General features: G+C 37.2%; 3 protein-coding genes and 1 long non-coding RNA gene across 7 annotated transcripts in view; all 4 read right to left on the minus strand.

Moving 5' to 3' along the window:
- On the minus strand, positions 14804 to 15223 carry LOC109842426 ((RS)-norcoclaurine 6-O-methyltransferase-like). The gene has a single exon (XM_020411304.1). The coding sequence runs from the start codon at positions 15221 to 15223 to the stop codon at positions 14804 to 14806; it is 420 nt and encodes a 139-aa protein (XP_020266893.1).
- Positions 17210 to 18403, minus strand: LOC109840778 (zinc finger BED domain-containing protein RICESLEEPER 2-like). Of its 4 annotated transcripts, none has more exons than XM_020409540.1 (3): positions 17914 to 18403; positions 17703 to 17817; positions 17210 to 17284 (listed from the first exon to the last, which is right to left on the minus strand). In XM_020409540.1, exons 1-2 carry the CDS (start codon positions 18287 to 18289, stop codon positions 17735 to 17737), a joined length of 459 nt encoding a protein of 152 aa, XP_020265129.1. In that variant the 5' UTR covers positions 18290 to 18403; the 3' UTR covers positions 17210 to 17284; positions 17703 to 17734. The 4 variants fall into 4 exon arrangements, with proteins under 4 accessions (XP_020265129.1, XP_020265128.1, XP_020265130.1 ...); XM_020409539.1 differs by lacking the exon at positions 17210 to 17284 and adding an exon at positions 17293 to 17507; XM_020409541.1 differs by lacking the exon at positions 17210 to 17284 and adding an exon at positions 17535 to 17556.
- LOC109840780 lies at positions 19427 to 21182 on the minus strand. The gene is made up of 3 exons (XR_002247057.1): positions 21012 to 21182; positions 20861 to 20932; positions 19427 to 19766 (listed from the first exon to the last, which is right to left on the minus strand). It is a non-coding gene; the product is annotated as an uncharacterized LOC109840780 (long non-coding RNA).
- Positions 71613 to 72089, minus strand: part of LOC109840781 (trans-resveratrol di-O-methyltransferase-like) — a 2343-nt gene continuing 1866 nt past the window's right edge. Inside the window, exon 2 of the mRNA XM_020409543.1 lies at positions 71613 to 72089. This exon is cut by the window's right edge and continues 15 nt beyond it. Within this exon, the coding sequence (XP_020265132.1) occupies positions 71799 to 72089 (291 nt within the window). The 3' untranslated portion in view covers positions 71613 to 71798.

The raw sequence follows: 72089 nt of genomic DNA on the forward strand, positions 1-72089 counted from the left end.
CGGGAGAGGAAGAATTTTATATTCTATCTCCCAAAGCCGAAGAGGAAGAATTTTATATTCTATCTTCAGATGCAAAGGAGACTCGGGGTGGGATCTCCACCCCCAGAATCCAGAAAAGTGAAACTAGAAGTGGGATCTCCACTCCGAGAATCGAAAAGATTCAAGCAACCCTAACTTTTATAGGTTTGATTGCTCAAATTGAAAGTGGACCTCTCGTTCATGGAAGGAATCGAGAGGGGAATCTGGCTTTGGCCCTAACTTTTATAGGTTTGACCAAGGGAGCATTGGGAATGGGAGGTTTGAGACGATCTTACCTTTTATAGGTTTGATCGCTTGATTTGTGGGCCTCTCGTTCATTGAAGGAATCGAGAGGGGATTTTGGGTTGTGGCCCTAACTATAGGAAGGTTTGACCAAGTGAGAGGTGAGAGTGAGAGTACAACTTACAACGGGAGTGTTGACTCATACAAATCACAATGGGGGTTTAGTGCTTATCACCTAATTTGTAATGATTGGGTTATCCCTAAGAAAATTACATATAGTATTCTTCCGGGAACTTACCGTTACATGAGTCATCCACCCCTAGCTTCCTCGCGAAACTGGGTTTATTATTGCATTTGGTTGCATGATCGGGTTATCCTTAAGAATATTACGTATAAAATTCTCCAGGAATACTCTTCGGAGTGTTGAGAAGCAGTTTATACTCGTATACTCTTCGGAGTGTTGAGAAGCAGTTTATACTCGTATACTCTTCGGAGTGTTGAGAAGCAGTTTATACTCGTATACTCTTCGGAGTGTTGAGAAGCAGTTTATACTCGTATACTCTTCGGAGTGTTGAGAAGCAGTTTATACTCGTATACTCTTCGGAGTGTTGAGAAGCAGTTTATACTCGTATACTCTTCGGAGTGTTGAGAAGCAGTTTATACTCGTATACTCTTCGGAGTGTTGAGAAGCAGTTTATACTCGTATACTCTTCGGAGTGTTGAGAAGCAGTTTATACTCGTATACTCTTCGGAGTGTTGAGAAGCAGTTTATACTCGTATACTCTTCGGAGTGTTGAGAAGCAGTTTATACTCGTATACTCTTCGGAGTGTTGAGAAGCAGTTTATACTCGTATACTCTTCGGAGTGTTGAGAAGCAGTTTATACTCGTATACTCTTCGGAGTGTTGAGAAGCAGTTTATACTCGTATACTCTTCGGAGTGTTGAGAAGCAGTTTATACTCGTATACTCTTCGGAGTGTTGAGAAGCAGTTTATACTCGTATACTCTTCGGAGTGTTGAGAAGCAGTTTATACTCGTATACTCTTCGGAGTGTTGAGAAGCAGTTTATACTCGTATACTCTTCGGAGTGTTGAGAAGCAGTTTATACTCGTATACTCTTCGGAGTGTTGAGAAGCAGTTTATACTCGTATACTCTTCGGAGTGTTGAGAAGCAGTTTATACTCGTATACTCTTCGGAGTGTTGAGAAGCAGTTTATACTCGTATACTCTTCGGAGTGTTGAGAAGCAGTTTATACTCGTATACTCTTCGGAGTATTAAGAAGCAGTTTATACTCGTATACTCTTCGGAGTGTTGCCGTTCTTATTTGGCTTATCCTAGCGTTATGACGCCGGCTTCAACCAAGGTTTGGATGCTATTCTTTAAAGTAAAGCACGCCTTGGTGGGATGAATGATCCGGATCCTCCTGTGGTATGCGCAGTACTTTGGATCCGTAGTATTTTCAGCTTCCTCCTGATTCGTGATGGGCGGGAGCTTGATTTTGTTGTTTTCGAGAAGAGACTCGAAGATGGCGGGAACGTCTTCGTCCTTGAACGAGTACTCTTTCTGGGCCTTTTGATCCGAAGTCTTCTGCTGTCTTCGGGACTGCTGTTTTGACGTTTGATCAACAGCCGTTGCAGGTGCCTTGCCCCTATCACGAGAGGCGAAGTTCGAGTTCGGAGAATTAGCCATCGGTTGGCTCCTCTCGGCCTTCTTCCCTCCAGGTATTGAGTGGCTCTACTCCCATAACGTCCAAGATGTTAATGGACAAGTTGTTATGACAGGTCTGCAAGATGAATTCCTTCGTGACGGGATCCTTGCAGTTCATAGCCTGATTGCGGAAGCGTTTGATGAAGGTATCCACCGACTCTCCGTCTTCTTGTTTATCATCGAAGAGTGTCCTGATCGTTTCTCATCGAAGAGTGTCCTGATCGACACATCAGCATCATCATCGAAGAAATGAGTGAGGAACATGCTCTCCAGGTCCTCCCAGCTGTTGATGCTTCCAAATTTAATACGCCGATACCAATCGAAGGCAGGCCCGCGAAGGGTGCCGACGAATGACCGAACCATCAATGCTTCATTGCCGGAGATCGTGCCCAAGTGGGACTTGAAGTAGATTAGATGCTGAGTGGGCGAGCCCTTCCCGTCGAACGGCGTGAAGTTGATCAGGTTGAACTTCGCTGGATACGGGATCGAGTCCCACTCTTTCGGGTAAGGACACGGAATGCCGGTCTTCTTCACCTCTCGAGCAGACATCAGGGCGTCGATTTTTCTTTCGAGATCCTTCATCTTTTCGGCCTGAGCTGTATCCTGTTTTGGATAATTTTCGAGAGGAATAATACGGACACCATTGGTGGGTCCACCCCCAGCGTCGTTATCTTTAGTGGGGCCACCCCCAGTATTTTTGGGTGGTGCGTCGGCCATGATGATTTCGTCCACTTCCGGATCGCTGTCAACTGCGGCGTTCTGGGCGCGATGGCTGGTTTCAACTAGCTGATTTGACAAAGCTCGAATTTGTTGGTCGTGCATTTGTCTCATCTCCTGCATAGCCATTTCCATTTCGATTTTGAATGCTTCTTTCTGCTTGGCTAAAGCATCCTCAATGATTTTGGCTATTTGCTCGGTGTTGATCATGAACACTTCTCGAGCTTGTCCTATGCTAGACGTTGTATCGTCGGAGGCGAGTGCAGAATAAGAATCTGAGAGTTCGTCATAGGAATAGATTCCTTCATGGATCCCCTGGTAATCGTTATATCTGACGGCTTCTAGCTGAAGCTGAGCTATTCCCGAATTGACTCTGCTTCCTGGAGAGAAATTAGGGTCGGAACCACTTGAAACAATTGGAGATTTTCCCTTGTTGACCATGTTGATGGTAACTTCTGGGAATTCATCATCTCGAGCAACCGATCCTCTTTGGTGAAAACGCCTTGATTTGGGCTTCGCCGTTCCATCGGAGATCCTTTCGAATATCGAGACCCTCTGCGGAGCGGTCTTGGGGCAGCTACACGTTGATAATACTACCCTGATAATTTTGATACACGGACAGTGAGAGTCCGCTTCCCGGGTACTTCTCTTTTGAGATTTATTCGTACCCCCAGCCTGATAGTACAACTCATCGACGTTGCGATCAGAGTAACCTATCGGCTGTTTACATGAATTCTCAGGTCTAACGTATTCTTCTGTCTGACGCGTTTTCCTCTGAGTAAACATTGCCTTGTTGGCGTCTGCAAGAGTCGCACGTTTGGAATCACACCTTTGTGAGGGTGAAACCTTAACAGGCTCCTGATTTTTTGCACGCACCGCCAAGCGGGCCGTTGCAGAGATCCATTTGTTAGGAGGTCGCGTACGACCTCCAGTCCGGATGTTGGCTCGAAGCTCCTTCAACGATCTCCAGCTTTCCTTAACAAGCGCTTTTCCTCGATTCTCGGGTAGAGCACCGATACTATCCTTCAGAGGAATCCTAAACTTGGGGAAATCCACGCTGCGGTAGGGCTTTAACGGCCGTTCGGGATCTGAAGTTGACGAAGGCCGGAGAGCAACGTTGCCTGCTTTTGCCTTAGGCGCTGATTTGGCTTTTGGCACCCAAACTTGTCTGCGCTTAGGCGGCTTCTCCACTGCTTCTCCCCTCTGCATTTCTTTCGCTTTCTGCAAAAGGGCTCGGGCATGTGCGAGCAATGCTCGACGCTTCTTGATTCGCTCCTCGAGGGTGGAGCGGGTCCTCTTGACACAAACCCATTCGTTCGTTTCTGTCTTGGAGGAGGAGTTGGTTGTTCGCCGCCAAAGCCTTGGCCAGGTGACGAGCAAGGCATTGACGCCGTCTTTGGCGTGCTCTCTTTGACAATACTGGAGCGTCTTCAGTAGCCATCTCCTCGGCGGAGGAGAAGTCCGGATCTGCGGTCTCGACCACGTTGGACGACGCGGGAACGTCACGTGGTGCGGGCGCAGCGGCGGCAATGGGATCTTGGATCTTCGAGCCAAAGGTCCCGCGAACATTTCTGGAAGAGGATGCCTTCCTGCGCCTGTTCGGAGAGGCGGATCTGGAGGAGGAGGAAGAGAGGTACTCTTCAAACTTTTGTCAATCGAACTCGTATTCGATTTCTTCATTCACCCGGATCTTGAATGCCGGTTGCGTCACGACAGCCTCGGTAGCGAGGCTGTTGGCTCCCACTGTGGTCGCAACTTTTTTCGTCAAAGTTGCTGTTCATCATTGATTTCATAAAACTTCACGTTACAAATGAATTCAAATAACGAAAATTAAAAATTATACTTTCTTGGAAATAAAACAAGATCCGTTTACTCGTTCTCTGCTTCCGTGGCGGTCTTTAGCTTGTGACGGGACGTCGATATCCAGTGGGACACCTGCAATCACATCCTGACCAGAAAAATCGGCAGAGCTTCGTCGAATCCGGAGGAGATCTAGAAACTTGGAGCCCGTCTATCTCGGATAAACCCGAGATATTTGCTCTTCTTAGGGATTACCGAAGGGGTAATGCCTACAGAAGGATGCAGGGTATAGAATCTGATGAAAACTCTTGTGGTGAATGCCGATCACTCTTCACCCAGCAGGGCTTCCAATTCTGCCAGAAAATCCAGATCCCCAAAAGTCGAGGCCTAAGGCTTCATTTTATAGCGCGCCCTGGGGTGTCCCCAAAAATCTAGGACGCCCCTGGGGCGTCCCCAAAAATCTAGGACACTCCTGGGGCGTCCCCAAAAATCTAGGACGCCCCTGGGGCGTCCCCAAAAATCTAGGACACCCCGCTGTAAATTCTTCGTCCGAACTCGGATTTTAGTGATTCGAATTGCGTTGGAATTCTGACGAAGAGTTCTATCAGCCACTATGGTTGGATTATCTGTAGAACGAACGAGACACGAAAGGCGTTGTTCTTTTTGTAAACATCGCGGGGCTCTCGATTAGCCTGTGCCTTCGTTATTCCTAAATTCTGTCAGCTCACGTAGTTCGTTGATTCACTTCAAGCGTTCACCGACGTCAATCGAACTCCTGTGAACCAGATAGTGACGTTCATTGTCGTTCCTTAACACTGAGCTGTTCGTGGAGACCTATAGGCAATTTTCGATGCCTACATTAAGAGTACCACATGCGCTTAACAATGCTTAATTTTACTAAAATGTCTCCTTAGAACTTTTACCGAATGAAAGACTATATAATGAAAACAAATATGAAGAGGCGCACGAGTACTAATTTTTTTTGTATTCTTGCATTTCTCTTTTTTTATAGCAACATCATATGCAAATTTATGGCTAATGATATCAGTTTTTCGTATATTCAGAATTTTGCATCCTATAAAGTTTCTTTAGCAGAAGACATCAAAGACAAGTCTCGATTGGGCATAGTGAATGTTAAATTAAAGTTTTTTTAATATAAATCTCAAAATTTTGATGTAGAACACATGACAGACATGTTTATGTCAAAGTGGGACAGTCGCAAGCTCAAACGCGGGACCGGTTGACGAAAATAACTTGTTACGAAGAAACGGTCATAACTTTCAAACCGTAAAAAATTGGACGAATTATATATGAAAATCGACTATCTCGACGAGACAGAGCCTACCAAACCCACCCAAAGGGTTTGGTTTGCTTTATCCGTTTCGCCAAATTCCTTACGGTTTGAGAGATATCTATATTTTTGTCCGATTTTTACTATTTTTAGTAATGTTTTAAGAGTTTGTATTGATTAGGAAACAAATCCGATTTGATCTCAGATTTGACCGGTGTACTTTCCTAGTCATAAGGAGTCTTTTTAGGAGTTTTAATGTTTTAGGAATTATTTTACTATTTTTGGTAAAGTTTGAGTCCTTGTAGAAGTCTTGTCTTTTTTCCATTTTAGTAAAGTCTTGTAAGTCCTAAAGGCATAACTTTTAATTAATAAAATTTTATTTTCTTCAATATTTACTTCGTGGATTCGAAGCTCTTCGTGGATTCAAAGATTGTCTTTAGTAGATTCCGATGCTACTACTTCCGCGTTATGTCACATCTCCTGCTTCTCGTATTAATATATAAAGCTCACAAAATATGCATTTTTTTTATTTTAAGCAAAAGCTTAGATTGCTTTTTAAATGAGTTAAAAAAAGGAGTTCTCAATTGAAAATACAAAGGCCTCAAATTGTCATCTACTTGAGGGTGATATAGTCATAACCAAAAACTTAACCCTCAAATTTCTAATGTATGTTAAAATAAAGGACTAAGTTTATAACTGAAGTAACGGTACGAAAGCTAAGTAGAGAAAAAAGAAAGTGCGTGGATCAAGTTGAGAACACGGTCCAAGTACAGGGACTAAATTGGTCTTTTATTGTAAATATTATTGTCAAAAGATACATATCATATATGGTAATAAAAAATAAAAAATAAAAGCTACTTTTAAAAGTATCCTGATGTTGCTTCTAAAAACATCCTTCTAAAAGGGAAAGTAATTTTAATAAATATAATTTTTTTTAATCAAACACTATTATTAACTGCTTCTCAAAAGAATAAACAGATGCCCCTAAAGAAACGATACCATGCTTGTCCTGATAGGTAGTAGGTAGCGTTGCTTTTACGCTTTCAACGGAAGACTAGTGTGCACCCCGTGCAAAGCACGACCATATATTTTATTAAGCACTGCATTTTGAACTTGTCTCCCTCTAAGTTTTAATACATTTGATTTAATTATTGTATGCTTAAAATTAGAAATCAAATATAGTATTCTATACTTAAATGAGGATCTAAGTTTTAATACATTTGATTTAAAAATCATATCTACACCTCTATACTTAAAGAATGAGTCAAGTTTTAATACACTCGATTTGTTTTTTGTTTATAATACAGTAAATTACTATAACATAAAAAAATAATTTCAAGTATAGATGAGCTAAATTGATTCACTGTTTATACTATAGTATAAACAATAATTTTCGGACTTGATTTACTGTTTATACTATAGTAGCATTTACTGTAGTATAAACAATAATTTTTTGAATTCTACTTTAGTGCGGAGGAGCAGATGTAGCTCTCAATGGCCCATAAAAGGCCTTCCTAAGTATGGGTTCCCATGAGACCATCTTTAACCGAGCGCCATTTTGAGGCAAAACTGGTTTTTTCCGCTGCGATCAGTCTCTAACCCAGCGCCATTTTGGGCGCTATTTTAGCGGTGATGAACAGCGTGACGCCATATTTGGCGTCACACTGTTCATCACCGCATTACTGTTCTTTTTTTTTCAATTTTTTTATTTTTACCTCATACTTTTATGTATTTACAATTTGACCCTAATTATTTTATTAAATGTATAAAACAACCCCAATAATATTTAAATTTTATAATTTTACCCTAATTGTATAACTTGGACAAAATAAATTATTTTTTAAAAATAAAAATAATGCTAAAATTTAAAAGACATTATTATTAATTATAATATTACAATCTAGACATTAAGTAAAGTCCCATGAAATATAAAGAGCAATCCTAATACATAATTCAAATATAAATTACATATCTGAAATACATAACATATAAAAACTAACACGCATAATATAAAACTTTATTAAAATAAAACATAAAATACAAACTAAACATGGAACATTTCCTGAGATGGACAAGCAACTCTCAATAATCTGGTAGATCGAGGCCAGAATGTCCAATATCATAGAAATAATTGCCAAAATTAGAAGCAGACCCTTGTTCTTGTTGATTTCTTTTTTGTATTATTTTAATCTGTTGAGCTCAAACTTACTCCCGCACGTTTGGATCAGCAATGGAATTCAAATCTTTCATTATAATTTTCCATTCATCTCTATCTTTTTTCATAGCTATCTTTTCTCGTTCGATATCAAATGTTACTTGCCTGTCCAAGCTCGTCTTGTCTAACCTGTCTATAAGTCGGTTGTTGGAAGTCTCGATGGATTCCACTACGCTTGACTCATGATCATCATTTTTTCTTTTCAATTTGGCTTTTTTTACCCCAATAGGTCGTTCAGATGGAGTAAACGATGACAGTCCAGGAGATGTTGATATAGGAGAGTAAACGATGACAGTCCAGGAGATGTTGATATAGGAGATTCCGGAGTGGGATTATCTGATTGTGACGAGTAGAAGTTCACACTTGGGGGTTGTCTTCGACCAACTTGTCTTGCCGTGGGGACATCATCTTTAAATTTTTCAAAATTTTTAACCATATTCCAGACATGATCAAATTTGAAACCTTTTTTGTACTTTGGTTCTTGCATAAATAACATCTTTACTCGAACTAACTGCAAATTGTAATGAACATCAAGTTATGTTTTTCAACGTTATGTATTTCAACAATAATAATAAAATTCAGACGATAATTAATAGAATACTTACAATATCTTCATCTGAAGCACCACTTGGATTCAGATTCTCTACTTGTCTCAAGCACGCATTCAATTTCCTTACTTCATTACTTATGATTTCCATTCGAGAACGAATTGATCGGCTCGTACGCACATCAGAATTTTGGTCTCGAAGTTCATTGTATCTGTCCTCCACACGAGACCAAAATGCATCTCGAGACTGGTTTCTACCGATAATAGGGTCTTGAGAAATATCCAAGAATACTTGACAAAGGAGCACATCTTCAGTAATAGTGTATCCAGATGTTCAACAGACATTTTTTTGGGTAAAAAGCGGTTGGTTTGGAGATTAGAAATACTTTGAAGAAATACTTCGAATTGGGTGGTTTGAAGTAGAAACCGTGAATGTTATTTATAGCCAATCCAAATTTATTTTTTTTGTTTGAATTTGAATTTGTCGGTGTTCAACATTTGAAATTGAATCGTTGTGGACAAAGTGATCAGCTTTACACATTGTCCAACGTTGTCGGTGGGAATCATTTTTTAAAAACTGATCTGCTTTACACATTATCCAACGTATACACAGCTCAGCTTCCCTTGAATTGTGTGAAAGCTTTGTACGAGTGAGAATCATTTTTTGAAAACTGATCAGCTTTACACATTGTCCAACGTATACACAGCTCAGCTTTCCTTGAATTGTGTGAAAGCTTTGTATGAGTGGGAATTATTTTTTAAAAACTGATCAGCTTTACACATTGTCCAACGTATACACAGCTTAGCTTTCTTTGAATTGTGTGAAAGCTTTGTAAGAGTGGGAATCATTTTTTTGAAAACTGGTCAGCTTTACACATTATCCAACGTATACACAGCTCAGCAAAGTTTTATAAATAGCATACTAGATTAGGTACATCCACACAATTATTCGTTGTTGTGTTAAAATTATTATTCTCCATTTCTGCATACCTCAATCATTCTTTTCTTACTCCAAAAATGAATTTCGATGTTGGAGGTCCATCATATTTATCATCATCTTCATCTTCGGATGATGATAATTTTCTGACCAATATCATTGCAGAGATTGATGAAACCGAAGAAGTAATTTGTGAGTACATCAACAACAACATGATCATCACTAACAATTTACGTCAACAAAACTACCAACCGATCTATGGTGGCTCGATTCCCGGTCATGCAGTGATCAACCGCGATCGAGAAACTGCGCATCAGAATTTGGTCATAGATTACTTTGTCGATAATCCACGTTTTGGAGAAGATATGTTTCGTCATCGATATCAGATGTCAAGAAGTTTGTTCATTCGTATTGTTGATGCAGTGAAAGATCATGACCATTACTTCCAACAACGAGAAGTTTGTTCATTCGTATTGTTGATGCAGTGAAAGATCATGACCATTACTTCCAACAACGAAGTGATAGACTTGGTAGAATGGGATTATCACCGTTATAGAAAGTAACAGCTGTTTTCCGCATGTTGGCATACGGTCTACCAGCTGATGCTACGGACGAATACGTTAAAATAGGTGAGTCAATAGCAACTGAAAGTATGACAAGATTTTGTCGTGCTATGGTGGAGATATTCGCAGAGCGGTATCTACGAACACTTAACGCTAACGATATTGCTAAGTTACTCTATATTGGTAAAAAACGTGGTTTTCCAGGAATGTTAGGAAGTCTTGATTGTATGCATTGGAAATGGAAAAATTGTCCAACAGCATGGTCTGGGCAATACACAGGACGTAGTGGGTCACCAACTATTATCCTTGAAGTTGTGGCAGATTATGATCTTTGGATATGGCACGCATATTTTGGTATGCCAGGCACCAATAATGATATCAATGTGCTGGAGTCATCTAATCTTTTCTCTAACCTAGCTCAAGGTATTGCTCCTCCCGCTCACTATGTTATTCAAGGAAAAGAGTATAATATGGGTTATTATTTAGCTGATGGTATATATCCGAAATGGGCTACTATTGTACAAACAATCCAACAGCCACAAGGTAGGAAGAAAAAATATTTTGCCATGAAACAGGAAGCATGTAGAAAAGATGTAGAACGTGCGTTCGGAGTTCTCCAATCACGATTTGCAATCGTGGCAGGATCAGCACGTTTTTGGAAAAAACATGTATTACATGACATAATGACTGCATGCATTATTATGCACAATATGATAATCGAGGATGAACGTGATCTTTATGCACCAATTCAAGAAGTGAGTGAAGCACCAACACCAGAAGTTGATATGGTAGCAGATGAAACTACAAAATTTACTCAATTTATTGCACGTTACGAAAAAATCAAGGATAAAGATGCCCATATTGCGCTTCGTAATGCATTGATAGATCATCTATGGGAGGAATACACTAATTCAGATAGTTAAGTGCATACTAAATTTGTAATTTTTATATTGTTGTTAATGTTTAATTATTTTCTTGTATTTTATTTTCTGTTGTGTTCTTGAATGTAATATTTTGGCAATATCAATAATAAAAATATAATATTTTAGCAATCAAGTTATTTTAATTAATAAAGTAATATTTTATTAGTTTAATTTTTTAAATAATAAATCATTTTGTTTGGAAAATATGTGAAAAAATAAAATTTGATATGTGGGGTTAATTGTTGAAATAGTTAAAAATATAGGGAATAAAAAATAATAATATAAAAGTAGATAAAAAGAAAGATACTAAGAATATTCTTTTTTGGTGCAAAAAATAGTGCAGTGGGTTGGAGATAAATTACTGTTAGATGTGACTTTTGCATCATTTTGATGCAAAATTTGCATCATTTTGATGCGATGGGTTGGAGATGCCCTCAGCACTTATAGCCAATCCCTGAGCACTTAAGCTCTAATGAAGTCGCACCCGAACCCACTAACCCAAAAAATCCGGAGCCGAAGAAGAACAAGAGAAAAATCGGCGATGAAATTCACGGACTCGCCGGTGATCGATCTGCCCATCGGCAACACGACCCTCCTTCCAAACTTCCCAACAAGACACACGCTCCCTCCACGTCGTGCACTCTTGTCTGCCCTCGCTCCCTCGTCCTCGTCAAATTCCTCGAGCGCCTGGCTACCCTCCCCCCAAAACCTAACCCTAACCTTACTCCTTTCTCCTCTCCGATCTCCCCTCAAGCCGCCATCGAGCTCGGCTCCGGCTGCGGCCCGCCGGCTCGGCCTTCTCCTCCTCGGCCTGTCCGACGTCCTCTCACCGACATCGCCCCCGTCTCTTCCCGCGCTCCGCGCAGCAACATCAAGCGAAACCGAGCGAACCTTCCGCAAAAAACCCTAAGTTCCAACAGCTCTACTGGAACAATCCGACCAAATTCGGCAGGTTAAGCTCCCTTTATATTGTCGTGGCTGCTGATGTCGTTTACATGGAGGATTCTGCTGCTTGGCTGCTGGAATCCGCGATGCGAACACGTTGGTTGGTGATGACGGAGTTGTGCTTTTGGGGTATCAGTTGAGGTCGCCGGAGGCTCATCGGATCTTTTGGGAGAAAGTTGAGAGGGTTTTTGAGATGCGGAAGGTGCCGAAGGAGGATTTGCATCCAGAGTACGCTTACGAGGAGACTGATGTTTATATTTTCAAGAAGAGCAGGTTGGAAGGTTCGACGATTGCTTGATAAGGTGCGTTTTTAGTTAATTTTATTTTCAGATTCTTGTTATGTAATGCAGATACTATAAAGCTCTATACTTTTATGTAGCAGTGTCATGATTATTTAGTTTCGTTCTTTGTCTCATGCTTTATAGTTTGGAAATTTTGGATGTAGTTCTATAAGAGAATAGTGAGGAACAATCTTTTGTTATGTTCCTACATTGAACAAATTGTCTTGATCTTGATAAGTTAGGTGTTTCTGTTTAAGGCCAGAATCTTCAACTTGAGACCTCTATTAGTCCATGGGATGTCCAAATAGTTTTTGTGAAATTTATTGTGAAGAGTAATAAGTCTTGGATGTGGATTCGATGGAGTAGAGGCGAGAGATTTTTGTTTTTGGTTGTTCAGGCATATGCAATAGAGACATACTGTTAGCTGGAGTGATACTTTTGTAGTTGAACGAATTGCTAGGACTCGTAGTAGGCCATAGTGAACTTGGACTGAGGCAGCAAGTAGTCAGTATTAAGTTATTAACTTGGCCGATGAAATTGATAAAAGATTGTTGTTATTGAGCAGAAATTCTAAGAGGGGGGAAAAATTAAGATAAAGCAGTATGGTTGTAAAATCCAGTGGTTTCAGATTTAAATATGTGAGAAAATATTTGTAATTCTTTAGGAGAAACCCAAAATTGGCATCTCTGGTGGAGACATTAAGAAATAGCAGTATCGACCTTTATCTGAAACCACATTAGGAATCAGGGGGAAAGGAATAGGTTAATGAAAATTATCTTGTGGCGAAGACACAAACATACACTTACTACGAGTTGACAATACTATAGAAGAAAGTGGATTAACTCTTTTAATTTAAACATTGTCTTTGTTAAAAAAAAAACGCCATAGAATACAATTAGGACTCATCTTAAAACCTCAAACCTTCAAATTTAAACATTTCAAAAGCTCACCTACTTTAAACAGTTCACTCAACTAAGGCTTGTTGAGGTTGGGTAGTTACAGTTTTTTCGCTGCCATAAATTTCGATGGAAAGAAGACGAGAGAAATATCGGTCTTCAGAAAATGAGATTGGGTAGTACAGTGGTCAATTGATATGTTAGCAAAGGGGGCAAAGGGGTTAGGACTTTAGAATTGGGAAAATAGATTTGACTTTTGGAAGAGAAAGAATACGTGGCACTAACTTAGAATTGACCAGATCAATGGCCTACTTGATGAAGGTTCGTAAAAATTGTTCATGGAAAGATATGGATTAAAATATTTATTCTGAATTAATTTTACGGTATGTCGTGGACCTTTTAAAACTGGCCATGGATATGAAGTCATCGTTTATGATTGTTTGTGTAGTCCAGCATTCTCTTAATGGCTTGAGACTGTTGTAGAAAATTTGTGGATGCAATGTTTATCTTTGGAGAAAACTGGTTTAGTCATAAAGTGTAGCAATTATATTTATATCTGTTTTTAGTGTTGATCATCACCATATATAATAATTTAAGGTTTTTCTTTTGTTTTTGTGTTAAAGCATGGCTATATCAGGACATGACTTCGCATGAGGAAATGATTAACCTTTCTTTCAAAATTAAATGTTTGTGGATCCCCAATGTATAAAAAGTATAAAAAAAATCATAACTCCATATTATTCAGACGTATAGTGGAATATTACATGAATTGTATTGTATTGGAGTTGACAATTTCAAAAGGGTAAATTTCACTTAAACCCCAATTCCCAAATAGTTCGCGGTGTCCCACAAAACCCCCAAGAACTTTGTTTTTCCTACTAAAGACGAAAAACTTTCCTCCTTAACCCCTTCTTAACCATTTTTGTAAATGACCCTCATGATAAAAAAAAAACTAGACAATAAGAAGAAATGTGAGGGATTTTTTGGCCAAAAAAAGTTAATTAAAAAGGGTGAAAAGAGTTTTTTTTACTAAAATAAGGGTTATTTCGCACTCCGTGGGCTAAGTGGATATTTTGTAGTGGGAAAAATAAAGTTCTTGGAGGTTTTGTTGTTTATGCCCCCAAAGTATTGGGGGGTTTGTAAAATTTTCCCTTTTCTTCTTATGGAAAAAGATAAAATCACAACTCTCCATATTATAGGAGTAAATTTGTAGCTAGTGAACCCTGCTTTGATGAATTGCTTTCTTCACTCATGTTTCTTCACTCATGTTTGTCACGTTCTTTTCCTTTTAGCATTAACATGTATCGAAACAACTGTCACCATGCTGCTAGAGTTTTCAGTCATTGATCACTATGTCCATAATGACAACCTTTCCACCTTGGTTGGAGTAGAATCTTTACACTTCGAGGATCTTGGGACAATCTTCATTAGTCCCGTCATGCAACTTGAGTTGTAGTATAGAAGCTTGCTTATTAGATTACTAAATTTTTTAGCACAGGAGTGCCCAAATGTAAGCAGAAACTTAATAAATATTTTGAGTTGTGGTAAATTTGAAGGGCAAACGTTGTAAAAAATAAAGAAAATATGCCCATTATAATAAATTATTTAATTCATTGTTCTTTTTTACTAACGAGAGTGTATGAGTCCTTTTTAGCGCTAGCTGATCTCATTTCCCTCATAATTCATTGTTAATGATCAGTTATTAGTTCATCTTTCTTAATTAGTCTCTATTTTCTAGCAACATGTCTTTGTTGCACATCTTATAAGTGTCGTGTGTATTTAAGAAACATAAATTAGTTGCTTTGTTGCTAAGCATAAGAAAATTGGCATCAACTGTTGTGGTATGGTAGAATGTATTGCCTCCAACAACATTGATAAGAGGGTTCTCGGGTAGGGAACCAAGCACATGAGAAAGGTCATATACAGTGCACTTAAATTGGGGAATATCTTTGCTATGGCACAAGCAAGGTTCCTGTGCCCTGTCAACATTGACAAGGATGTTTAACTCTTTGAAAACCCCTTTGCACTGCGTAGCCACATACCTCATCAACAAACATGTATCTCTAATCAAAAATTGATTGACTAGCAAGTTGTACTTGGGGCTCTTATTGCTCTTTTTCCTCCCATATAGAGTTTCCATGTTCGAAATTGTGTCTGTAACCTAGTTGGTCAAGACTTCAACAGCTCGTGCCAAATGTGAAACAACTTCATAGCGTGACGTTGTAGGGTGCTAAGGTCCATGAGGTGCTGAGATTCATGAGGAAACATTATGCAACAATAAAACTACAAGAGCTTATCAGCAATTGGGCAATAGTATAGGGGGTCTATCAGCAATTAACCAAATAATATAAGTTATAATGACTGAAATTTGAATAATACAAATAATCGAAAGAATCAAATGTACATCTAGTTAAATTCTATTTTGTGCGTAAATCGAAAGCTAAATATTATTTATTTAGTGTTAAATAAACTATCGAATCAAGTATAGCTAAATAGTTAAACGAACTCCTATTGAACTATTAGTTAATTATGTGGTTTGTTTTTCTAATCACTCAGCAGTGGATTGTGATATTACTAGTAATTCAATGACCATTCAACACTGGATGTAATATGATAATATCTTAAAAATTTCCTGCATCTTATTATTTAAAAAGGTTTCATGATACGTTGATAGATGATTAAAATATAATGTGACGTTTAAATTGTGAATAGTGGAATAAAATTTTAGCAGTTCAAATGATCAACAACAGTCATATAAGAGTTTATATCGTTATTGCAGAGTGAAAGTTGATAATTTGTATGGAAGGATATAGTAGCATTTAACTATTGATAAAAAAATAAATTTAGTCTTCTATGTTAATACACACTTAAAAAAATAAAAAGAGAGAATTAACAAAAACAGTGCATCAACCTACCAAGAGTAAGGCATTGCTATGATGGACAAGTATCAAGAAGGGCCTCAGGAGTGCGTGCCACAAAAGAAAGAGAGGTCAAAAGGAAAAATTACCATGGAAAGATTAAATAAATATAAAGTAAAGTCATTAACTGATGACACATGAGGCGTCCTATACAATGGATATGGATATGCATATGTCGATTCTAGGCTATACTCCGGGAGCAATCAATCTACTCAATGCTGTTTTCAAAATGTATAAGTGGGTTATATATATATGTAATTTAGGGATGTCAAATGGGTGGTTTTGGTTGGGTTTGGTTGGGTCATAAATGGGTGGTCACATTTATGACCCTCTGCGGAGCGGTCTTGGGGCAGCTACACGCTGATAATACTGCCCTGATAAGTTCGGCGCACGGGTAGTTAGATTTGGTTTCTCGGGCATATCTTTTTCGAGACTCGTTCATACCCCCCAGCCCGATAGTACAACTCATCGATCAGATGACCGGAGCAACCTATCGTGTGTTGACATGACTCCATGGGTGGTTCATGGGTGACCCAATAACCCATTTAGTTACGATGCTTTTATATATATGTAAATTTCAGGGATCTACTTACAAACTTTCAGGGGGTTTTCTGTAGACTTGCAGGAGATTTTTGGTAAATTTTCAGGGGGGTTTCTGTAAACTTTTAAGGGTTTTCTACAAACTTGCAAGGGTTTTTTGGTAAACTTTCACCAACAGTAAAATCAGTATTAATATTGCTAATAAAATAACCATCGTACCGACACAATCACCAACTTTTAAATCGCTACCAATACCCGGTAGATAATACTTTTCCAGCCTGAAATCCAATTTCACAAGCGCAAGCACAGGCAGACAAATTATCAACGGAAAAACATCAACCTCAAAAGCTTCCTCAGTTTAAAAAAAGACGTTCTACATATAACGAAAATCAAAATGTGAAGCGCTAAGATCCCAAGTTTTATACACAGCATTACGACTAGTAAACATTATATAGATCAACATATGCTGAAAGAGATTGGTGCCTACACTCTACAATCATCATACACCAGTCAAGTGAAACCCTCACTAATACCAAAAGAAACAAGCAGCAAACAAACAGCACACTACTACAAAGTGATCAGACTTTGCAATTGCCACATAAGCATGCATATGCTATCGGCTTTTGCCGCTTTATCAGTGAGATCTTTCGGACACTTCTAAATACAAGGTTTCCACAAATTGCAGCGTTCAGGAGGTCGGTGGACGGAAGTGGCATCAAAAACTCACAAAACATGACATAGACCTGAAATAACAAACACAATCAGCGCTATATGCGGACACAACTGATGCAAGTCTGAAAAAAGCAGGTAAGGGAATGCTTGAATGAGCTAGTAATTAAAGAGAAAAAAGCAAACCTGTTTGATCTAAACACCCCTGAGAGTCTTCTACAAGCAGAGACCTTGTATAGTCCAAATTAATTAAGCTCTTAATTGCAGGTTTGTGCAGTATAACTCAAGCATCTCAAACTGGGAGATTAATGATGGTTTATTTAGACTGAAATGACGAGTACATGTTCTGAAACATCATAACGTGCAGTAGCTTAAATGATGGTGGTTATGACATTGTAAAATTTCTGTGATTAAAAAGACTCGTGAATGGATGCAAAATGATATGGAAACATCATAACGTGCAGTAGCTTAAACATCAATAAAGATTAATACCTTAATAGATGACAAATCTTCTAACAAGCACTTCACCACCCTCCTTCAGATTCAAAATTTTGAATATCACTAAAATCATGCACCAACAGATGTCCTTCTTCAATATCTTCCAAAGCTGCATTTAGATCATATGATACAACTATGTTAGTCTAATATAACACATGTACACCATAAATTTACAGAAGGTAACAAGAAAAAGTAAGCAACTTACAAGGAACCTCCTCTAACCAAGAACCAAGGCATATTTGAGCTTCGGCATTTTCCGGAAGAAGACGATTACGGTACTTATCAAGCACACGACCAGCTATGCTGAAAGCAGATTCAGAGGCCACTGAAGTAATAGGGATACTGAGTATATCACGAGCCATCATGGATAATTGAGGACGCTTCTCAGATTCTACTTTCCAATATTCAAGAACATTCAGTTTCTCATTTTTCTTCCAAGAAAGTATCTTTTCATCTAAATACTCTTCTAATTCAGACTTGGTCCTACTGACTGAAACTACTTGGCTCTCAAACTGTTCAAACTCAAGCATCTCATCATCACGAACATCTCCAAAGGCCTCTTCCGAACTACTACTGGTCATGCATATATCATTTGATGCTCTCTCATATTCTTTGTAAAGAAGCTTTAACTTATCCAAGAGAGTCACCACATGAGTAGAACCAAGACCCACTTTTTGAAAACAAAACTCTACATATTTCACCTTATAACGGGGGTCTAAGACGCATGCAAAGGACAAAATCTTGCTATAACACTTCCAATATTTATTAAATATTTTCTCCATATCACTTGCCGTGGATTTTATGTCTTCATCTTCAATTGTCATCTCTTCCTTTATGCATTTTTGTATCTTCCAAACTCCACCAAAATACAAGTTAGAAGTTGGGTATTTACTTCCAGAAAAAAGAGTGCACACTTCATAAAAAGGTTTCAAGAACTTTGCTATTTTTTCAGCCTTTACCCATTCTTCAGTTGATGGACAAAATGTAAAATTTGAATCGATTACCTTCAATTGCTCAAATGCCCGACGAAAAGGTAAAACACTCTCCAACATTAAAAAGGTGGAATTCCACCTATTGGACACATCTTGTTGAATTTTCTTTGCACTAACTGAACAAGTTTGTTCGATACACTCTGCAAATTTTTTCTTCCTTCCAGGAGGACTCTTTACATATTTAATGCATTCTCTAAACTTGGATAAAGATTTATCAATTATTTTTAAACCATCTTGTACAACAAGATTTAAAATGTGAGCACAACATCGTACATGCAAAAATTCACCATTGGAGACAAAATGCTCCTTTAAAGCAGGATGGTCTTTCAAAATCTTCATAAAAGCATCATTATATGATGCATTATCCAATGTAACAGTGAAAATTCTTTTTTCTATGCCCCACTCCTTCAGTAAATGAAATAGCTTCTCTACTAAAATTGCCCCACTATATGGGGGTGAAACATGAGACAAAGCTAATATTTTGTTTTGCAAGATCCATTGCTCATCAATGTAATGTGCAGTAAGAGACATGTAGTAATCTGATGTTGAAGAGGTCCACAAGTCTGTAGTTAGACTGATTCTGCTAGGAACTAGCTTCAAAGTTTGTTTAAGAATTCTTTTTTCTTTCTGGTACAACTTAAGCAAGCTTTAGTGGTGTTCCTTGAGATATGCTTGACTTCAGGATTTAAAAATGTATGTAATTTGCGTATCCCTCGATGTTCCACAAAACAGAACGAATAACCATGCAATGCAATGACCCTAGCCAACATTTCTCTGTAATTATCTTGATCTAATGGCATGGTTTTCCACGATGAATCAGCCTCATCTATATCTCGTTTTGGGCAAGAATGAATATGCCTCAACATATTTGTGGTATCATAACCACTAACATAAACTTGGTCACATTTCTTGCACTGAACTTTAGCTTTCCCATCACTATCAACAGGCAACTCAGTAAAATACTCCCAAACTTTTGATTTTGCTCTTCTTTTACGTATAGATATAGTTTCATTACCAGATTCACTACCATCATCGCATGCAGTAAATTCATTCAAAGACATAGTAACTGAAACAAGAAAAATAACTTTTTATTATCAAATCAAATGTCAAAAGTTAATAAAATAGCTTCGTATATAACAAATAACTACAATAAGAAAAAGAACCCTACCCAACAAATTCCAACACAAGATCCATGTCAATATTTTGTTTCTTGCTACGGGAGTTACAGATGTGAAGAAGAATCCATGTCAACTTTTTATTATCAAATCAAATGTCAATATTTGGTGAAACGTATGTTTCAGATAGTACACAAATCGTCCTTCTGTTGTCTCATAGATAGGATCTACCTCTAAATATGTTGGACAGCAATCTATCATGTGTTAGACAAATATTTATGATTTATCTAAGTGCATTAAACTTGCTTGCTTATGCAGGTTAGAAGAAGAATTTATATAGACGAGTTCAACTAGTTTGCGTACCACATGAAGGGAATTTGCATGTGTGGATCTGGGTAGACATCATTATCAGAAAATATAATACATGGTAGCCCATGAATCAGACTCGTGTTTTCCTTTTTAATTAAAAAATTAATTGATTCACCAGATTTGGTAGATTAACAGTAACTCCATTATATTTTTCTGGAAACAGAAGTTCATATAATATTCTCAGTTTCAATAGTCTTAAGCACAAACTCACGGGTATTGGTAGCGATTTAAAAGTTGGTGATTGTGCTGGTACGGATGGTTATTTTATTAGCAATATTAATACTGATTTTACGGTTGGTGAAAGTTTACCAAAAAACCCTACAAGTTTGTAGAAAACCCTTTGAAAGTTTATAGAAAGCCCCCTGAAATTTTACCAAAACCCCCATGCAAGTTTACAGAAAACCCCTGAAAGTTTGCAAGTAGATCTCTGAAACTTACATATATATAATAAAAGCATCGTAACTAATTGGGTTATTGGGTCACCCATGAACCACCCATTTAGTAAATGAGTGGATGAGAAGTGACACATTTATAAATGGGTCATAAATGGTCAAGTGACATAAATGTGCCCACCTATTTATGACCCAACCAAAACCACCTATTTGACATGCCTATGCAATACAAAGCTGAGAAACTAAAACATTTTACAAGGGAGAAATAAATTAGAAAATAGAACCTGAGGACGTCTCTTCAGCGAGCTCAGCGGATTAAAACTTCAGAGCTCGATCAAAGGCCTGATCAAGAAACCCTAAAATTGAAAGGAGACAGGATTAAGAAACCCCAAAATTAAAAGGAGGCAAGATCAAGAAACCCTACTAAGAATGTACCTCAAAATCCAGTGATTAGCTCGATCAAAGGCCTGAATTTGAACAAGAAAGACGCTCGAACCCTAATCATTGCCTCCACAAGTTGAAGATTCGATTCTCCTGTTGATCGAGAGGAACTATGACTCGATCGGAGAGAGATGAGGAAGCTCGATACTCTCCGCTGAAGGTAATCGATCGCTTGGGAACTATGACTCGATCGGAGAGAGATGAGGAAGCTCGATACTCTCCGCTGAAGGTAATCGATCGCTTGAGAGGAGAGAGATCGAGGAAATAGGGCTCGAGCGTTTGAGAAAGAGGGGAGAAAGGAGAACGGAGAACGCGTGTTTATGGATCAGATTGGGTTGGTTATGGGCGGGTTTGGTTATGAACCATTGGAGAACGGAGAACGCGTGTTTATGGATCAGATTGGGTTGGTTATGGGCGGGTTTGGTTATGAACCATTTAGTCTATAGGGAAGCAATACCCACCCATTTAGGACCCGCTTTGTTAAGTGGGTGGGTATAGTTGGACTATTTTGTGAGTGGGTATGGGTGGATTATTGGGTTTGGGTCTAGATTGACACCCCTAATGTAATTTAAGTATAGTTAAAGAAAAAAAGGTTCATAAGTTTCATCTAGTCTCTAGGCTTTGATCCTTTGGACAATTGGTTGGAGGGTTCTAGTTGTAGCTACAGCTAGCTCCTATATAACTCCCCACATGATTACAAAGTACTAGGAGAAGAAATTTATTGCGATTGCAAATTGCTAGTTCATCAAGGAAGAGTGTCACGTTACAATCCTGGAGAACAAGATAAACATGCTACATATTGAAGATTTCCGAATAATTGGTGTGCTTGAGCAATGAGCATGTGCACACAGTAACCTATAGTCTTGCGCAATAAAATAAATTTGGATGGACTACTAAAATGGGTGTTTTATCAAGAGAAGGGAAAGACATCAAACCAGGAAGTAGTCCTTTCCCTCTTTGTAGACTGTACACCAATTTTATATTTGTTCATATTCACATAAACCTGACAAATGACCTAGCAAAAGGGTGGATAGTATTTGATGTTTTATTAACAAATTAGTAACTAATGAGCGAGTAGACTTCGCAGCAGTCTAGTTTAAGAATCGATAAATAGTTCGATCATATGCACTAGCCAATCGTGTCCGGTAGTATATGTGCATGATGTGAACATGTAGGATTTCTAACCCGGAACTTGGACGCTGAACTTAAGAACTTGGACACTCAGCGGCTACCCAAGCAAAAGTAATTAGGAAATTGCTGGCCCAAGTGATCTCTATAAAGTGTTAAAAACAGTTCTCCAGAGCATTTCACGAGCAAAAGAAGCAACACTTTAGGACTATATACTAGTTAAGTGTTCCCTAGCAGCTCTCTGTTGTGAAGGTATTCTACTCAGACTTTGTTGCCAACTTTAAGATTCTGGTGAATTTTAATATGGTGAATTTTATTAAATTTTTAGATATTTTTTGAGTTGGGATGTTACAAAATGAAATAGAGCGGTATGTGAGGCTACATCTCCTATAATTGATATCTGAAGAATTTAAGATTTTTTGAAGTAAGCGCGCACATGCAATTATTCGATTGTCTTTGATATTCAAACTGTCTTCCAATTTTGTACCTTGAAATTAGTGCCATCTTCATGTCGATAACTTAGATTGCTAACTTCTTGCTTTCTTATTTATGTGAATGAGTTTTTGCTCTCACCATATGTGTGTATTTGTATTTGGTACTGCATGATTACGAATAAGTGTACTAAGGGTTAGACACATCCACGTATATTGGATGGGAAGACTAAAAATAAGTATTACTATAATGTGAAGGTTTAATGATCACCAGTTCAATATGACTTGACTACCCATGTTTACCACAATTAATGGAAGTGCTAGAAATATTAAACAAAGGGTCAATTTTGCTCGAGACCAACTTTGTTGGAACTAAGATGACAAGTCCAAATAATAATTGAATATCCAAACTTTCCTGGGTCATGAATAAAGATAGGTATAAATTTAACAAATGTTTTATTATAGATGAATTGAAATTTGTGTTTATTACTATGTATGGAGCTGCCAAGATTTTAAGTATTGGACATCGGGAAAACATTGGATGACCAAAATTCATATCGGATTGCGGATATATGGGAAATATCGAGGATATATGTAGTAAATATCAAAATGCCATAAGAGATGTTTGCATATATAGTATAATGCACTAAAATGTAATCCCAACATACTTAATGAAATCTAAGCATATAAAATGTAAATAATATATGTTTAGGATTACTATTCAACGTTGTAAAAAAATAAAAGTACAAATCAATGGTGCAATATTTGGGCAAAATGTCATTTGATATAATGTGAAAATCATGATATCTTGCTCAAAAATTGCCAAACGCGGTATATTATTTTGCGACAAGCCATCTAAAAAGATATATTAGTCCACATATCAGTTAATATACCAACCATATCGGGCATTTATCGCCCAAAATAGCTAAAAAACCGTAAAGAATATTTAGAGACCATATCAGTTGCGGCAAGCCCTGTAAAAGGATATATCGGGAGATATATCGAGCCATGTCGGGGATATTTAAAACAATGGGAGCTGCTAACCAGCCACCATGAGTTATATTGATCATATTTGCAAACAGTGATGTATTTAGAAGAAATAAAAAATACCAATGATGAAGCTATTAATCAAATGAGAATGTGAATTTCGAGGATGAAATTCCTTTAAGGGAGGAAGAATGTAATATCACTAAAATTTCGTGAGGCTTATTATTTAAAAAGGTTTAATGATAAGTTGAAAGATGAGTAAAATATAATATGATGCATTTCAATTGTGAATAGTGGAATAAAATTTTAGCAGTTCAAATGATCAACAACAGTCATATAAGAGTTTATGTCGTTATTGCAGTGCGGAAGTTGATAATTTGTATGCAAGGATATGGTAGCATTTAGCTATCGGTAAAAAAAAATTTAGGCTTTTATGTTAATCCTCATTTAGAAAAAACGAAAAGAGACAACTAAAAAAAATGGTACACCAACTGATCAAGAGTAAGGCATTGCTGTGATGGACATGTACCGAGAAGGGCCTTAGGAGTGCATGCCACAAAAGAAAGAGTGGTCAAAAGGAAAAAAATTACCATGGAATTAAATAAATATAAACTAAAGCCACGTAACTGATGACACATGAGGCATCCCATGCGATGGATATGCATCGGTCCATTCTAGGCTATACTCGGGAAGCAATCAACCTACTCAAGGCGATTTTCAAAAAGTATAAGTGGGTTATATATATAATTGAAGTGTAGTTAAGGGAAAGAAAAAAAAAGTTCATAAGTCTCATCTAGTCTCTAGGCTTTGATCCTCTGGACATTTCGTTGGAGGGTTCTAGTTGTATTTATAGCCAGCTCCTATATAATTCCCCACACGAGGAGAAGAAATTTAGGGGCTGTTTGGATAGGTTTTTTTGGATGGTAAAAAAGGAGAAAGCTGTCAAAAATATCAGCTTTTTGGCAGCTTTCCCTTAAAATCACCTTTTTAAGAGGTGATTTTGGGGGAAAGCTGCCAAAAAGCTGATATTTTTGACAGCTTTCTTCACTTTTACCACCCAAAAAACAGGAACCAAACAACCCCTTATAGTGATTCTGAATGCTAGTTCATCGTGAAGGAGTGTTACGTTACAATCCTACCAATCCTATTGGTTCGTAGGGTGGAGAACAAGTAAGCACACTACAGATTAAAGATTTCCGAATCATTGGTGTGCTTGAGCATGTGCACATTGTAACCTAAGTCTTGCACAGGTAAATAAAAGTTTGCACGAACTAACAAAGCAGGTGTTTTGTCAAGGGAAGGGAAAGATATCATACCTGTAAGTAGTCCTTTCCCTCTTTGTAGACTCTACAACAATTTTATATCTGTTCATATTCATATGAACTTGACAAATAACCTAGTAAAAGGATGGATTGTCTTTGATGTTTTATTAACAAATTAGTCACTGATTGGTGACTATATTTTGTAGCTGTCTGATTTAAGAAACGGTAAAATGTCCCATCGAACACACTAGCTAATCGTGCCCGGTAATATATATGCGCATATGATGTGAACATGTAGAAATTCTAATCCGGGACTTGGACGTTGACTTAAGAACTTGGACACTTAGCGGCGACTCAAACAAAAGTAATTAGGAGATCGCTGGCCCAAGTGATATCTAGATATAAAGTGTTGAAATGATTCTCCATAGCATTTCACGAGCAAAAGAAACAACACTTCAAGGCTATGTAGTAGTTAAGTACTTAAGTGTGCCCTAGCAACTCTCCGTTGTAAAGGTATTTTGCATAGATTCTACTGTCAACTTTAAGATTCTGAGAGTTACATATGCAAGTACAAGTCCTACACATGAAGTTCAACTGTCCCCTTATTAGTCACTGGATTGCTAAAATCACAACCATCCATGTGATATATGCGAATGGCTCAGAATTTGGGAGATTCACTCTCTTCATCTAGATTATTAGATGAACAAATGTAGATATATAACTAAATTTGCGACTTGAATAATTCATATTGTCAAGCTCCCAAAAACTTGAAATACGTCCAATTCTAGCTATAATTGTGATTCGACTAATTCATATCCCTAGCTTCCAGAAGCTTGAATACGTCCAATTCTATCTATAAATATTGTTGTTCTCTAGCGACAAAAGCAAGCAAATAAACAAAGAAGTGAGGGACAATGGAGGGAGCATCAACAGAGCAGGTTCTTGCCACTGAGGAAATGTTGGCAGCACAAATGCAAGTGTTCCATCATGCGATGGGTTATATTGGATCAATGTCGCTCAAGTGTGCTGTTGAGCTCAATATACCCGATATAGTCCATGCATATGGCCTCCTATTTCTCAATCTGAGCTCCTCTCTAAACTCCCCAGCATCCCTCAAACTAAAATCCTTTTCCTTAATCGAATCCTATGACTTCTTGCTCAAAAGGGCTACTTCAAAATCCAAAACGAAAATGTAGAGGAATGTTACTCCCTCACCTCTATTTTGACAGTCCTAAAAAATAGCCCCATCAACGTCTTCTCATGGATTATTGACATGGTAAACCCGCCAGTGAAGTTGCACCAAAATCTGATCGAATAATTGAAGTCTGAGCAACCAGGTTGCCCTCATGAGCTTGAATACGACAAGTCAACGTGGGATTTGGCCAAAGAGAGTCCTCACTATAACTTGTTGATCAACGAGTCCATTGCTGCAGATACTCAGCGGTTGATGAGGTATGTAGTTGAGCATTGTAGAGGGGCTTTCGAGGGGTTGAATACCCTTGTTGATAATGGAACATCTGCTCATGCCACTGCACAGGCATTCCCAGGATTAAGTGCACTATTTACGACCTTCCTGATATTATTGCTTTTGTACCAAAGAGTTCACTTGTTGATGCCATTGCACAAGCTGACGCCATATTTCTTATGGTAACTTAATAGCTGTCTCTTAAATAGGCAACATTCCGTAGGTGGTAAACATATGCCTGTTAAATAGGCTTCTATGCCGATGATAAACATTTTGCTATTTTAGTGCAATCAATTTATAGATTGACTGCAATTGAAATATGTGTCACACAACATATAAATGATAAAAATGAAAATGATTTTAATATTTTACTTTGATGAGTTTTAATAATATTATTTTAATGAAAAAAAAATCCATGATTAGATTAAATCACATGTTTGGACTTTCAAAAATTAAAGATCATCCTTAATGCAAATTGTATCATTGTAAAACCATATCACGGTAGAAGTATTTTCACACAGCTTAATTATCACATGTATTGTCCAAGACTTAATCTAGTGTTACCTTATCTGATTATTACAGTTCATGTTGCATGATTAGACTGATGAAGATCGTGTAAAGATACTCTAAGAAGTGTATAGAAGCTATTCTTGCTAAAGTCGTAAAAGTGATAATAATAGATATTGTGATCGCAAAGGCTCCACCGAGATACTAACACAACTGTTCTGGGACGTGGTTATGTTGACCTGTACTGATGGAGAAGAACGCGAAGAGCAAAAGTGGAAGAAGATATTCATTGAAGCGGTATTCGTGGGCTATGAGGTTACCTCAATAGGACTGCGAGTTTTTATCCAAGTAGTTCATTAATCAGTCTCTTAAGAATTACTGTGTCCTCCTAGGCTAAAAAAAAAAAAAAAAAATCCTTATGTTAGAAGCAGAGTACGCATGTGCATTCAATTAGTTGCAGTGTAGTTTTTTGCCCCTTTTCAAGATACTAAGCTGTAGGAACAGTTTCTAAACAAATGAACTCGCAATTATCTTTTATTATAAGCCAAGTTTTATTTGTATTTTCATACTCCTTTTAAAAGAGGGAGTTATGGAAAAACTTTTTATGGATTATATTGCCCCTATTTTTTTTGATATTATATTCTATTCATAAATTAACTAAATTAATAATTATTATTAATTAATCATATTACATACCACTTTATTTTGTCTAATTGGCCCTAAAACTTCTAATGTTATTGTAAAACTCTCATATTAATTATTAATAATACATTAATAGACAATTGCAAGTTAATAAATTATTTTGGAAGGAGTAGAAAATATAGAATTGTCCTAAAATTATACCATGTCACTAATTATTTTGGAAGGAGTAGAAAATATAGAATTGTCCTAAAATTATACCATGTCACTCACACAAGAAAATTATAAAGAGTATTCTTGCGTATAATATAGAATTGTCCTAAAATTATACCATGTCACTCACACAAGAAAATTATAAAGAGTATTCTTGCGTATGTAAGTACAAACATGTAATTTTAGAAAAAACATTGGGATATTTAAGTGCATTAAGATATAAATGGAGGTATATGAGTGTAACTTTCATAAGTTGTAAGGCATTTAAGTTTAATTAAGCCGATAAAGATTTGAAGCCTTTGTTAACCAAAAGCAATAGTATGTGATCCCTTTGATAAATAATATTCATTGCATAATATGAGGACAGAGGCTTAGCTTATATTTATATAGTACAAAAGATGTGGAAAAATTTAACCATCATATTTTGAATAATCTCAAGATTCCTATTCTTTTTTGATATTATATTCTAATGATAAATTAACTAAATTAATTATCATTATTAATTAATCATATTACATGCAACTTCAATTTGTCTAACTTGGCTCTAAAACTTCCAATGTTATTGTAAAATTCTTATATTAATTATTAATAATGTATAATACTTTATTAATAGACAACTACACGTTAATAAATTATTTTGGAAGGAGTAAAAAATATAGAATTGTCCTAAAATTATATCATGGCACTCACACAAGAAAATTATAAAGAGTATTCTTGCGTATATAAGTACAAACATGTAATTTTAGAAAACATTAGGATATTTAAGTGCATTAAGATATAAGTAGAGGTATATGAGTGTAACTTTCGTAAGCTGTAATGTATTTAAGTTTAATTAAGCCTGTAAAGATTTGAAGCCTTTGTTAACCACAAGCCATAGTATGTGATCCCTTTGATAAATAATATTCATCATATAATATAAGGTCAGATGCTTAGCTTATATTTATATAGCACAGAAGATGTGAAAAAAAATTTAAGCATCATATTTTGAATAAGTCTCAATATTTTAAATTATAAATGAAATTATATACTTCGCTTAGAATCATACTTCCATTAAAAGAGGAAGTTGTAGAAAAAATTTCTATGGACTATGTTACCCCTATTTTTTTAAAAATATTATATTTTAATCATAACTAAACTAAATTAATTATTATTGATAATTAATCATATTATATGACACTTAAAGTTTGTCTAACTTGGTCCTTAAAACTTCTAATGTTATTGTAAAACTCTCATATTAATTATTAGTAATGTCCAATAATGTATTAATAGACAATTACATGTTAATAAATTATTAATAGAAAGAGTAGAAAATATAGAATTATCCTAAAATTATACCATTATATTCATATAGGAAAATTACAAATAGTCTTCTTGTGTATAGAAGGTACATACATGCAATTTTAAAAAATATTAGGATATTTAAATACAGCAAGATACAAGTGGATTTATGTAATTGAAACTTTTATAAACTATAATATATTTAATTTAATTAAGCCAATAAAGATATTAAGCCTTTTTTAACCACAAGCAATAGTATGTGATCCATTTGATAAATAATATTCATCATATAAAATGAGGCTAGAGGGATAGCTTATATTTATATATTAGAGGAAATGTGGAAAAAATTAAAGCATCATATTTTGAATAATCTCAAGATTTTAAATTATTTCTGAATTTATATACTTAGAAAACTTTAGAAGAGGCTTTCAAAGGACTACTACAAAGTGTTGGACATCATATAAATGTTGGACAAATAAAATCTATGATATTAGATTTCAATAATTGTGGTTATGTAAAAAATATCTGGGTCTCATATGAGATAATGCTCATACATAATGTAACATTGTAATCTATAATCTCGAATATTGATGAATTTTTAACGTAATAATTTACGTCAAGATATATGCTTAAGATTTGGGAGAGCTGAGAGTGAAGAGATTTGGGATATGAATTGTGGCTTGTGTGACTTGTGCTTTAGTTTTGGTTTCTAAACACGATCCAATACGAAGCCCACAATCAAAATAAAAATGACTCGATTTTGTTATACCAAGCAATATTTTCGATAGTGATCAATATATAGAATAAATTCTCCAAATAAAAGAAAACAATATAAAACCATAAATGTTATTAAGATAAAGTATTTAACATTTTATATCACTCGATATAGCGATATATCGGCGGATATTTCATATATTGCGTATAAGAGCAATATTTAAAGGTAATTTAGGTATCATTTCCTTGATTTTAAATCTGTAATAATTCTACATTATTCCCTTAAAAATTTAAAACTGCTTATAATTTAGGGACTAATATTAAATTATAAAATATTTAAGGGATGAATATGTAAATAAGCTAAATTTAAAAGAATAATTATTTTTTTGAAAACTCCCTTAACTATAGGGAATGTCTCAAAAAAATCACCCAACTAATTTAATTTGACAGAGCCTCCTAACTATAGAGGTGTTGTAGATAACCCCTCTCAACTTTAGTGCCATTTTAGAAAACACCCTTCGACTTAGCGTGTCTTATGAAAACTCTCCTGGTCTTTTACACATCTCTTTACAAACCTCGTTAATGTAAAAGACTTTAATATGTGATTTTGTCAAAATGCCCTGTTGAAGAAAATCATTTTAGTTAAAAAGAAACTCTTAATCGATAATAAAAGAATTACGACCAATTTACAGTTCTTTTTTCTAAATCTTTAATTTTTCTTTCATCTAGCAAAGACCAAACAAATTCTTTTATGATTGAGATATTTTGGTATTTCTAAGTCAAGTACTTATCACATAATGAATTCGACTCAACGATATTAGTTTTGAGAGGTTAATTGAGAAAAGATCATAGGGTAAATCAAAAATATAAAGTTGAGATAGATTAACTATAAAACCCTAAATTTGACGAATAAAGATTTACTCATTTCAAGTAGTTGAGGGGTGGGGGGGGAGGGGGATTTTTAACATTTTACCGATAGTTGAGCGAAAGTTTTCTAAAATTAACCCTTAAACAAATCACAATTTAAGACACATGTGACATCAATCTTATAAGAGTGGATTTTATAGCAAGTTTATCAGTATCTCTGAAAATTCTTTTGCAACAAAATTCATAGAGAGAAATTTAATCTTTATTTGAGATGGCTATGTGATCCTTATGGTTCTCCTTATCTTTTATGGTTTGTAATAAATTATTTAACAAAATAAAATTAAGTTGTTCATTTTATATATCTCACATTTATGAAACATATAGTTTGGATATGAGTGTTATTAGATTCTTTTAACTCTTAAACCTAAAATTTTGGATATTATTCGATATTGGATAGATCTAAATTATTTTGTTAAAATACAATCCATATGCGTACAAAATATGTTTAAATCATTCTCAGATTGTATTTTATAGTTTTCTGAAATTAGACAATAATCGTTTTGACAAATTAATTAATTATTTGAAAAGATGTAGGAAGATTATAATATCAGATTTTGGAATTGATCACATAATTATAGTTTCTTTCTTGATTGAATTTTCACATTCTAACTTTAAAATTTCTAGAAATAAGTTTTTGAATATCTATAATACTCGGTCGCCAGATAATAAAAAGTGAAAGTAGACAATAGGTGCAAATGATTTCTTTATAATAAAACAAAATCTTCTATGACCAGGATAATACCTACCATTTTAAGTTGATGAATTCAAGATTTATTTTTTATTAATAATAATAGTTTTTAAGATATTGGTGCTTACATCATTAATATTTTAAAATTAGAATTCCAAATCATTAAATTGCTCTTTGGTCATTAATATTTTAAGACTTTAAACCTCACTAATTATATTGAAGGTAAAATGTTGAAATCAACAAGATTTTATATCTGAAACTTTTTAATATATTATGATAATCATTAACATTTTTGTAACTATATTATTGTAAATATATAAATTAAAAATCAACAATTATAATGTTTGATCGCGTGCATTGCACGTGCATTCCACCTGGTATTCTCAAAAGTGGGAAGGGATTGTTCGTTTGTTTTTCGTTTTATTTGTTTTTGTTCTTGTTTTTTCCTTTTTGTTTTCTGTTTTTTATACTTTTTTATTTTTGTCTTATATTATTGTTTTTTTTAGAAGCAGAATTGTCCATCTGTTATTTAATCAAAGCAATTTGGATGGCATGGTGAAAGGAATTCGAACCCTTTCCTCCTATATATGCTAACATAAATGCATATGAGTACTAGCTAGCATCGGTTTCGTTTGGATACCATGGTGTTTTCCTTGTTGTGTTTTTGTAAAAAAACATCGTGGTGTTGTGTTTTTTCCTTAAATTTTTTTCAAAACACCATATTAAATATTTTTGGTCAACACTACTTTGACCCTTTATAGCATTAGTATTAAACATATTATTAATATATTATATATCAATTATAATAAAATATATTATAAATAAAATATTATAATATTTAGTTTACATTATTATAGTATTATAAGTATTAAATGTAATGTAATATAATAGTGTATAATGTATTATAATATTATATTATACATTAATGAGTTATATTATATTATAATTATTATTATATTATAATTAGTACATATTATTTTTAATTAGTTATATATTTAATTATTTTGGTATATCAATTTGTTGTTATTGTTGTATATTATATTAATATTTTTATAGTAATGTTATTTTATTATTAATATAATATTATACTGTTATTAATATAATATAATATTATAGTATTATTCATATAATATAATATTATTAATAATGTTAATATTATGTTATGTTATGTTATTATTAAATATATATGTTATTATTATATAATATTTTATAATTATTAATTTATTATAACTTATTTATTAAAAAGATAATAATATCATAGCGATTATAATATTGTATAGTATATTATTATAATATTATTATTTATTATCAATAACTTTTTATTATTTTTATTAGTAAATTTATATTTTTTATTATTTATTTATTATATAATACATTATTAACATATTAAATATTGGTATTTAATATGTTATTATATTATTATATAAGATATTTTATTTATTATATTTTATATTATTTAATAAATATTATTAATATATTAAATTATCTATAATATAGTTTAATATAATAAACATGTTGATAATAACTCTATATTAATTACATTTAATATATTATGTTAGATATTATAGTGACACATTCTCAAACTTAAAACCAAAACACCGAACTTAGAACACCTAAAATGTGTTTTGAAATAAGTGTTGTGTTCTTGGTTTGAGGAAGATTTAGCTAACACATGGTTTCCAAGCGCATGATGTTTTGTTTTTGACAAAAACATCATGGAAACAAATAAAATACCACGGTATCCGAACAGAGCCATAATAATTCTATCCGTTAATCTATTTCCTAAAATCTCTACAACCCATCTACTAAACATATTTAACATCTCATTTTGCTAAATGAGCTTTGAATAGACATATAGTTATGCCTTAAGGTCCGCACTACTGTTCACATCACAAGGTATGCTGAGCTTTACTATTTTAATTTGATAATATTTCATTTTACCAGATGACCACCAAACCTTGCACGCACGCTAGTGTACAGGGTGTCCAAGTGGGTCAGGCTAGTTTCAAAGCCGATACCCGGGCCCGAGTTTGGGTTTGGACTAGAGTTAGAGGGCCGGCTTGGTTTTGTGTTTCAAAATTTTAAAATTGAAGTAAATATTTTGTTTTTTAACAAAAAATCAATAGAAATTAAATGTTTGTAAATTTTTGGATTAATTTTTTTTTGAATTGTTGTTAATTTTTGTAAAAAATCACTAAAAACTTTTGCAAAAAGGATTTAACTTATAAATATTATAAGTATATACTTACTTACATATAAGTATATAACTATAGTTATATATACAACATACAAGTATCACATATTCACATATATGTATATACTTATATGTATATATAAGTATATAATTATTGAGTATATACTTATATACTATATATCATACAAGTATATAAGTATATAAACATGTAAATAGACTTATGTGTGTGTGTGTATTACATAGTTATATATGTATTTTTATATACTTATATTATATTTATATAAGTATACTTATATACTTAGACATCATATACTTATATAAAATAAACTTTTAACTATGCTATATATACTTATATACAACATCCTAATAACTTATATACTTATATACTTATCAGTTATATACTTATATTATATTTATATAAGTATACTTATATACTTATATGATATACTTAGACATCATATACTTATATAATAATAATACTTATAACTATAGACAACCTTTCTCAATGAACAGGGGCGGTCTGAATGGTGCAAGTTAGTAGGCGAATCTGGTGTTGCTAACTTACACCCCCGCCGAGATTTCAATGGCGAAATTGAGGAAGAAGAAGAGTGCTAGCAAGGGATCTCTCAACAAGGAGCTTCGTGATTCTCTGTTCTCTTATCCTTCTTCGTCTGGGATCTCTGCAAGTTCTGCTGGATTCTCCTGTGATGTTGAATCGGATGTAACAGTGAATCCTCTTCAAGAAATGGATAGCACTGGACCTAAGGGGGCGAAGAAGAAGGTGTCGATGATTGAGATTCTCTCAAGAACGACTTCATTGTCTGTTCCTCATCAGCTTGGAGCTGTCTCTCATGAGCTAAGTAAATCCTCTCAATCTTGGGCTGATGATGCTGAAGAATTTGTTGAATCTGATCTGATTATTGATCTAAGTAAATCCTCTCAATCTTGGGCTGATGATGCTGAAGAATTTGTTGAATCTGATCTGATTATTGATACAAGTGATGAGCTTCGTACTCCTTTGGTAGAACAGCTTAAATCAGATAATGTTTTTCCTAATTTGGAGGAAATCTCTAATAGGAAATCTGATGATTTTTCTCAAGACAAAAATTACAATCTGGAAAAGAAGGATGAGGAAATTAAAGCTCCTGAAAACGAATTTCAAGGGAGCAAGCAATCTTTTGTCAGCTTATTCTCTGATAATAGACAAGCTGGTAGAGGTTTACCTTTAAATTTTGTTCCTCTCTCCCAGGATACAGTTTCTTTCAACGAGGAAGAATGGAGAGAAGGGGAAATTTTTTGGAAATATGCTCTAATAGGTCATGTAATTGGGATGAATGCTAAATTTAAATCGATGGAGACCTATGTTACTAAGCTCTGGGGAAAAATTTCCATTCCTAAAGTTTTCTTGATTAAGCAAGGCATTTTCCTGTTTGAATTTCAAAATGAGAGCAGTATGAGGGGGATTCTTGAAGGAGGTCCATGGTTCTTTGGTTCACGACCGTTTGTGCTTAAGCCTTGGTCAATTGATCTGGATATTGATAAACTACATGACCAGAAATATCCAATTTGGGTGCAATTTCCCAATTTGAGGTTGAATTTATGGAGCTCCACAGGTATTAGTAAAATTGCGAGTATGATTGGATGTCCTATTGCTACTGACAAGCTTACTGCTTCAAGGCAAAGATTGAGCTATGCAAGGGTATTATTGGAAGTTAACCTCCCTTTAAAATCTCCATTGCCTGATCAAATTAAGATCCAAGGACCTGAAGGCAAAACTTACTATCAAAATGTGTTCTATGAGTTCAAGCCAAGGTGGTGCTCTATATGTAAACTTATAGGCCATGATACTCAGCATTGCAGGAAAAATGGTGTTAAAAAAGCCTGGGTGCCAGTCAAAAATTCCAATCCTCCTCCTACTACAGGAGGAGGGACTGACAAAATAGATGCTCAAGGATCTCAGGATCCTAAAAATGGTTTGCCTGGAGTTTCTTTATTGATAAATCATGATCAGATCCATTCTGCTGCAGGAGGGGAATGTACTGAGACTGAGTCTGGTGTTTCTGGAAAACATGCACAGGTTTTTTCTGCTGCAGGAATAGAGTGTAATGATAAGGTTGTGTTTGGCACTTCTTTACTGGAAAAACATGCACAGATTCATAAAAAAAACTCTGGGAATGGCCTGAATGGAATGCAACATCTCCTTGATAAGCATCATGCTCAAAACCCTACTGAGGTTGGGAAAACATGCACAGCAGGGGGTCAACATCTCCTTGATAAGCATCATGCTCAAAACCCTACTGAGGTTGGGAAAACATGCACAGCAGGGGGTCTAGCTTATCCTTACTCCCCTTCTATTAATACTAGTGGATTCACTAATGTTACTAGAGCTCTTGCTGCAAAAAGGCTTATTATGAGAGAACCTGGTACATCAGTGCAAGCCTCTCAATTCGCTATTCTTGATCATCAACTTTTTGATTTGGATCCCTCTAATGCTGATAGAGGGGACTATACTCTATAAATGATCCCTCTAATGCTGATAGAGGGGACTATACTCTATAAATGCATCTAGCTATTTGGAACATTAGGGGATTGAATAAATCCTCTAAGCATGGGGCAGTGAAAAAGTTTATTCAAGATTATAAAATATCTTTTCTTGCTCTCTTAGAAACCAAAATTGCAAGGGATGACAAAATGCAGCTTATAGGTAAAAAGATTGCAAAGGACTGGGATTGGATATCCAATAAACACTTAGCCAGTAATGCTAGAGTATGGATTCTTTGGGATAGCTCTGTTCTTACTGTTCAGGAGATTAAATCCTCTGATCAGTACATCACTTGTGATTTGAAATCTAATGATGGCAAATTATCTTGTCTTCTCACTGCAGTTTATGCCCACAATCTGAATGATGACAGGAAAGCCTTATGGGAAGACTTACTAGCATTCAACAGCAATGTTGATTGCCCATGGCTGGTGGGAGGGGATTTTAATGCTATTATTAATGGTGATGAAAGAATTGGAGGTGTTCAGGCTTCTGATACTGGAAATGGTGATTTTCAAAATTTTATCTCTTCCAGTCAGCTGAATCATATAAAAACTTCAGGATGCTTTTTCACTTGGAGTAACAAGCAGAATGCTGATACTAGAGTATGGAGTAGACTGGATAGATCCCTAGTGAATGTAGACTGGATTAATCAATATACTACTAGTCAAGTGGAGTATTTGATGCCTTTGTGCTCTGATCACTCTCCTGGTCTTATATCTATTGGTGATGACATATTTGAAGGCAAAAAGCCTTTCAAATTCTTCAATATGTGGACTAAGCACCCAGATTTTCTAGAGGTGGTCAGGTCTGTATGGAATAGGCATATCAGGGGGTATCACATGTACAGATTTTGTGCAAAGCTTAAAAGCCTCAAGCATGCTCTCAAGGAACTGAACAACAAAAGCTACATGAATATCAGTCAACAAGTTCTGAGAGCTCAAGCTGATCTGTTGGATGTCCAAACTAAGCTGGATGCTGATCCTTTCAATTCTGATTTTATTATAAGGGAGAAAGCCTGCATTAGGAAATACTCTATTATGCTGGATAATGAAAATTCTTTTTTTAGGCAAAAAGCTAGCATAAAATGGGGGCTTCATTCTGACAAGGGGTCTCAATTTTTCCATTCAGTTATGAAAAGCAAGAGACACCATAACAGGATATTATCAATTTATACTGCTGATGGTTCCAGGCTCACAGACTTGTCTGATATATCTACTGAGCTCATTGATTTCTACAAGAAGCTGCTGGGTTCTGCTAAAGCTAATACTGCTGCTGATCCTAACATAATCTCAAATGGTCCCATTTTAACCTCTGAACAAAAACATGACCTGAGTTCCCCTGTTTCCAGGGAAGAGATCAAAAAAGCTCTTTTCTCAATGCCTGATAGTAAGGCACCTGGTCCTGATGGCTTCAATGCCTCCTTCTTCAAAGCTGCATGGTCTGTTATCAAAGAGGATCTTTTTCTAGCAGTTGAGGAATTCTTTCACTCAGGTATACTCTTGGGATCCCTTAATGCAACATCTATTACCCTTGTGCCTAAAGTTCTTAATCCTATCTCGGCTACTGATTTTCGCCCTATATCCTGTTGCAATGTTATTTACAAAATCATATCCAAAGTTATTGCCACCAGGGTTCAAAAAATTATGGGATATCTTGTTAATGATTCGCAGTGTGCTTTTGTTAGAGGGAGACTCATTTCCAGTAATTTTTTACTTGCACATGAGCTTTTTAAGCACTATGGGAGGAAAAATAATTCCCCTAGAGCCATCTTAAATGTTGATTTGAGGAAGGCCTTTGACACTATCAGTTGGGATTTCATAAGGAGCATGTTGATTGGTTTGAATTTTCCAAGTAATATGGTTTGCTGGATCATGGAGTGTATATCTACACCTAAGTTTTCTTTAGCCTTGAATGGAAGTCTACACGGTTATTTCCATGGCGCAAGAGGCTTGAGACAAGGGGATCCTCTCTCCCCCTATCTTTTTGTTATAGGGATGGAATTCCTATCTAGGAGTCTCAGCACTTTAAAAGATGATTCATCTTTCAAATTTCATCCAAAATGCTCTAGACTGAAGATTAATCATATGATTTTTGCTGATGATCTACTGCTGTTGTGCAAGGCTGACATGAGATCTGTTACTAAAATTTTCACATGTCTCCAAGAATTTGGTCAATTTTCTGGGCTAGAAGCAAACTTAAACAAGTGCTCTGTCTATCTGAGTGGTGTAACTGAAGATCTCAAAGCCCAGATATGTAACTATCTCAAATTCCCTGAGGGTTTACTGCCTATGAAATATCTGGGACTTCCTCTGACTGCAAAAAGACTTTCATTCACTGATTGTTCTAGTCTTATTGGCAAAATCTACAATCAATTCCAAACCTGGCAGTTAAATAAGTGCTTATCCTATGCTGGCAGACTTGAGCTGATTAAATCTGTTATTTTGGGAATTCAAACATATTGGTTAAGTAATTACATCCTCCCAATCAAAGCTCTGGAAAAGATTGACAGTATGTGTTCTGATTTTCTGTGGGGGCACAAATTTCACTTAGTAAATTGGGGATCTGTCTGTCAAGGGAAAGAATATGGTGGTCTGGGTATATTTTCAGCTAAATTCTGGAACTACGCTGCTGCCACTAAGCTCCTGTGGATGATCCACCTTAAAAAGGATCTCCTATGGATTAAGTGGGTTCATGGAAACTATCTACATAACCAAGGTATATGGACTGTTCAACCTAAGACAAATGACTCTTGGATGTGGAGGCAACTCCTTAAAGTGAGAGATTTGCTTTTGACTAAGTTTGGAAGTGCTGTTTCTGTGATGAACATTATAGCAGATTGCTGCTCTGCAGGAAATCTTCGATTATCTGCAGTATACAGAGCTCTTTTGCAGCCTGTTAGCACAGCAATTTGGGATAAAACAGTTTGGGATGGCTTCCTATATCCTAAGCACTCATTTGTGTTTTGGTTAGCATGTCATTCTAGGCTACTTACCAAAGATAGATTGTGCCGTATGAACATCCTGAGCACCAATCAAATTCACTGTGTTCTGTGTGACAGTCACCAAATAGAAACAAGGGATCATATCTTCTTTGAGTGTAAATATTCAGCTGAAGTGTGGAACTCAGTGATGAGCTGGTTGGGGTATAAATGGAGATCCTGTTCATGGAGCATGCTGCTGAACTGGTACTCTTTCAATTTGAAAGGTAAAAATCCCATGAAGAAGTTGAAACGGATGGTATTATCTGCTGCTGTATATATGATATGGAGGGAGAGAAATTTAAGAACTTTTCAGGACAAGATGAGGCTGCCTGCTCAAGTCTTTAGGGATATTAAACTTTCAGTTTTCTATAAAGTCCTAAATGATAGTTCATATATGCATATGAAAGAACTGCTTGGTAATTTGTAATTTCTTTTGGTTACCAGGTTTTTCTGGTTCTTTGTAATACCTTACATGTTCATATTGGGAGATGAATAAAATTTACAGTTCATTGACCAAAAAAAAAATACTTATAACTATGTTATATATACTTATATACAACATCCTAATAACTTATATACTTATATATACTTATCTGTTATATACTTATATTATATTTATGTAAGTGTACTTATATACTTATATGATATACTTAGACATCGTATACTTATATATAATAATACTTATAACTATGTGTTATTGGCCATTAGATTTAAACTGATGGTTAAGATTTTAAATAGTTAATTAAGAAAGTTGGTCCCTGCTAATCTTCTTTTGCTTATCTAAGATTTTTTGCCTAAAAATCTAAACTGAATCCTTCGTTCCATTTTTTCCTTTTATTTCTCAGTGCCGTGTTTGCGGCTCTCAATTTGCCTTCACAAAATCACCTTCCCATCTTTTCCTTCTCTACCCTAGTCCGTTTTGTGCCTAGGGTTCACTGTTTAATGTTTTAGACATTCTTTCTCCCTATATATTACAGTACCGCTTCATAGACCAAGAAACCTTAACTACAGCACGTCGGCAATTGGTAATAGACATTCTTTTCACTTTATGATGTCATTGTATTTCTTATTTCACATTAAGTTCCTTGATTTTAATTGGGTTCATTAGATTTCGGCATCATATATTTTGGATGTTAATATGTTATGAAATGAGTTAGGTTGAGAAAAATTGTTTTGACCATACATATGCTTCGAGTCTTCGAGTAAACTTTCAGATGGAACTTAATAATAAAATTTTGATCATCTAAATTTCGTATGGAGTTAATCATCACGTTATAATCTATTTTTTAACTTTTTTTATATATTGTATAATTTCACTAATATTTTCAAGCTGACGTCATTTCTGCCGTGTCAAAACTTAATTGAAACCAAAAGAGTAATTATAAGAAAATTTAATGTGGAATTTTATGAGAAATATGCAGGTCAATTAGAAATCTGTGAACTATACAAAAGTAATTAGTTGGACTTTAGATAAGTCAAATTTTCAAAATAAGTTTGGTTTGGAGAAAGGTGTATGATGTTTTTGAGAAAAACAATCATGCATAGTTATTCCTGGAATAAGAGATTTCTATCTTGCTCGATTGCATGCATTAGAGGACATAATTTAATAGCTAAAGAACTCTAGAACTGACCATATAACTTTTTCACAGGCGTTAATAAATATTGTTGCTGATGGGAATCGGGGCGTAGCGGAAGCAATATACTAAAAAAAATTTATTCCCGAACTAGCGATCTCTTTGGTGCAATCTAGAATTCTAACTAAAGAGGGTTGATCGAATCATACCTACAAAGACTCTGATTCGGTCTTTGTGTTGAATCCTCGTGTTCGTAGTTGGAACTTTTCGGAGTTGATCCTTCGATAGGCGTCCACGTGCACACCCTCCATGGTATCAACACCAGGATATATTCTCATACTGATCGAGAAACCCTTTCTCGACTTCTCAGTCACACAGAATTTTTTCTCTCGAGTATTGTCCTCGGGCTCTTCAGTTCGGAACGGCAGAAAGGTGTTCACTTCAATTGATTTCACAAAATCAAAAATTAACTACAAGTAAAGAGAATAGCTATCTAAATATCCTTAGGCCTGTTTATTTGCACGCAAGTAATTGTGAAGTAGTTGAAATAAAAGAAGTAAAAGCTACTCCTGCTACTTCCAAGCAAAAAAATATGTTTGGTTCTTTGAAAAACTTACTTCCAATACTTTCCTAAATGCTTATGTGACGCCTACGTGTCATCCTTATTTTCAGAATATTTTTCCAATCCTCAATACCCAGAAGTAGCTCGGAAGTAGTTGAAATGCATATTAATTAGGACATAAATAAATTTTTTATTAATATTTCCCTTATTAGTTACTTCTAACAACTTTTTAATGATAAAATTACTTCCTAGTAATATTTCCAAATGTTATCCAAACAAAAAAAATAAATGAAGAGGAAGAAGTTCTACTTCTATTACTTCTAAAATATATGAAACAAACAAAAAAAATGTTATTTCCACTACTTCCTACTTCATAGCTTTGAAAGTTACTTCTATAACCTACTTCTTACTTCTAACACTTCCATTATCCAAATGAGCCCTAGCCTTTTACCCAAAGTGTAGGGCCCTCAAAATTTGTAACAGACTTTGAGGGATCAATTCCATATCTGCCACGTTCCCCTTCTTTCAAGGAAAGGAGAACATGTCTCCAATAAACAGATCAATCTGTTTGTTTTCCTCCTTTTTTTAGGTTTAATTTGAATCAATCTTATCTCATGAGGTTGATCTCGTGTCAACGTGGGAAGGTTCCGCTTTGACCGAAACACATATTCAATGTGACATTTGTTAACTAAAATATATATCAGATTTCTATAAATACTAATATATATTTTATTCATTAATATCCTTATCAAATAAGGAGTGTGATCATTATGGACAATTTCGTGCTAGCGAAAAATTTAACTGTCCACCAAAATTTATACTATTAAATTTTGGTTACGAGAAATACTTATATTGTGTGTGACCCATTGGGTTCCACACTAAACCGACAGTGGATTTAATATACTTATATAATTAATTATTAATCTCATTAAACTCTTTAATATGATTATCCAATTAACAATTAACCGGATAAATCCACAAGTCGAGATTGACGTCTAGCAACATGTCACGACTACCTGGATAGTGAGGATTTCAATCATAAGGACCGAACACCCTTTGGTGACTAGTTTCGTGTAATTAAATCCTTCGTCTATACAATGTCCCAAATAAGTTAGGGAATGGATAAAATGACAATCCCACTACTTATTCATATGCATTACAATTCTAAGGTATCTGACTCAACTATGAATACTGAAAACTCTTTTCCAATTGTCATCTTACTCTGGCTAGAGATTTTTCGAGTCAATACTAGATAGAACGCATAGGACATTCTCTCCTCATACGAGGAGTAACCGATCCCTTATTGATTACTCATTACCTTCATAATAGTCTCATTGGGTCCAGAATACCCTACACGTCTCAGAGAGTCATATTAAGAAATAGACCAAAACCATAATTTAACTATCATAAGGTTCTATTGTATTCTCAGGTCTAAGGATCATTTACACACACTATCACCTGAGGAAAAGCTTATTGACATTTATATAGATCAATTAGGCCTTCCTCGAGCGAGTCAGTTCAGTGAACTCATTCTATAATGAGCACTTACACTTTTATATTAGCGACTCTTCACAAGTATCTGTGAGATCAGTTACCCTCTACCATAGAGTATATAACAAGTGTACAAGTTTTACCAGTTCACTGATCCCATACTCAGTGACCCTACGACTAGGAACAATTTTTTAAAGCTAAGGCTTTTATGGCTTTAGGTCTCACTGGCATAATCTCATTATGACCCTAAAACCATTGCATTAACTTATGGGTTTCATCATACTTAATATTGTATGCAACATATGATAAATATGAAATGCCTCAATTTTATTTCATGAATAGAAAATAATACCAATTACATCAAATGCGATTAGATTTAGAGCACTAATCCTAATAATCTCCTACTTGCACTAAAGCCAATCGCCATGGTATCTTATACCCATGCTTTCTCGGTGGCACTCAAACTACTGCTGTGATAATGGCTTAGTGAATGGATATGCAATGTTGTTCTTAGTGTCAACTCGGTCAACACTGATATCACCTCTTCCAACGATTTCTCGAACTAGGTGATATCTTCTTAGGATGTACTTGGACTTGTGGTGGGATCTTGGTTCCTTAGCTTATGCAACGGCCCCAATATTGTCACAAAATAGGGGCACCAGATTAGCAATCTGAGGAACGACTCCTAGCTCAGTGATAAACTTCTTTATCCACACCCCTTCCTTCGCAGCTTCACTTGCGGCGATGTATTCTGCCTCAGTTACCGAATCAGCTACAATGAGTTGTTTGGAACTCTTCCAGCTAACAGCCCCACCATTAAGGGTAAACACATACTCCGAAATTGACTTACTGTCGTTAGGATCAGTTTGGAAACTAGAGTCTGTGTATCCTTCCAGCTTCAAATCCGATCCACCATATATTAGAAAAAAATCTCTAGTTCTTCTCAAGTACTTGAGAGTGTTTTTCACCACTTTCCTATGCTCCTCTCTTGGATCAGCCTGAAATATGCTTGTGATCCCTAAGACATAAGCCACATTAGGACTCCATTCATCCTACTACCGAAACATATAGGACTCCATTCATCCTCTGTCTTTGGTGACATCTTCTTGGAGAGATGGATGCCATGACTCATAGGCAAGTAGCCACGCTTACTGCTTTCCATGTTAAACCTTTTTAACATGGTATCTATGTACCTCGATTGGGATAATCCGAGCATCCTATTTGATCTATCTCTATAGATCTTAACTCCAATAGATAGGATGCTTCTCCCAAATCCTTCATGGAGAAGTTCTTAGAGAGTCAAACTTTGACTGATTGCATCATCGGTACGTCATTCCCAATAAGTAATATGTCATCTACAAATAACACGAGAAATACTATAGCACTCCCACTAACCTTCTTGTAAACACAAGGTTCATCATCATTTTTGATGAAGTCAAACTGCTTGACTGTCTCATCAAAACAGATGTTCCATCTCCTTGATGCTTTTTTAACCCATAAATGGATTTTTGCAGCTTGCATACCTTGTTCGGCCCAACAGGAGAGACAAATCCCTCCGGTTGTTTCATATAGACGTCTTCCTCAAGGCTACCGTTGAGAAAAGCTGTCTTGACGTCCATCTGTCATATCTCATAATTATAGTATGCAGCTATAGTAAGTAGAATTCTGATGGACTTGAGCATAGGTACTGGTGAAATTTTTTTATCATAGTCAATACCATGTTTCTGTATGAATCCTTTTGTAACCAGTCTGGCTTTATATGTTCAACATTTCCATCTACTCTGATCTTTCTCTTAAAGACCCATTTGCACCCAATGGGAGATATTCCTTCGGGTGCATCCACCAAAGTCCACACTTTGTTGGAATACATAGAGTCCATCTCAGACTTCATAGCGTTTCGCCATTTGTCGCTGTTAACACTTTTGACTGCTTCATCATAGCTTTGTGGATCATCCACATCAATAACGTCTGAATCTGGATCATTCACAATGGCCAGGTTTAACTTCTGAGGTGCTTTACGCACTCTCTTAGTTCTGCGAGGAGATTCGGGTAGTGGTGGTAAATGGACTGGTTCTGGATCAACCTATTGTTCTTCCATAGGTTGATGCGAGGTAGAATGTGAGTTAAGAACTTCATCAAGTTCTACAGTTCTTTCACTCCCACTATCCTGGACAAACACCTTTTCCAGGAAAGTGGCGTGTATGCTGATAAATACTTTTTGCTCAGCAGCTGAGTAAAAGTAGTATCCTAAACTTTCTTTAGGATAGCCCACAAATCTATATTTCTAGGATCTCGCACCAAGTTTCTCTAGATCTTGTATTTTAACATAAGCTAGGCAACCCCAAATCTTAAGGTGCTTAAGACTCGGTTTCTTACCCGTCCATATCTTATATGGTGTGTTGGATACAGACTTAGTGGGAACCTTATTTAAAAGGTAGATAGCAGTTTCTAAAGCATATCCCCAAAATGAAATGGGGAGATCGGTGAAGCATAACATGGATCGCACCATATCTACTAGAGTGCGATTTCTCCTCTCAACAACGCCATTATGCTGTGGAGTTGCTGGAGGAGTCCATTGGGAAACTATTCCGTTCTCCTTAAGATGATCTAGAAATTCTCTGGCTAAGTATTCACCACCTCGATCTGATCGAAGGGCCTTAATACTTTTCCCCGTTTGTTTCTCAACTTCGGCCTGATATTCCCTAAATTTGTCAAAGGCCTCAGATTTGTATTTCATTAAATACACATATCCAAACCTAGACAAATCATCTGTAAATGTTATGAAGTAAGAATATCCTCCTCTGGCTTGAGTGGTCATCGGCCCACAAACATCAGTATCGACCAACTCTAACAACTCTGTCGCCCTATCTCCATGTCCAGTAAATGGAGACTTAGCCATTTTTCCTTTGAGATAGGATTCACAAGTCGGTAATGATTCATAATCGTATGGGCCAAAATACCCATTCGTATATAACTTGTTTATTCTGTTCTCATTAATGTGGCCAAGTCTTAAATGCCAGAGATAAGTGAAGTTCAAATCATCTCTTTTCATTTTATTAATACTAGTATGTACCACGTGCCAAGCACAACCCCCGCCTCTTTTTTATCATTGCACTTGAAACACCCATCCTCTTAGTTTTAATTACATATTATTATTATACAATTAAAATTATAAAGCATATTAAAGTTTATGTTTAAACAAATTTCTCATATGACACGTACATGAAGTTGCTATAAATTATTCCCTTGTGTTGATAGGCACACATGTCTATTGTGACTTATTGCCTAGTTAATCGAGGGTAATGGTTGATTTTTTGATTCTTGAACTTGAAAGTATAACACTTTGATTCTTAGGAGATTGATGGCTCAAAACACAAACATCTAACTGTCCTAAAGATATGGCATACAACGTGGCAACTGATGAGTTAGTTGAAGTCATTAAGGATAAAAGAGTGCAACATCGGGTTTCAAATTCATGGCTCCAAAGAACACTGCTAATAAGATTGCATTTTCCACAATTAGATGTAGCATCAACAATCATTTAACATTAGTCGCAAAATATAAAAGAGACAGATCTGGATATACTTAGTTATCATCAACAATCATTTAACATTAGTCGCAAAATATAAAAGAGACAGATCTGGATATACTTAGTTATTAATGCAACCAAATTGCAAGGAACAGAGTCGCAAAATATAAAAGAGACAGATCTGGATATACTTAGTTATTAATGCAACCAAATTGCAAGGAACAGGCCAAAGCCAAAAGAAGAAAATCTTTTTAAATTTTATATAGGTAGGAATTATATTTGAAAAGGAACAATATTAAAAGACAGTTGTTAATTAAGAACATTAAAAGTTGTTATGATATTATTATTCTAAGAGTATTTTATATAGGTAGGAATTATATTAAAAAAGGAACAATATTAAAAGACATAGTTGTTAATTAAGAACAATAAAAGTTGTTATGATATTATTATTCTAAGAGTAATAAGAAACCATGTGTATCTAAATATTCGATTCATTCTAATTTCAACTTCTACTTGGAAAATAATATAAACCTGATTTGAGAAGGATGCGGCTAGATTGATGAGAAGACAATGAAGCCTAAAAACCGAAACATGGCCAATAAAAAAAGGAATAACATTTGTATCAGAATTAAATTAGCACATAAATTATGGCAAAAGAATATAAAACTATGGCAAAATAATGCAATAACAAATGAAATGAAACCTCTAAATAATTAGCAATATTTCTTCCTCCTATTACATGGTTTTCTTCTGAGAATTGCTTTTGTGAGGTCTTTGATTTCTGAGAAGCTCGGCTACATATTAAAGGATAAAAAGTTGAAACAATTGAGATTGTCATGAGAGAGTTGAAAAAAAACAACTGACATAGTCAATCAAATTGCACATATATTTTTTATGATATTCAAACTTCATAACTGATGGAATTGATCAAAAAGGATTCCTATTAAGAAATTAAATCAATGTTGAAGATAGAAACAAAGGAGAACAATCATGGACATGATTTGCAGCACCTTCTTGAATTAAAATGCATTGAAACTACTAATGAGGAACAATCTTATTTTTTGAAAGAGAAATTTTCCACATTAATGAGTAAAAGCTTTAGTTCTTTAAGGATCAATCACTCCGATGGGATGAGGAGTTATGACTATATATATTTCCATGGCGATATGTTTTGACTTTCCTTTCAACAGCTCTGTTTATACTACAAAATCTTGGCATACGGCCAACAGAAACTCAATTATTCCCAGTCATCATTTAATAGTTAAAATCAATTGATTAGACATTGTGATATATGAAAATATAAGGTAATTTCATGATAATTGTGAAAACACCCTATTGTCACTAGGAAGGAACCCTAGAGGGGGGGGGGTTTATGCTAATCTAATTTGATTTATGCCAAATTAAAAACTTTACTAATAAATATATCCTAGCATAAGAGATATGAACAATATATGTGCAAGGATATACAAATATCACAAGGATAAACAAACTAAACATAAATGTAAGCAATGCGATATAAACAATAAGTACGAGTATAAATAAACGGCAATGACAAACGCAAACAAACGATATGATCACAGAGTTCTGTCCCCATGACCTACGTCTCAGTTTCTCACCTCGAGGAGATCTCCATTATCACAACCGGGTTTTCTACGTTCACTCGAATAACATTTACACCTCAACTATCACAACCGGGTTTTCTACGCTTATCCGAATAACGTTTACACCTCACACTCGGTTTCTAGCTTACCGAAAACTTTACAATCACTCACAATGTAAACACACTAACTACCACCTCAAGTGTTGGTCTCTAGCCCGTGTTTTCCTCAAGTGTTAGGAATTACAACCTCTCTCTAGGCATTACCACCTATCCCACTCCTCTTGGGACGACCTCATCTCTCACCACACACTCCTCTTGGTGTACTAGTGTAATACAAAGTGAACCTCACAATAATAGCTCACAACAAATGATTGTTCTCTAAACAATGTGAGAACTCAATTAAGCACAACTTAAGGTTATAATCTCTCACACCCCAAATTATACCATGTATGTAAATACTAAAAGCTTAAGTGGGTGTGTGTAACAATGAGATTCAATAAATCAAAATCAAACTAAACTCAATATAAACTCTAGCTTAGAAAAATGATAATCAAACAATATAAATGTAAAGCTAGATTGAGTTTAGAAAAACTTCTCTATAGATAACAAGAGAGAGGGAGAAGAGTGAACGCTCAAACACCAAAGGATGATCTCTTCTTTGTTCTTGTGAAAATTGATTCACAAACTAAACTCAAACAAACTCTTAAACATATTTTAAACAAAACTTAAACCCTTGTAAAACTTGTTTAAAACATTCTTAGATGATTTTTGGTTTGAGGTATGAGGGGTATTTATAGAGACCCCAAAACACAAGAAAACAAAGCAATAGACCAAAAACCCAAAACATGATAAGGCTGGAAAAACTAGCCGTTACAGCATCAGTCGACTGACGACTTTCATCAGTCGACTGATGAGCTGACTGTTAGAGGTATTTTCTAGCTCATCAAGCGACTGACGGACCTTATCAGTCGACTGACGGACCTTATCAGTCGACTGATGACCTCATCAGTCGACTGGTCAGTTAACTAAAACAAAACAGAAACTTTTTGTTATTCCAGGTGATTTCTTCAGTCGACTGAACACATTCATCAGTCGACTGATAACACTGTATCAGCTTGGTTAAAACAGTAAATTTGATTTTAAACCTCTTTTAAAAATAGCAAACAAATTTAGAAAAATGTAAAACTTTGGAAAATGATTGTAAACATGAAAATAAACATGTTACAAAAACTGGTTTTTAAAAAGCACATCCCAAATGAGAAATCTCTTTATTTTACAAAATAGTCCAAAACATGGAAATAAACAACACTTGTTTTTGACATTTTGACTAAACCAAGTTTTGAAACTTTATAAAATAATTTTATAGACTTGATAAAAGATACAAACTATTATTGTTAAGTCTATAAGCCAAAAACTCAATATTATGCAAAAATAAAGTTTTGCACAATATGCATTTTATAAAATGATAAATATGAAACATGAAAGTGCATATGAATATAACTATTGTTTCATATATACAAAGCTAAACCAAAACAAAACAATAAATATGAAATATGTACTTTCATATTTATATAAACATGAAAACCAAAACATGTATGTATATATATAACTATATATATACATAGAAAACAAAATGTATGTGTGTGTATGTGATATTGAGCTTAAAGTACCAACACACATAATATAAACTCCTAAACTAGATTACCCAAGATATAGTTCTTCAATAAGCTTGACTTGGTATACTTGCGGATGAATCTTGAACTTAAATATTTAACTTGAATTGCATGGCTTCACTCCACAATTCCGCCAACCTCAATTGGATATGATCGTTGAAGCGCTATTCCATCCATCCTCCAACATATTATTTGTCTATAATAAATATAAAAACACAAACACTAGACAAACAACATTAGTAGTAAATTGTTTGTTAAAACATCATCAAAATAAAAAGGCCAATAAATTATACCTTTTTATTATTGTAAATTGAATTGTCAAATTTAATTTTAATTCTTCTTTCAACGCACTCACATTTTGTGCACTACAAAATTCCTTTTGAGCATGTCTAAGTAATTCGACTATGATGAAGTTTTAGTATATTTTAGCACCAAAATGTTAGAATTTACAAACCACTAAATTAGAAATAATAAAAATTAAAATAAAGGAGCCTAAAATAGTTACAATGAGATCACCATTCTCGCCCATCTTAATTTCAGTATATATGTGTCTATTTATTTAGGAATAGGATTGAATATTAGTAATTTTTTTTGACAATTGTAAAATGTGGATCGAATCAACTTGGTTATATTCTAATATGAGACACTTTTGGGCTTATTGTCAACAAATTATTAATAACTATGAAACGTTAACTGAATAACAAATAGTTACAATAATTTATAATATTTGAATAGAATAATTAAATGCATGTCACTTTAGTTAAATTTGTATATATGAAAATGTTTGAAATTGCAGCTATAAGTTCATAATTGATGATCAAATTCTCATAGGTCTGCTCAATCCTTTTCATTCTATAGCTGTAACATATATTTTATAATCCATCAGAGATGCAACATGTATTGTATAATTCATGATAGCTTCATGAACTCACAAAAATTAAATAAAGCAAAAAAATGCATATTCACATTCACATTTTTCTCTTAATCAAGAAAATGGTAACGGTTCATATTAAAAAGAATAAATAATAAATAATAAAGAAAAATACAATTCCTAGCAAAATCTTCAACTTGAGTTTCAAATCATAGAAAGAATAAAAAAGAGCAGGGATTATAAGTTTATATACTTACCTTTGTAAGTAATTTGTAATTAAACTTCTCGAGATCTTCATGTCATATTTTCAACTCTTCCTTGAAGAGCATGAATATCTTTATATGCCTAAAGCAAGTTAAAAAGATCAAGTGTGAGATATAATGTCATCAAGCAATATATAACAACTATTGATAATAAATTTCCTCCATCCCTCTCACGTTTTACATCTTTCTCCTTCTAAACAAAAATTTTGGTTTATAAACAAAGATCTCCTTACATATTTACACTGTGTGTGATACTTCTAGCTGTAAAAAAAAAACCTCCCATATCTTCTGAAATAAAGATCATCATGCAATAATCTTAAGAAATTTAAACAAACTCATATCACAAAATTCAAATTTTAAGAGAAAAAATAATACTTTGTCGATGGTAAGTCTTCCTATTGCTTGTAGTGGCAAGCTATAGTCTCAACAATACAATATATCAAATAACATTGATTTCTTTGATATCATCAATATAAGAGAAAATGAGTTTCTAATATAGCTAAATTTTGATATCTTTTATTGAGAACTAAAAATGGTTGCTTTATGTTACACTATATTACCCTAAACAGTATTCTACATGTTTAATGTACTATCGAGAAATTCAGAGATATTCGGTTGAATGTCCAACATCTGTATGCATTTAGGGACATCTTCACATGCTATGATATAATTGATGGGGTTTTACATGCATGATTAGTAGACTTTAAGATTTCATATAAAGTGGCGTGTTACTTTGAAGTATAATATCAGTGAAGGAAGAAGCTTCATTCTGTTAATAAAACATATAAATAGAGAGTTCTTGTACGTATATAAATAAACAAAGTAATTCTTAATAGCTTTTGAGGATTTAAGTTCTTGGATCCTTTTTAACAATTTCTAGTATTATGCACACTGCACATAGAGTTTTTTCATATAATAATTAGACCAAGTTGGAGTGTGCAGGATCCTGCAATCTCTTGTGTCTAAAGGTACATATCATATTCGTAAAGACAACAAACTCAAAGGAAATCATATTTATTGTAGACGATTATTTAATAACTTTATTCAATAAAAAAGAAATATGTAACAACAAAAAATTCATTTAATACCAACATATTAGGAAAAAAAATGATGAATGTCATACTTGTAGGATCTTTTTAAAACTCCAATAACAACTCATAGGGTATGACATTGGTGGAACTTGTAGCTAGAACTTTATAATTGATGTTTAAATTGTTACCGTTGTGTTGAATTATCTACTTTCTATTACTACATCATCTATTGTATACTCAATAACAACTCAAAAAATCTATAAGATACCTTGATGAATTATTAACGCATTTTGGCTTCAAAAAATTTTTCCTTATAAAATATCATTAATAAATTGCAAATGTATACTGCAAATGAAGAAAAAAGGGATTATTGCTATGAATATGAATATTCCAATTGTTGATGTCTGATATCACACAGTCGAGGGGGTTGCGGTTCTGGTCTTCGCGGTGGCGGCGAATACGAAGAGGATGAGAGATAGGGCCGACTCCTCCAATTTTATAACCGATCCTTAGACTGAAATTCTCGATCCTTCTGCACAAACAAGGAAAAACCTGTGGGAGGGCGGGGTTCATTTCCCCCGTGATACCTTCGACGGTTAAGTCAGCTAGTGGGCTTGAGTGAGGTTTGATGGAGAGTCCTTGGGTCATTAAGGTCCTTAGAGGATACTCTTTGAGAGTTATTAGTTCTTTTTTTTTACAAAGGCAAAAAAATCAGAGCTTTAGTGAAGTAGTAGCAAAAAAGATCTACCTCCTTTCGTTACCTTCTTTTCCTCCTTTTATAGCCCATTGCCTCTGAGAGTTTGATCCTTAGCTTTTACTATGAACATGAGGCGGTTGAGGGGTGAACAGACATGTTGCTGAGTCATCCTTCTCCTTCCAGATGTAGACTGGCGATTGGAAGGGAAATTATTCTGGTACAGGAGAGAAATGTCTTCTCAGTATCCTGGATTTGACAGATGAGGCAGGACAGAGGATAGGCCAGCTACTTGGTCATCCTCCCCCCTCCAGATGGCAGTTGGTGATTGGAGGGGAAACTATTAGAGTCCATGAGAGCATCATGACGATATATGGGAAGTGACTTGTAAGGAGAATAAATGGCTTATGCATGAGATTTGTTAGAGTGGAGATCTTGATGAGACTGGTCAATGCTGTAGTGCTGATTAACATCCGAAGTGAGCTTAGTCGGATCTTATCCCCTTAGTCGAGGCGGGTTGATCTTGTGAGTCATTATTATGATTTGCTGACCTGATAATCGAGTGAGCTTTGGGCCGAGTTTATGGCCGAGATATCTGCTCGAGAATTCGTCTTAATTACGAGGGATCGACTAATCCCACACTTCGAGTCGGTAATGATGACCATTGGTCAAAAGATGACTTGTCTGCTTGGTTGGTCGATAAACTTGCCCTTGGCTGGGCTTTTGGGCTTCTAAGCTGGTTTGGACCATGCCCTTTTTAAGTCTATGCAGTCAATCTCTCGACATCTTCATCTTTAGATGAGAAATTATCATAACAGTTGGCCCTTTTCATTTGGAGTTGACTTTAGTCGGGTCCGAGTGAAGTAGACATGAGTTTGCTCTCGGTGTTGAGATTTTTTAGCTAGTTGATCGTGGCTTGAGACGTGGCGTAGAACTTGCTAACCGCCAATCTTCTGTATGTTGATGCTGTCGGTATTGAAAACCGATTTTTTAGAGGAAACAAGGCGTCGTGGGTAGAGTGAATGGCACATTTACTTGCCAATTGATTAGCGTGAGTTACGAGTGGTGGTTGGCACTTTCGAGCGATTCGTTTCCGATTTTCACAACAGATCTCCCTTAGTTGCTCTAGGATTGAGCCTCTTGGATTCTTCTGCATGCTTCTTCGGAGGCTTATAAATAATTCCTGGCGCTGTTTTGAAAGAACACTCTTCATCAGGAACATTTCTCTTTGTTGATTCTTCCTTTCTCCTAAGAGATTTTACTATAGCCTTTCCTCAGAATGATCGTGAGAAGAAACTTATGGTCTTGTTTCTATTTAGGTCAAGAATGACTTTGGACGAGGCAATCTGGTTGCATGATGAGTACGATATTTCTCATGCCATGAACATAGGGGCATCGGACAGTCTTACTCCGATGCATATGCATTGCGAGGATCGAGTGCCTCTTTACCGGGCGCATCTATAATGGGGTTGCGCCTACCGCTGCATCCCTTCGTCAGGGAGGTTTTTGCGGCTTTGGGGGTTTCCCCTACCAATTTCACCCACACACTATTTATACCTTGATGGCGTTTATAGACACTTGCTCCGAGGCGGGAGTGGTGCCCAATTCAGTTTGCTTGGGCACGTGGTTAGTGTGTGGTCTGTTGAGGGAGACCACACTATCTTTTCCACTGTCAGGGTGATTTCTGCTTGGACGCCGATTTCCCAGAGCTGAATGAAGAATGGAATAAGTTCTTCATCTGGGTGTTCGGCGTGGACGACATACTGTCCTGCTCAGGTTAGCCTGAAGTGCAGGAGAACGTATTGGAGTCGAGGGCTCTTAGTGATCTCGAGGCTGGAGATCTTGAGAAGCTCCGGCATCACCTCGATCTTCAGGAGTCCAGAGCTCTGAACAGAGAGGAATTCCCGGAGATGGGAGGGTCCTCCTCGTCTTCCTCCGACTCTGAAGTGACATTCCTTCCTCCACCAATGGAGGTCTGTAAAAGAGGGGACGACTCGGAGGAGCCGAGTTCTTCCAGGAGGCATTTGAAGAAAATAAGGAAGTATTTTGAGGGCAGTGGTTCTGAGCCTTAGGAAGGAGTTTTTAAGTGTTTGCTTTTTTTTGTAAACCCCGTCGGGCCTTTTGGTAAAGAATGTATGAAACTCTTTTTTGAATGAGAAATGATTTCTCCTGTCTTTTGCTTTTGAGAGTTGCAAATGCTTGAGGAAATAGTTGACCATGTGTGACTCCGCTTTCTTTTCAAGAATAATGTTGACCATTGTAGATTAGATAACATATGCGGGATAAGTGTCAACGTCCTTGTTCCCCCATTTGGTCGAGAAGTAATTATTAAGGTCGTCCTTAGGGCTGTGCCTTAGGCTTATTCTGATGAGGAGCCAAGAACTTTGTGCCGACTGTAGAGTCGTTGTGCCTTGGTTTTATCCTGAGAAGGTACCAAGGGCTTTATGCCGACTGAGAAACCGTTGTGCCTTAGTTTTATCCAGATTAGGAGGTACCAAGGGCTTTATACCGACTAAGAAGTCGTTGTGCCTTGGTTTTATCCATATTAATAGGTACCAAGGGCTTTATGCCGACTGAGAAGTCATTGTGCCTTGGTTTTACCCTGAGAAGGTACTAAGGGCTTCATGCCAACTGAAAAGTTATTGTGCCTTGGTTTTATTCAGATTAGGAGCCAAGGGCTTTATGCCGACTAAGAAATCGTTGTGCCTTGGTGTTATCAAGATTAGGAGCCAAGGGCTTTATGCCGACTGAGAAGTCGTTGTGCCTTGGTTTTACCCTGAGAAGGTGCTAATGGCTTTATGCTGACTGGGAAGTCATGCCTTGGTTTTACCCTGAGAAGGTACTAAGGACCTTATACCGACTGAGAAGTCGTTGTGCCTTGGTTTTATCCTGAGAAGGTACCAATGTCTTTATGCCGACTAAGAAGTCGTACCTTGGTTTTACCCTGAGAATGCACCAAGGGCTTTATGCTGATTGAGAAGTCGTTGTGCCTTAGATTTACCCTGAGAAGGTACCAAGGCCTTTATGCCGACTGAGAAGTCGTGCCTTGGTTTTACCCTGAGAAGGTACCAAGGGCTTTATGCCGAATGAGAAGTCATTGTGCCTTAGTTTTACTCAGAGAAGGTACCAAGGGCTTTATGCCGACTGAGAAGTCATGCCTTGGTTTTACCCTGAGAAGGTACCAAGGGCTTTATGCCGACTGAGAAGTCGTTGTACCTTGGTTTTACCCTGAGAAGGTACCAATGGCTTTATGCCGACTGAGAAGTTATTGTACCTTGGTTTTATCCAGATTAGGAGCCAAGAACTTTATGCCGATTGAGAAGTCGTTGTGCCTTGGTTTTATCCAGATTAAGAGCCAAGGGCTTTATACCAACTGAGAAGTCGTTGTGCCTTAGTTTTATCCAGATTAGGAGGTACCAAGGGATTTATGCTGACTGAAAAGTCGTTGTCCTTGGTTTTATCCAGATTAGGAGCTAAGGGCTTTATACCGACTCAGAAGTCGTTGTGCCATGGTTTTGTCCAGATTAGGAGCTAAGGGCTTTATACCGACTGAGAAGTTGTTGTGCCTTGGTTTTATTTAGATTAGGAGGTACCAAAGACTTTATGCCGACTGAGAAGTCGTGCCTTAGTTTTACCCTGAGAAGGTACCAAGTGCTTTATATCTGACTTGAGAAGTCATTTGCCTAGATGGCTAGATCTTTGATACCTTTCTTTTCTTTTGACGTTTTTATTGATTACTAGAATTTATACATAACGGAGTACAATTCTTCAATATTGATTATTCGAACAGTGTCAAACTTTTGTTTCTTATTCAGATGCATTTTGGAGATGGCTTTCTGTTAGGGACAGGGTCACAGAAACGGAGCTTCCTAAGTTGTTTTGTGTCATCTTTGAACATACTTGTTTTGATGAGAGCGAACTGTTGCTTCTTTGGTTGTCTTTGTTACCAAACTGAGGAACGTCCAGAATCGGAGGTTGCTCTTCCTCTTGAGGCACCTGGGATCATGAGGATTCTTTGTAGGAAACTCCTCTATATCAGGGATGAGATTGCAGGAAAAGCTTAGGGCATGTCAGCTGATTGTCATCCCATGAAGAATGATCTTGGCCCTTCAACTGACACCTTCACCACTAAAGTTGCCTAAGCTCTAGTGGTCGAAGCATGTGACCCGCATGATCCCCATAAAGGAGAGTTCTCCATTCATAGCATGGTCCAGTCCCCAGTACTCCAGAAGCTCCTTCAAGAAAACCTCCACGGTTTGTCATTTTTAGGGCGTACAATACCAGCTGGTGGATTCTCTTTCTAAGAGAGTTTCCACCACAAAAGGTACTATGTAGCCTCTCTCTATTCAACACGATTCATAGCTTCTGGGTAGTTGCTTTTTCCAAAAGCCAGCATGCCAACCATCCACCTTCAAGGCCTTACTTAAGGTTCAGACTCAGAAGGAACATTGGCTGATGAGATAGCAAATATAGCTTCAACTCATCTTTATTTATCAATAACTTGTCCGTTATGAAAGCAAGCAAAATCCAACTAAAAGAGGGTATGTACTGGCAGCCTCATCTACTATAAAATTACCTTTGAAGCAGAGCCAAAGCAACAACACAAGTGGTTCAACCCCCTCTGAGCGTCAGATGTCTGCAAAGGATATTTTTCATGATAATGTAAAATACAGAACTGATAAAATATCACTCAATATGAATAAACTCGGATTCTGCAGGGATCAAGGCTTCACTATGGCCAAAGACCTAGGCATCATGTAAGACCTAGGCACCCCCAACAAGCCATTGGTATCTCATCAGGAATAAACCCAAGGCACAATCCTTTGGCCGACTCCCACAGTCGTCTGTCGGCCTTAGGGGAAGGAAAGCCCTGGTCAACTCTCAAGAGTTCTAGTCATTCGACTCCTCAGTCGAATTTCAAGACCTTGGTACCTTTTCAGGGTAAACCCAAGGCACAATGACTCCTCAGTCGAATTTCAAGACCTTGGTACATTTTCAGGGTAAACCCAAGGCATAACGACTCCTCAGTCGGATAATAAGCCCTTGGCTCTTTATGAAGGCAAGCCCAAGGCACAACATATGGTCAATTCCTCCGGCAAGCCCAAGGCACAACATATGGTCAATTCCTCCGGCTCTCATCGATCATCATGGACAAGCCCTTGGTATCTCATCAGGAATAAACCCAAGGCACAACCTTTTGGCCGACTCCCACAGTCGTCTCTCGACCTTAGGGGAAAGAAATCCCTGGTCAACTCTCAAGAGTTCTAGTCATTCGACTCCTAAGTCGAATTTCAAGACCTTGGTACCTTTTTAGAGTAAACCCAAGGCACAATGATTCCTCAGTCGAATTTCAAGACCTTAGTACCTTTTCAGGGTAAACCCAAGGCACAACGTCTCCTCAGTCGGATAATAAGCCATTGGCTCTTTATCAAGGCAAGCCTAAGGCACAACATATGGTCCATTTCTCCGGCTCTCATCGATCATCATGGACAAACCCTTGGTACCTCATCAGGAATAAACCTAAGGCACAACCCTTTGGCCGACTCCCACAGTCGTCTCTCGGCCTTAGGGGAAGGAAAGCTCTAGTCAACCCTCAAGAGCTCTAGGCATTTGACCCCTCAGTCGAATTTTAAGACCTTGGTACCTTTTCAGGGTAAACCCAAGGCATAACGACTCCTCAGTCGGACAATAAGCCCTAGGCTCTTTATCAAGGCAAGCCTAAGGCACAACATATGGTCGATTCTTCTGGCTCTCATCGATCATCATGGACAAGCCCTTGATACCTCGTCAGGAATAAACCCAAGGCACAACCCTTTGACCGACTCCCACAGTCATCTCTTGACCTTAGGGGAAGGAAAGCTCTGGTCAACTCTCAAGAGTTCTAGGCATTCGACTCCTTAGTCGAATTTTAAGATCTTGGTACCTTTTCAGGGTAAACCCAAAGCACAACGACTCCTTAGTCAAATTTCAAGACCTTGGTATTTTTTCAGGGTAAACCCAAAACACAACGACTTCTCAGTCGGATAATAAGACCTTGACTCTTTATCAAGGCAAGCCCAAGGTACAACATATGGTCGATTCCTCCAGCTCTCATCGATCATCATGGATAAGCCCTTGGTACCTCATCAGGAATAAACCCAAGGCACAATCCTTTGGCCAACTCCCACAGTTATCTCTCGGTCTTAGGGGAAGGAAAGTCCTAGTCAACCATCAAGAGTTCTAGGCATTCGATTCCTCAGTCGAATTTCAAGCCCTTTGTAGCTTTTCAGGGTAAACCCAAGGCACAACGACTCCTTAGTCGAATTTCAAGACCTTAGTAGCTTTTTAGGATAAACCCAAGACACAATGACTCATCAGTTAGATAACAAGCCCTTGGTACCTCATTAGGAATAAACCCAAGGCACAACTCTATGGTCGACTCCCATAGTCACTACTCTACCATACGGGGATTATGAAGACATATGCACCCCCGTAAGACCTAGACACCCAACCTAAGGGTTGCTTTTCTACCAAAAAGATATTCATAAGCCTAAGGTATGAGTGCTAAGTGTTGACTCAATACTTAATTGATCTAAAAACTTGAGCAGTCATCTATCGAGTTCTGATCAATTAAATGCTCAGCCAAAATAAGACATCAAGTAAATTAGTTGTCATAAGACCCCAGCACATGTCAACACATTACAACTAACTCACTTCAGCCAACATCTTAGATAAGAACGAAGCTACAAAACTAAAAGAATATAAGAAATGAAGGCAAGCTCAAGAATGGAGACAAAAATTAATTTTTATTCAAAAAAAGTAAACTTCGTTACAAACTTCTCTACATAAAAAAGAGATAGACATGCAGGTCTTCAAAGCTCTCGACCAGACTCGAGAGTCAGACTTGGCGGACTCCTGGTGGTGGCAATTGTAGAAGATTCCCTAGGGGCCCTAGCGATAGGCTCGACCTCATCGTCATTCGCTGATAAATCCAACCGCCTCCAATTCTCTCAACATCTTTCAACAAGTCAAGACAACAGGAGATGCAGGAAGAATAAAAGCGATTTGGGATAAGATAAGAGTCACGAGGCACTAAGGAGGTAAAGTAATCGACCCCAGCTTTACATGTTAAGGCTACTTCGACCTTCCTTATAGGGCCATGACGTCAGTTGTCGATCACCTTATTTTTATGCTGCTCTGAATCCAGATGAGCGAGTTGGTCCTCCAATTTCTCGATAAATGCCATGGACGCTTGAAGCTTTCATTACAGCTCAGCAAAGTCCCCCCTCGTCTTCTCGAGAGATAGGCAACTTGATCGAGCCTCTGCCTCAGCCGTCATCCTACGAAGCTTCTCAGAATCGACCTCCTCTTATAGGTAAACCATCTCCCTTTGAAGGTCCTCGATGGTCCCCACATGCTTGGAGAACTAGATTCGAAAGCTCTTAAGGAGCTTTTCCTTCTCATCCAAACTCTGGCGCCAAGCACCTTCTTTGTGAGCCAACTTAGCCTCTAAGACAGCGATCTTCTTCTCTTCCTCTTCCTTGGCTGACTTCTCCTTTGTCAGCCCTCTTTGGCATTCTAGGGAATGCTCAAGTTGGTTGAATATGGCGTGTCCCAGCGAAGTTCTCCAAGCAAAACAAGCTTGAAGAGCTTGGTGTATGCCTACACTTGGCATATCCTCCAAAATCCTCCCGTCAGTACCATTCTCTATCTAGTATGATGGAGTTTTAGCTCTCCCCTCAACGCTATCATCCACCCAATTGGTTCTTTGCCAGGGCGACGAGACGCCTCAAGGATAGTACTGGGGCCGACAGCATCCTCATCGACCGCTACGACCGTTGTCTTCCTACCAGGAGAAGACTTGTCTATCCACCCTATATTTTCCAAGCAGTTAAGCTGTGTTACCAGCGGACCCATTCTAACTGGTTGGGACCTCACAACTGGTCCGATTAGGCGCCGCCTCTCAACTCTTGTCCTTTCCCTCAATTCAGAGATAATATTAGCTACTTAAGGTATCAAGACAGCCACCTCCTCAGCACTGAAGACCCCTCTCGGCAATGCTGAAGGACCCCCTCGGCTTCTTTTGGGGCCTAGCAGTAGAGCTTGTCCCCTCAACCCCTATATTCCTCTTACGATTTTCTGCTAACAGAGGAACGGGGCTCGTCCTTGCCTGGAAGCCAGTGGAGAATAAGATCAAAGATATGTCCGCCATTTGGAGAGACATATCATCAAACAGAGCCTCGCTCTCTCGTGGCCCAACATAAGAATAGACCTTTTCCAGATCCATCATCTCGGAAGCACTAAGGGTAACTGGCCTCAAAGTGTCTTCATTCACCTCCGGCCAATTCGAGCAGGTAAAGACGTTGTCGCTGCCATAGACCCACACGAATCGTCTCCTCCAGTCATCATCCAACTCCAAATAATTGGAAACAAGCTGGAAATCTCCATGAAAGTGGAAAGAATAATATGAATCCTTCTCAGTAGACCCCATGCTGATCAAATACCCAAGCAATATCAAGCTTGGTTGGACTCCAACACGGTGGTAAATGATTATGAAAGCCACCAGAACCCCCACTACGTTCAGATAGAATTCGTAAGGGGAGACTCTAAGAGCGGCGTGCACCTCCTTAATGAAAGGGTGTAAGAGCAGTCGTAAACTATGCTCTAAGTGGGCCAAGTACAGTGGTACTCGACCCTCACCATATCAATACACTGGCTCACTTATCTCTGGCGCTGCCAATGTGAGAGTTCGAGGGATATTGGGATATTGTATTGATCATACAACCTCACCATATTGTCCATATGAACCGTTGAGAAGATAAGTAGAAGAATAGGGAGACTCTCCTCGTTACAGCCAGAGTTTGAAATTTGTGAGGCCATGGAAGGCTTTTTCTCTTGAAAGCTTAAAGGAATGTCAAGAATTTTTTAGAGAAAAGGTTCGTAAAAGAGCAATCTTGGCATCAAGAGGCTATTTATAAGCTTTTAAGGAAGAGTATAGAGGAATATCAAAGGTCACTGTGATTTTCGAAGCGACCAGGCCAAATCCACCTCGGATCAGAAGCAGTTCATTCAAAACACGAAGCGTCACTCTCATTTAATATCTCGCATCCCAATGCTTGAAAAGTAGGAGATCCTTCCTTATATCCTTGACACTTCGTCTCCCAAAAAGACAGTTCAAATCTTGAATGCCATCAGCCATGAATAACAAAGCTAACAATGATGGCCAATGCTGATAAGCCACGTCTCTAAGATAGAGATTCTTCAACTTCTCGTCCTCAGCAAGCTTGTAGTAATCAGAGCATATCTTATTTCTCTCAGAAGTGACTAAAAGCCGACTCCAAGTGAAAGGGGCCAACTGTTATGGAGTTCACTCACCTAAGATATGGATATTTGTAAAATAATATAATGAGAATCCTAGCAAAACAAACTCAACCCTTTGGCAGACTCTACAATCGCCTCTCGGCCTTAGGGGAAGGAAAGCTCTGGTCAACTCCCAAGAGTTCTAGGCATATGACTCATCAGTTAAATTTTAAACTCTTTGCTCTTTATCAAGGCAAGCCCAAGGCACAACATATAGTCGAATCCTCCAGTGCAACTCGACCATTATGGCTCATTACAAGACATTGGTACCTTATCAAGGATAAACCCAAGGCATAATCACAAAGGCCTCGGCCCTCACCAATTCATCAAGCCGACTCTCCTGAGTCGACACCAAAGGCGTTATTGGTTGACATGAGAGGTCTTGACCTCCTATACGAGTCGACATCTTTACATTGACTCGAGAGACAGTTATTAGCTGAGAGAAGATGACATTCGACCCAGTCGGACAGGCCGACATTCCTGAGTCGACACGAAAGGCGGAATCAGTTGACCCTTCATAACAGAGACGACTCCTCAAGAGTCCGCTTGACCACTTACTCAGCTGTTTACTTGGACAGAAGTTCACTCGACTACCTAGTCGACAAACCACAAGGATGACTCAAAGATTGACGTCTCTCTACCAAGAGGATAAGATCAAACTGGGTTTCCCTTCGTATATGCACTAGCTCTCTAATCAACGCCACAACACTGACTTGTCCCATCAAGACCACAACTCTAACACTTCTCATGACTTAGCATCCATCCTGCTCATACTTCACTCATAAGTCGCTTCCCGGATATTGCGGAGACGTCCTCTCCCATACTAAAGTGACTTCCCCTCCAGTCATCAGCTGACACCTGTATAGCAAGGGATGATTCAGTATGCTCACATGCCTTCTGCCACGCCCATCTATCACTTCCTGAATATTGCGAAGACATCCTCTCCCATACCAAAGTGACTTCCCTTCTGATCGCAAGTCGACATCTGTCAAGCAAGGGAGAACCCTGTTATCAGCTCACCTCGCTACTTGATATAGAGAGGTAACCCTAATAAGCAGGGGAGGGAGAGGGATAATCAAAAAAGACTCCTCAAAACTCCTTCCATGAAAGAAAAACTGACACAGTTCTTCATAAAGCACAGAGGAACTCACGTAGATCCTCTAGGCATGCACATTGCTACCTTAAGAACCATATCGGTTCATGACCTTCCCCTTTCCACTCGAGTTTCACTAACTTGATCATCGGTGGAACCACGGGGGAACTGTTCCCCGCCCTCACACGAGTTCTTTTTGTCTCTGGAGCGCGGACATCAAGCTCTCATTCAAGAACCAGACATAAAGTCGAAGAAGGGAGCGAGCCCTCCATCATTCTTCATCCCCGCAACAATCCTCTTCTGGATTAATTGGCTGTTTGATATTGAGCACCAACACTAACGCACCAACACTAACGCACCCTAATCATTGTCTTATTCAAGATGATATCCATGTCTCTATCTCAAATCACATTCCCAGCGCTATCTCTAATCCTTATCCTTTTTGCCTGTCCCAGTCTCTTTCTAACTCAAATTCTAATTTCAACAAATTAGTATATAGGATAAAAATAATAATTAGAATGGACAAAATTATTTGAAAATGGATATTGGAATGTGGGACAAAAAAAGTGTCAAGAACCATAGATTTTTTTTGTTGGATTTTTTGGTCAAAACTGCTTTCCAAAATGAGTTTTCAAACTATATATATATTAAGTACAAGTACTTTTCATAAATGCTTAGTAGTCTAGTGAAAAGTTTATGTTTTGAAAGGTCCCTTATTCGAGGCTTGCCAATAGCAAGCCGAGAAGTGTTTTATTTGAATTAATCCCTCATAAATTCTAGTGGGTCATGGGTCGTGGGCTGTGGTCCAATAGGCCAGGGAACGGGGCTAATCGGGCTGAGACGCTAAGTGAGGCTTTGTTAGGCGCACTTTGCACTCCGCACGGAGGCATTGGGGCGAGGTGGCGCTGTTTGGCGCCACGTTGGTTGCTTCGCAGGCTGCTTCGCAACATGAGGATGAGCTACGTATTCACACGAGGGTGACCCTAGCATTCTCGTAGTTTGACAAGGTTCGCTCGTTCGACGAAGTTCATCTGTCATACGAGGTTCACCTGTTTGATGATGTTCGTTCGTTCGACGAGGTTCGCTGTGGTCCAATAGGCCAGGGAACGGGGCTAATCGGGCTGAGACGCTAAGTGAGGCTTTGTTAGGCGCACTTTGCACTCCGCACGGAGGCATTGGGGCGAGGTGGCGCTGTTTGGCGCCACGTTGGTTGCTTCGCAGGCTGCTTCGCAACATGAGGATGAGCTACGTATTCACACGAGGGTGACCCTAGCATTCTCGTAGTTTGACAAGGTTCGCTCGTTCGACGAAGTTCATCTGTCATACGAGGTTCACCTGTTTGATGATGTTCGTTCGTTCGACGAGGTTCGCTTGTCATACGAGGTTCGCTTGTCATACGAGGTTCGCTTGTTGACGAGATTCGTCTTTCATACGAGGTTCGCCTGTTTGACAAGGTTCGCTCGATCGACGAGGTTCGTATGTCATCGAGGTTCGCCTGTTTGATTATGTTCGCTCGTTCGACGAGGTTCGTCTGTCATATGAGGTTCGCCTGTTTGATGACGTTTGTCTGTCAAACGAGGTTCGTCTGATTTGCTGAGTCGTGACCCTCACGTTTCGTAGCAACGCGTTCATTGATTGCCTCGTATTCAGCAGTTACTGCATGCAGCAGTTACTACAGCATTAAAAGAAATTTAATGCATTGATGTTACAATCTTAATTATCATTTAGAATTATAATAATCACATTAATTGCTAATGACTCTTGAGCTGGCCTTAGAGACCTATAAATAGCGCCCTTGGGCAGCTCTTGAAAAATACTGGAAACTCTCTCACGAGCGTGGAATACGAACGTCAGTATAGAATACGAACGTCGGAATACCCACACGAGCTTGGAATACGAACGTCAGATTGACATTGTTGTTATGCTGTTACTACAGAAACTGTGCTCGCAGGAACCCTGAAACCGAAAGGTTTTGAACCGTAAGGTTCTGAGATCGAGGAGATCTTTTGCCTTGACCGAAAGGTCTTATAGATCGAGGAGATCTTGACAGTACTGGGTTGGTGCACACCAGAGTATTGTACTGCTTTTCCTGGAAGCAGTTTGGCCTTGGAAGCCTTGCACCGGAGTAGGCCAAATATTACTTTAAGTACAGCGTTTCACAAACGCATAGCAGTTAATTAAAATTTTAAAATAACAGCACCTCATCCTTCACTATTCAATTTCATATTTAACCTCAATTTCTAACAATCTTAAAGCAATATCTCAGATCTACTAATGGATCCTGCGAGGACTCTTGGAGTGGACTGTCTCAAGTTAGAAAACTTTGATGGATCTAACTTTAACGCATGCCATCAAAAAGTGATTTTTGGGATGCAACTCCTAAAAATCTACTATGTGGTTTCTGAGGAGAAACCTGACTTTGAAGAAGACTCAGAGTCTGAAGCCTATTGGGATAAAGATGATCATTTTTGCAGAAGTTATCTTTTTAACTGTCTAGCTGATCATCTGGCAGATGCTTACACCAACAAGCCATCTGCAAAGGGATTCTGGAATGCTCTAGAGGAGTAATACAAGGATGAGGAGAAGCTTTCCAAGTCTCACCTCATTGACAAATTTCTGGACTTCAAGTTTGAAGATGACACTGAGGTTTTGCCTCAAGTTAAAGAACTCGAAAAGCTTGTTATGAAACTGAAGGATGAAAAGATCAGTCTTTGTCAAACCTTCATTTATGGTGCAATTGTCAACAAGCTTCCTCCATCTTGGATGTCGTTCTTCACGGACATCTAAAGAAGGAAAAGACAAGTGACTTTATCTGATTTGAAGAGGTTCATTCGGATCAAGGACGAGATTCAGACTCTCACAAAGAATGAGCTCCTAGCTAAGCAGAAGGCGTCTGCTAACATGGTGGCTACTAACTCTGAGAAGGGTACCAATTCTTCTAAGAAAAAAAAGTTTTTTAACAAAAAGAAGAATCATAATCCGAAGAACCTGAATGTTCAGAAGAAAGATTTTAAGAAGAGCGGCAAATGCTTTAATTGTGGGAAGCAAGGATATTTTACCAAAGACTGCAAAGCACCAAAGAAGGGAACAATACATAATGTTAATCAACTTGACAATTGTGTGCCTATGCTCTTTTAGGTGATAACTCCCAACAAATTCTCTGGTTGGTGGTTAGATACAGGTGCTACCTGTCATGTCTACTCCAACAAAGATTTGTTCTCTTCCTATGTTGCTGCCAAAGAGAATGTATCAATGGCTGATCGTTCTGTTGTTTCTGTTCTTGGAACTGGGGCTGTAGTGCTGACTCTTTCTTCAGGGAAGACTCTCACATTGAAAGATGTGAAACATGTTCCCTCAATTGCCAAAAACTTAGTCTCTCGAAGCCTGCTGTGTGACGCTGGTATGAGGTTGGATTCCAAGGAGGAAAGGCGATGTTATCTTTTAAGAAAATATATTTTAGCAATGCATATTGTACTGATAGCATGTATAAGATCAGTACTATTGTACCCAACTCAGTTGTAAATAAAGTATCCTCTTCTGCTTACTCCTTTGTATTATGGCAAAATAGGCTAGGGCATGTGAATTATAGAAAGCTATCTAGCATGGAGAAGTTAGGATTATTTTCGAAATGTGGGGGTAACAAACCTGATAAGTGTGAAGTCTGTGCGCAAGCGAAGCTGATAAGGAAGCCATTTCCAAGTGTTATAAGGAGCACCAACCTATTGGATCTAATTTACTCAGATACTTGTGATTTCAAGAGCTTCGTCACTCGAGGCGGCATGAAGTACTTTATCACTTTCATTGATGACTATTCTCGCTTCTGCTACGTCTACCTACTGAAATCTAAAGATGAAGCCTTCAGTAAGTTTGTCGAGTTTCGGACTCGAGTGGAGAAGGAGCTTGGAGGGGAGTACCGATCTAAGGAGTCGGAGGCATACTTCAAGAAGTATGGAATCATTGCTGAAACTACTGCTCCGTATTCTCCGCAATCTAACGGAATTACAGAAAGGAAGAATCGCACATTGACCGAGATGGTGAATTCGATGCTAATCACATCCGGTCTACCTACATGCTATTGGGGAGAGGCTTTGCTGATGGCAAACTAGATTCTGAACAGAGTACCCTATTCTTAAACTGATAGTACTCCTCATCAGTTATGGTTAGGATATCCAGATCATTTGGATAGTCTTAAAGTTTGTGGGTGTCTCGCATGTTCGAGTTCCAGATCTCAGAAGGCCTAAGCTCGGACTAAAAGCAAACAGATGTGTGTATTTTGGCTTTGCTGAAGATAGTGATGCTTGCAGGTTCCTTGACCTTGGAACCAACTCCATCATTGAAGCTCAGGATGCAGAATTCTTTGAGGATAAGTTTATTAAAGATAAAAGATTATTGCTCAAAGATATAGTAGAGAATATTAGTATGTCAGACGCACCAGATGAGCCAGTTTCGGGAGAAACTAAAAATGTCAGTGATGAAGGAGTTACCGAACCATCTTCCAAGCGTGTCAGGAGACAGAAAGATTTTAGAGATGATCTCATCACCTATAATGTGGAAGGAGATCCACAGACTTTCCAAGAAGTAATGCAGTCAACAGACGTTCTTCTGTAGAATGAAGCTATAGATGATGAGATGGATTCATTAATCCAAAATAACATGTGGGAGCTGGTGGATGTACCTGAAGGTGCTAGGCCTATCAGTTGCAAGTGGATCTTTAAGAAGAAGCTTTGTCCTGATGGTACTCTTGAGAAGTACAAAGCAAGACTGGTGGCGAAAGGATTCTCTCAGAGAGAAGGATTTTTATAGATTTCTTTGACATTTATGCACCAGTTTGCAGGATCACTACCATCAGAGTGCTTATCGCATGGGCGGCGATAAAAAGGTTCGTCATACATTAGATGGATATGAAGTCTGCCTTTCTTAATGAAGACCTCACAGAAGAGATCTACATGGAGAAACCAAAAGGACTTGATGCTCCAGCTGGTAAAGTTTGTAAACTTATTAAGTCTCTATATGGACTTAAGCAGGCACCAAAACTCTGGCATGAGAAGTTCGATGGGGTTGTTCGTAACAATGGGTATCAAGTCAGTGAATCTGACAAGTACCTATACATCAAGGTCGCTGAAGGGAAGGTGGTGGTTATCTGCCTCTATGTGGATGATATGCTCATCGTCAGGAGTGATTTGAAGATAGTAACATCTACCAATAAATGTCTATCAGCTCAGTTCAGTACAAAGGACCTTGGAAATGCGGACGTGATTCTCAGAATCAAAATCATATACTCTGAAGAGGGTATTGGATTGTCCCAATCTCATTATGTCGAGAGCATGCTAAGGAAGTATGACTACTACGACCTGCTAGAACTGTTAGTGCCGTATGATTACAACAAGAAGCTTCAACCGAACACTGGAAGACTAGTAGAGCAGCTAAGGTACTCAAAGATAATTGGAAGTCTTATGTACGCGATGAGCTGCACAAGGCCAGATATAGCATTTGCTATAGGAATGCTTAGTAGGTTCACAAGTAATCCTGGAAAGCTTCACTGGAATGTTGTCCAGAGATTGATGAGATACTTGAAAGGAACTATAGGTCTGGGCCTATTCTAAACTGGATATCTGGCTGTAATCGAAGGCTATTCAGATGCGAGCTGGTGCTCAGAACCAGATGAGTGTAGATCTACTGGAGGTTTTGTCTTCACTATGGGCGGAGTTGTCATCTCGTGGAAATCTAAGAAGCAAATTATGATTGCACAGCCATCGATGGAATCTGAGTTCTTCGCACTCTGTGCTGCAAAAGATGAAGTTGAGTGGCTCAGTTGTATTCTCCGAGACCTTCCATTGACAGAATTGTAAGGTGCAATTACAATCTATTGTGATAATCAGGCAACTGGTGCTGTAACAGCGAACTCGTTGTTCAATGGAAAGAAGCGGACCATTCGTCTGAAACATGGCTATTTGAGAGAACTCATTTGCCAAGGAGTCATCTCGGTGATTAACGTTCGGTCTTCAGAGAATGTGGCTGATCCTTTGACTAAAGGTCTGAAAAAGGACATAGTCGAAAGGACGTCTACTGCAATGTGTCTTAAAGTTTTGTGAGTCTTACAAATACTTACCATGTTCATCCAATTATTAGTTCAAAGCTTACGCTACTAATAATAAAGATAACTGGTTCAAAAGTCAAGTAAGATTTGCAAAGTTTGGCGAGTCTTACAAATACTTACTATTTCGTCAAGTTATTAGTTCAAAGCTTATGCTACTAATGACAAGATGAATGGTTCAAAAGTCAAGTAAGATTTATAAGTGAAATCCTATCATGTAAAGAGGTTGGCTCGTAAGCCTTAATGGATCCAAAGCATTTCGGATGCTGGATGTTGGATAGGTAACATGCCTAAAGGACTCATCGATAATCCTATCATGTAAAGGGGCTTGGCTGTTAAGCTTTAATGGGTCCAAAGCATTTCAGATGCGGGGTGTTAGATAGGAAACACGCCTAAAGGACTCACCTAGAATCCTATCATGAGAGAGGATGGCTCTTAAGCCTTAATGAGTTCAAAGCATTTCGGATGCGAGATGTTTGATAGGAAACATACCTAAAGAACCCATCTATGCCTGGGTGGAGATTTGACCATCTCCTATGGTGTCTTGTGGAAAGATACCTAGAGCCCTAGCAGAAACCAGGACTAGCACAGGGCCATAAATTTGCAAAGGCAAAGACAAGTGTGGTTCAAAGTAAAAACTATCATAGATAAGTTTGATCTTGTGTGATCGCTGGATTTTAGACATGTGCTGGTTCAAGTCTCTGTGACACCATACATCTATCTTCTATTCAGTTGGTCTAAAGGGGATTCAAGTCCTTGCGACATCTACCTTATGCGCAACGATTGAAACGACGGCACCATAACACGACACTAGTTTAAAAACTTATAGGGGATTGTTGGATATTTTGGTCAAAACTGCTTTCCAAAATGAGTTTTCAAACTATATATATATTAACTACATGTACTTTTCATAAATGCTTAGTAGCCTAGTGGAAAGTTTATGTTTTGAAAGGTCACTTGTTCGAGGCTTGCTAATGGCAAGCCGAGAAGTGTTTTATTGAATTAATCCCTCATAAGTTCTAGTGGGTCGTGGACCGTGGGCCAATGGGCCGGGGATCGGGGCTAATCGGGCTGAAACGCTAAGTGGCGCTTTGTTAGGCGCACTTTGCACTCCGCATGGAGGCATCAGGGTGAGGTGGCGCTGTTTGGCGCCACGTTGGTTGCCTCGCAGGCTGCTTCGCAGCATGCGGACGAGCTACGTATTCGTACGAGGGTGACCCTAGCGTTCTCATAGTTTGATAAGGTTCGCTTGTTCGACGAAGTTCATCTGTCATACGAGGTTCATCTGTTTGACGATGTTCGTTCGTTTGACGAGGTTCGCCTATCATACGAGGTTCGCTTGTTGACGATGTTCGTTCGTTCGACGAGGTTCGCCTGTTTGATAAGGTTCGCTCGATCGGCGAGGTTCGTATGTCATATGAGGTTTGCCTGTTTGACTATGTTCGCTTGTTCGACGAGGTTCGTCTGTCATACGAGGTTCACCTGGTTGACGACATTCGTTTGTCAAACGAGGTTCGTCTGATTTGTTGAGTCGTGACCCTCGCGTTTCGTAGCAACGCGTCCATTGATTGCCTCGTGTTCAGCAGTTACTACATGCAGCAGTTACTACAACATTAAGAGCAATTTAATGCATTGATGTTACAATCTTAATTGTCATTAAGAATTGTAACAGTCATATTAACATTAAGAGCAATTTAATGCATTGATGTTACAATCTTAATTGTCATTAAGAATTGTAACAGTCATATTAATTGCTAATGACTCTTGAGCTGGCCTTAGAGGCCTATAAATAACACCCTTGGGCAGCTCTTAAAAAATGTTGGAAACTCTCTTGCGAGCGTGGAATACGAACGTCAGTATAGAATATGAACGTCGGAATACCCACGCGAGCTTGGAATACGAACATCAGATTGACGTTGTTGTGCTGTTGCTGTAGAAACTGTGCCCGCAGGAACCCTGAAACCAAAAGGTTTTGAACCGTAAGTTTCTAAGATTGAGGAGATCTTTTGCCTTGACTGAAAGGTCTTATAGATTGAGGAGATCTTGACAGTACTGGGTTGGTGCACACCAGAGTACTGTACTACTGTTCCTGAAAACAGTTTGGTCTTGGGATCCTTGCACCGGAGTAGGCCAAATATTACTTTAAGCACAACGTTTCACAAACGCACAGCAGTTAATTGAAATTTTAAAATAACAACACCTTATCCTTCACTATTCAATTCTAGATTTAACCTCAATTTCTAACATTTTTTTTCCATTTTCGATATAGTTAATAGATAATTAGTAGACCAAAGATCTTTTCCCCCATTTTCGCTATTGTTAATAGATATTTAGCTTATTTTTCCAGTTTTGGTGCATATCCAGGGACAGATCGCAGTAATGGATGCACAAGTTTGTTAAGCTTTGAGTTTTTTTATTATCCCAAATGTTAAACTCTATTATAATTACAACATGGGTTTTGATTAGATAATTTCACCGGGTTACATTTGTAACTGACCCCTTCAACCATTTAATACTTAACATAGTTTGGTTGGAGGGCTAGAATAATTCCGAATTTAAGGTTTGAGGAGAAGATGATTAGAATGCCTACTACTCTTTATTCTCTTCATCTCTTTTCTGTCTACTACTCTTTATTTCTTTATCTCTCTTCTTCTCTCTTCTTTTTAACAATCGCATAGCAAAACCCATTTTGAAAATGTCACACTAGAAAAAGGTCAAAGTTAGTGTGCTTGGATTTGCCGCAATGAAGATACTTTGGTTTCTCCGTGTGTGTGTGTGTACGTGTCAGATTCTCATAAATTTTGGAATTGTCCTTGCATTTGAAAATCAAACTAAATGGCCTTATATCTGCAGAGAACGATTACAAATACACTTATACTAGGAAATCAACATAAATGCCATAATTCTTGCAAAAATCTAACAGAAACACCCTTGCGTAGGAGTGCCGGTCGAACATACCAGAATCTTAATTTTTTTTAAAGTACAACTAAGACTGAGTAAAAAAACATGAAATCATGGATAGACTTCAATGACTGAACGCAAACCCAGAGTTGGTGTTATCTTGTAGTCCTTAAACCCAGAATCAATGAAGATCTTCTCCCACTCTTGTTCTCCTCTCTCAGCACCATTACACATTACCATCATCAACATATCCATGTAAATCTGAGATGTGTTCGACTTCTCATAACATTTGTTGGAGCCCATCACCACGTCAATAATAATGACTTTGCCGCCACCATCCTCTCTAGAAATAATTGCTTCCTTGCATCGTTTTAGTATACTAACGCACTCCTCATCATTCCA

This window comes from Asparagus officinalis, chromosome 5 (genome assembly GCF_001876935.1).
Source record: "Asparagus officinalis chromosome 5, Aspof.V1, whole genome shotgun sequence".
NCBI lineage: Eukaryota > Viridiplantae > Streptophyta > Magnoliopsida > Asparagales > Asparagaceae > Asparagus > Asparagus officinalis.

What these genes read in the sequence shown, in the direction of transcription:
- LOC109842426 (XM_020411304.1), bottom strand. Translation starts at nt 15,223, where the DNA reads ATGGAAACTCTATATGGGAGGAAAAAGAGCAATAAGAGCCCCAAGTAC.
- LOC109840778 (XM_020409540.1), bottom strand. Translation starts at nt 18,289, where the DNA reads ATGACCAGTAGTAGTTCGGAAGAGGCCTTTGGAGATGTTCGTGATGAT. An exon ending in TTGGTTAGAGGAGGTTCCTT is followed by an intron (nt 17,818 to 17,913) that starts GTAAGTTGCTTA and finishes ATCTAAATGCAG; the next exon opens with CTTTGGAAGATATTGAAGAA.